The sequence below is a fragment of the Odontesthes bonariensis genome, chromosome 4 (assembly GCF_027942865.1).
Source record: "Odontesthes bonariensis isolate fOdoBon6 chromosome 4, fOdoBon6.hap1, whole genome shotgun sequence".
Classification (NCBI taxonomy): Eukaryota; Metazoa; Chordata; class Actinopteri; order Atheriniformes; family Atherinopsidae; genus Odontesthes; species Odontesthes bonariensis.
In genome coordinates, this window is record NC_134509.1 from 28,607,305 (window position 1) to 28,679,126 (window position 71,822).

At 40.2% G+C, this 71,822-nt stretch overlaps 3 protein-coding genes and 1 pseudogene across 7 annotated transcripts; all 4 read right to left on the minus strand.

Annotated features, from left to right (window-relative positions):
* Positions 1-305: 305 nt before the first annotated feature.
* Positions 306-9,475, minus strand: LOC142379146 (ependymin-like; annotated as a pseudogene).
* A 1,253-nt stretch (positions 9,476-10,728) lies between these two features.
* pnpla6 (patatin-like phospholipase domain containing 6) lies at positions 10,729-40,696 on the minus strand. Of its 5 annotated transcripts, none has more exons than XM_075463847.1 (37): positions 40,604-40,696; positions 36,390-36,475; positions 34,900-34,953; positions 34,003-34,090; positions 33,818-33,900; positions 33,585-33,676; positions 33,322-33,462; positions 32,996-33,155; positions 31,624-31,704; positions 31,147-31,275; positions 30,836-30,916; positions 29,547-29,682; positions 29,081-29,152; positions 28,220-28,320; positions 27,801-27,980; positions 27,392-27,469; positions 26,117-26,322; positions 25,734-25,865; positions 25,519-25,642; positions 25,164-25,277; positions 25,006-25,081; positions 24,745-24,894; positions 24,500-24,563; positions 24,083-24,251; positions 23,814-23,996; positions 23,558-23,676; positions 23,154-23,310; positions 22,819-22,935; positions 22,665-22,734; positions 19,868-19,984; positions 18,056-18,172; positions 16,066-16,214; positions 15,759-15,911; positions 14,455-14,571; positions 14,272-14,359; positions 13,791-13,936; positions 10,729-12,551 (listed from the first exon to the last, which is right to left on the minus strand). In XM_075463847.1, the coding sequence occupies exons 2-37, from the start codon at positions 36,435-36,437 to the stop codon at positions 12,477-12,479; spliced, it is 4,167 nt and encodes a 1,388-aa protein (XP_075319962.1). In that variant the 5' UTR covers positions 36,438-36,475; positions 40,604-40,696; the 3' UTR covers positions 10,729-12,476. The 5 variants fall into 5 exon arrangements, with proteins under 5 accessions (XP_075319962.1, XP_075319963.1, XP_075319964.1 ...); XM_075463848.1 differs by having other exon boundaries at positions 36,390-36,478; positions 40,604-40,682; XM_075463849.1 differs by lacking the exon at positions 40,604-40,696 and adding an exon at positions 36,570-36,589.
* A 543-nt stretch (positions 40,697-41,239) lies between these two features.
* Positions 41,240-44,735, minus strand: LOC142379384 (ATP synthase peripheral stalk subunit d, mitochondrial-like). Its single transcript, XM_075464531.1, has 6 exons — positions 44,681-44,735; positions 43,023-43,153; positions 42,262-42,358; positions 41,765-41,836; positions 41,512-41,574; positions 41,240-41,425 (listed from the first exon to the last, which is right to left on the minus strand). The coding sequence occupies exons 2-6, from the start codon at positions 43,142-43,144 to the stop codon at positions 41,294-41,296; spliced, it is 486 nt and encodes a 161-aa protein (XP_075320646.1). The 5' UTR covers positions 43,145-43,153; positions 44,681-44,735; the 3' UTR covers positions 41,240-41,293.
* A 1,858-nt stretch (positions 44,736-46,593) lies between these two features.
* LOC142379385 (homeobox protein MSH-C-like) lies at positions 46,594-48,352 on the minus strand. Its single transcript, XM_075464532.1, has 2 exons — positions 47,932-48,352; positions 46,594-47,305 (listed from the first exon to the last, which is right to left on the minus strand). The coding sequence occupies exons 1-2, from the start codon at positions 48,350-48,352 to the stop codon at positions 46,893-46,895; spliced, it is 834 nt and encodes a 277-aa protein (XP_075320647.1). The 3' UTR covers positions 46,594-46,892.
* Between the last annotated feature and the right edge of the window lie 23,470 nt (positions 48,353-71,822).

A 71,822-nucleotide genomic window follows, 5' to 3' on the forward strand; every position in this document is an offset into this window, starting at 1 on the left:
AGAATCTCACTTATTTTGTTCTGTGTACCCCATCATTTTTTACTGTTATAGCATAGTTTTATATAGTTTATTCCAATAACTGTCAAAACTATACCTATAACCTTGTGAGAGCAATCTGATCTAACAGCCAGCACAAAAGGTCATAGTTACGAATGTGACACTCATTGGAATAAATAACTTCTATTTGGATCTCATTTAGTTTAGGAAATTATTTAAATTTCAAAGTGATTATGGGATTATTTTGAGTCAATGCTGTTAGAGCAGGAGCAGTATCTGTGATTATCTTTGTGAGAGGCTTCAGATGTTTACTCCACTTCCTTTGTCTTCATGGCAATATACTCCATTACAGTGAAGAAGTTACGTGGTGACTCTGTTCTCTCCAAAACTGCATTGTTACAGAATGCAGGGGGGAAGAAATCCATTGGATTGGAAAGCCCAACTACCCAGTTGTAGGTGCTGAAATATAAAAGTAAGTCTTTATGCAAATGATTACAAACTTACAGCTAAAGTTGTTTGACATTTGACATCATTCATAAATAAGAAAAGAGAAGAGGTCCTTTACACAGGAACAGTACATCACTGAGTGAACCTTAACCCTGTTAAACCAAAGCAGTTCTTGCCCTGGCCCAGGGCTGATGTTTGAGCCAGTACGTTGGTTGTATAAAGAATTGGTTTGGTTTTCCAGAGAACCACTACAGAGCCACATCATCACATCAGTTTAAATGTTTGAACTTCCTTTAGTGTATTCTGAATCAAGGGCCATAGCACAAGATGACAGTTTGTGTAAACAATCACAGTTTGTTTCACTTTCTCTGCAAACCAGTGTCCAAATACCATCAAATATCAATGGTTGCTGTATGTCAATGTTCTTTACTATGTTAACTGGCATTTCCATATGCTGATCAGCATGTTATGAACGAATTTGCAATGCTGCTCTTCAAAAGGCCGTGGCTATAAAACATTAATGAAACACTGATGTCATGTTCTTCACGGGCATCCTGATGCTATTTTTTCCTTTGTCTCTTGACACCAGCAAACTGAAGGCTAAACTGACTCTGGATTTTTAAACATGGCAGTTATCATTTATTTTCATATTACAGTGGGTCTGGTTGATCTTGATGAGCCCACATTGTACGCGATTCTTTGCTCTAATCCAGCAGAGTTGGTGCTACTCCTGCAGTTTTTCAGAGCTGGAGTCAGTGCTTTAGTTGAAAGAGGAAGAACTGGTTCTAAATTAGGCTCCAAGGCTAGAAATACCGTATAGTATGCCCAGGGTAAATTCTGCTATAATAAAAAGTGTTCAATTTATTGGGTAGTTAATTACTGTTACATAGTCAGTCTATAAAATATAGACCCAACTTACTCAAAGTCTGCCATTACTAACATTCACCTGTGCTGAATGACTATACATTTTAAATCAATTTTAAATTGCTTGCAGTGAAGGTCCAAAATTTTCAAAGATAATAAACAAATCTGATTGCAATCAAAATATCTCTGTTAAACACAGGGATTTTTACACCAAATCACTTTTACATCAGACAGCCATTATTTTCTCAACCAAAGAACATCTGTGTTGCTACGCCTCATTGCATGCGCGGTGGTTGCTCAGTGTATCCTCTCACTGATCAGCCGAGTCTGTCAGGAGTCAAAAATGGTAAGTGTGCTTTTCAGTCTTTCCACTCATTGCCTCTGTCTCATAGTCAGTGTTTCTGGATTAGACCGTCAAAATCATGCGTAAAAACTGGTCAGTGGAAGGATTTGTTAGGCAGCCACCATACGTGCAATGGGGTGTAGTAACACAGACATTCCTCTATTTAGAAAGTTCTTTCAACTTTTTGTTCAATCTAATAAGATTGACTTGTTTTATCTTTTTTTTTTTTTTAAAAATCATATAATAAAACAACACTGATAATGACATGAGCAAACAGTTGAAATTTTATTTTCCAAACTTAAAGCTACTAAAGGGATTCGGTAAGTTTTAGTAGATGATATAAACCATGTTCTTGGTGTTGATTTTAGGTATTTTTGCTTTTGCCTCTGTGGTTTTGTCAGTCCAAGTGCCTACCTGACAGTGGTCCATCCAGATGCTGGAGAGTAGCCAGAGTAAGTCAAAGGGATGCAGCCAAAATCAGAAAAGACCACCGAGTACATGCCTGAAAACATTAAATAGAAGCTCCTTGTTGTTGCTGACTGCCATTGTGTAGTTAAAGAAGCAGATACAGTACAATTCAATAAGCATGTACAAGTAATTAGTTGAACTTTTATAATGTTTTATGATTGAAAAGTCTAGTTCTTCAAATGGCTTAATGAGTATAAATGTGCACAAACAGGACACTGATGCTGTAGTGGCTTCAACAGGAGAGTCATTTCAATAAAGGGCTGGTTTTCAACCCATCTCACAACAACTTTTGTCCTATTATCACTGCATGAGAACAGCACATTGTATTAAAAAAACATTGTTCAATCAAAGGTCTTCTTTACCATTATGTGGGAGAGCTCCATACCAGGTGTTGACTAACAAACCCATTCCCCAACTGGAGCTAGAGCCCATAATTGCCTGACCCATCAGTTTAGCATCAGGGGGCACTTGCATGGAAATGAAATAGGCCTCCAGAGGCATCTTCTTGCAAGAGAAAGTACCCTAGTAGATTTCATAAAAGACTTCCTGAAAGGATTAAAGAAGAAAATTAATACTTTGACTACTTTCACTGCTCACTTCTTTGTACCCTGCTGTCTCTAAATGAGTCTTAAGTGTGAATGAATTTTAATATGCTTCATCTTTCCTTCCTGTGCCTAAAGTTGGAATTTGTCTCTCACGCAAAAGTAATTTTTTAAATATTTCTGAACATACCACTGGTGGTTAAAAGCATTCTCTGAAGAAGAAAAAGTGTAAAACCAAAAAGAATATCAACTACACCTCTCAAAAGAACTGGAAAAAAACTATACCAGTGCCATTGTTTTTTTTTTTTTTAAATGCCTAAATATTAGGCCACTGACATGTACAATGCAGGTACTTTGAGAACACTCCAGATTTTAGTGTGATATGACTTTGTACAACTGGAAGGGATGTTGGTCTCTACAATATCCAGTTAGCCCCCGAGTCAATAGAGGAAGAGGAAAGGGAAACAGTAGCCATATTGGCACTAGCCAGTGGGATGGAAAATAGCTTTCTTGTGTGCTGAGTGCTGAGCCACCTGTTTGGTATCTGTGAATAACCAAAGTGGAACAGCAGCAGGTTAACAAGGATAATTATTTTGTGCTAATAAGGTGGAACCCATATGTGAAAAGTGTTAACATATCTGCCAAGATCCATCCATCCATCCATTTTCTATACCCGCTGAATCCGTCGGTCGGATTAGGGGCTTTACCCTAGTTTGTATTAAATGTACTTTTTGACACTCACTGTTTTAACACATTAAAGTGACTGAACAGTAATGAAAGGAAAACAATGGCAGATTCATTGCTTACTGGGCAATATTTACATTGTATCAAGAAATGGACAAACTTTCTTACAGTCTGCCATTCAGACATTTACCTGTGAATACATTTATCCCTGTAAATGTGGTAAAACAGAATTACTTGTAAATTTATTAATGTGCATTTTAAAGCTTCAGCTCAGCACAACTGCCATTCCCATGGCAGCAGTGGACATACATGCACATGTATGTATATATGTGCATGACTGTCCAATGAGAGAAATCTTATCCACATCCCTTGCAAGAACACAGCATCCAGTTCAACTATAACTACTGTGCCTTTGACACAGTTGACCATGCGATCTTATTACAGAGGTTAGAAGATTGGGTGGGAATCTCTGGTCGTGCTTTAAACTGGTTCAAGTCCTATCTAGAGGACAGGAAATATTTTGTTGAAATTGGTAACCGTGTCTCAGACCAAATGGCTATGAACTGTGGGGTTCCCCAGGGGTCAATCCTGGGACCCATATTGTTCAATCTGTACATGCTTCCACTAGGCCAGCTAATACGCAGCTATAATGTGTCCTACCACAACTATGCAGATGACACTCAGATCTACGTGTCACTGACAGCAGGAGAACACGGGCCTGTAGATACATTGGCCCTCATTTATCAAACTTGCCTAAGACGAAAAACATGCGTAGATCGTGCGTACGTTCTTTTCTGCGCAAAGGTTGGCATTTATCAAATCCATCGTGAGCGCAGGAAAGATGAAATCGCCACGACAGGTCTGAAGCCGTGTACGCACTTTTCCATTTTGACTTGCGGTGACTGCAATAGCATACATAAACAGCAGCGTCACTAGTGCGTGCCTCATGAGTCGCAACAAATCCCTAGGTTAAAATTACAGACTTATCACTTCAAAGAAGGCCCATGTTTTGACTTCAACATAAATATAAACATAAACGCAAATTAAATAAATTAAACAAGTAGCCTACAACTCCGTAATTGGAAGAGTGATGGCTCATTATTCAACCGCGCACCCTCACACCGAACAGGAGAGGCGCTTTAACACTGCGCATACGCGTGCCACTGTGGAGAGGTGTATAGGGCAGGTGGATCTGTCTCTCGGCTGCGAGGGGAACCCTTCTATATACGCCCGAAAAGGTATGCAATATTATTATTGCATGCGGGGTTCTCCATACATTGCCCAAAAAAATGGAGTGCCATTTCCAGATGTACATCCAGAGGACCCCGCACCCAGAGATCCCTACCACCAGCCTGCACAGCCAAGAGCGCTCAGGAGGAGAGAGGAACTTATTCAGCGATTCTGACTTTTGGTAAGCATTCTGTTCTTCAAGGAAAAAAGACGTAGCTCCGATCAGGCCAACCACCCTCTCCTCCAAGGCACTCAAATCCAAACCTGGATTGGAGCTCCCCCCCCCCCCCCCCCCCCCTGTTTGTGACATGCTGCGTCGGAGAGCTGCGACCTTCTTTGGTGGCAAATTTCATATCGGACCACTTCTTCCTGATCTTATTGGAGAAAAAGTAAAACATCGTTCAATTTTAGATTTCATTTAATCTGGAGTTTATCACATTTTATTGACCATCACAGTAGGGGAAAATACATGACTGTCCGGTCTGCGATTTACATCGCCAACGCTGTTGACAGCTGACAGCGTTTCTCTGCCGCCTTTCGTCTATCCTGTCGCAAATTCTAGAGGTGCGGCCTCTCAACCCCCTTTTGTAGAAGGCGTGATTAGGATAATTACGATGAATTTCAGCCGCCGGATTTATCAACAGCCGCTCGGTCTTACGACGGGATTGGTGTGGTACGCATGTTCTGTAAATCTCACTTGAGCCTCTGCGTACGACGAGTTCTCCGCTCATATATACGATGCTTTCTACGACGGCTTGATAAATGAGGGCCATTGTGTCACTGCATCGAACAGATCAGTGTGTGGATGCAAAACAATTTTCTCCAGCTAAACTCAGACAAAACTGAAATCATTGTCTGTGGCCCACATAAACAAAGAGAGTGTTATCAGTCACCTTGAGAATCTCTCTCTAAAACCTAACTATCAAGTTAGAAATCTCGGGGTAATATTGGACTCAGACCTGAATTTTAACAGCCACATTAAATCAGTAACATCAGCAGCTTTTTACCATCTAAATCAGACTTAGAAAGACTGATCCATGCGTTTGTCTCCAGCAGGTTAGACTACTGTAACGGCCTGCTCACTGGGCTCTCTAAACGGGCTGTAAGACAGCTGCAGTACATCCAGAACGCTGCTGCTCGAGTCCTGACTAGAACCAGGAAATACGACCATATTAGTCCAGTGCTCAGGTCTCTGCACTGGCTTCCTGTCGCTCAGAGAATAGACTTTAAAACAGCTCTGCTTGTGTACAAGTCTCTTCATGGTCAAGCGCCAAAGTACATCTCTGCCATGTTAGAGCCATATGAACCAACTCGGGCTCTGAGAACCTCAGGGAGGGGTCTCCTGCTGGTGCCCAGAGTCAGGACTAAACAAGGTGAGGCTGCGTTTCAGTTTTATGCCCCTAAAATCTGGAACAGTCTTCCAGAAGATGTGAGACAGGCCTCAACTCTGACAATGTTTAAATCCAGGCTGAAAACAGTTCTATTTAGCTGTGCATATGACACCTGAAAGTATTTTATCTACACTCTTCGCTTTTAAATTAATTAATTGATTATTTTTTATATTTTTCTTTTTCCCCCTCTTCTTTGATTGCTTTTAACTGTGTTTTAATTTTTATCTTTGAAATGCCTTGTCTTTATGTAAAGCACATTGAGTTGCCTGTGGTATGAAATGCGCTATATAAATAAAGATGCCTTGCCTTGCCTATATGTATGTATGTATGTATGTATGTATGTATGTACAGATAATGCTCTCCACTGAATCATCCAAAGTGTACTTTCAGAAGAAGGGAATAGACCCACACAGGGCTGAGACTGAACAATCCTGGAAGAGCATATGGAAGAAAGCGGCATCACAGAACACAAATGCTTCTAAAAGAATGGATCTGAGAGCTGACCACAGCAGTTTCCCAGAGCAAAATGCAGAGACCATAAAAAAAAAGAGTCTCAAGAAAGAGGGGTTGGGCTGAACCAAGACCTGACATGACACACACTCACTGTCTAAAGAAACGAACGGCACTCCATGACTGTCTAGCAGCACAAATGAACCAGCTGCTAAAGGATGGGACCCACCCACACTGGTTAACCTACGACCAGACAGTCCTGATCACGAAGGATCCCCAAAAGAGTGTGATTTCATCCAAGTTCCAGCCAATAACATGCCTCTGTACGACACAGAAGCTCCTGTCAGGCATCCTAGTAGATGAGTAGGCACATGGCTCAATCCATGAGCCACTGGGGAATTGGTTGTAAATCCAAGGGAACTAAAAACAAGCTCCTTATTGACTGAACCATCACCCGAGACAATGGCCCTCATTTATCAAGCCGTCGTAGAAAGCATCGTAGATATGAGCGGAGAACTCGTCGTACGCAGAAGCTCAAGTGAGATTTACAAAACATGCGTACCACACCAATCCCATCGTAAAACAGAGCGGCTGTTGATAAATCTGGCGGGTGAAATCCATCGTAATGATCCTAACCACGCCTTCTATAAAAGGGCCGCACCTCTAGATTTGCGACACGGATAGACAAAAGACGGCAAAGAAACGCTGTCAACGCTGTTGACAGCTGGGACGGCTGTCAACAGCGTTGGCGATGTAAATCGCAGACCGGACGAGTTATGTATTTTCCCCTACTGTGATGGTCAATAAAATGTGATAAACTCCAGATTAAATGAAATCTAAAATTGAACGATGTTTTACTTTTTCTCCAATAAGATCAGGAAGAAGTGGTCCGATATGAAATTGGCCACAAAAAAGGTCGCAGCTCTCGGACGCAGCATGTCACAAACAGGGGGGGGGGGGCTCTGATCCAGGTTTGGATTTGAGTGCCTTGGAGGAGAGGGTGGCTGGCCTGATCGGAGCTACGTCTTTTTTCCTTGAATAACAGAATGTGCAGGCTGGTGGGATCTCTGGGTACGGGGTCCTCTGGATGTACATCTGGAAATGGCACTCCATTTTTTTGGGCAATGTATGGAGAACCCCGCATGCAATAATAATATTGCATACCTTTTCGGGCGTATATAGAAGGGTTCCCCCGCAGCCGAGAGACAGATCCACCTGCCCTTTAGGTGCCCTAACCTCTCCACAGTGCGCAGTGTTAAAGCGCCTCTCCTGTTCGGTGTGAGGGTGCGCGGTTGAATAATGAGCCATCACTCTTCCAATTACGGAGTTGTACTTGTTTAATTTATTTAATTTGCGTTTATGTTTATATTTATGTTGAAGTCAAATAAAACATGGGCCTTCTTTGAAGTGATAAGTCTGTAATTTTAACCTAGGGATTTATTGCTACTCATGAGGCACGCACTAGTGACGCTGCTGTTTATGTATGCTATTGCAGTCACCGCAAGTCAAAATGGAAAAGTGCGTACACGGCTTCAGACCTGTCGTGGCGATTTCATCTTTCCTGCGCTCACGATGGATTTGATAAATGCCAACCTTTGCGCAGAAAAGAACGTACACACGACCTACGCACGTTTTTCGTCTTACGCAAGTTTGATAAATGAGGGCCAATGAGATTACACAAATAACTCTATGCAACACCTCTCCCATGATGGCATCAAGCTGTAAGCCAGGACTGAGCAAGACATCAACTCACTGATCCACTTCACCAGAATATACAGCAAGGACACTGAAATCCAATTTGGACTAGATAAATATAGAAATAGAAATAGAAATAGAAATAGAAATAGAAAAATACTTTATTCATCCCCCAATGGGGGAAATTCAAATTAGTCAAGTAGCTCAACATTTTTTAAATATTTACAATGATTGTATTAACAAGAACAATAATAATACCAATTCTAGTAAAAAATACTACTACTACTAATAATAATAATAATAAATGACTAAATAAACAAATAAATTTAAAAAAAAATCAATCAATCAATTTGAGAAGAACTCAGCAGTCACTGTTATAAAGCCTTATGGCTGTGGGAACAAAGGACCTTCTGAACCTCTCAGTCCTGCAGCGCAGAGAGATGAGCCTCTCACTGCAGCTGCTCCTCTGTCCTGTCAGGATGCTGTGGAGAGGATGTTTATTATTCTCCATCACAGAATCTAACTTCCTCCTCATCCGTTTCTCCACCACAGCACTGAGAGGGTCCAGCCTTCTGCCTACAACAGAACCAGCCTTTTTCACCAGTTTGTCCAGGCGCCTACAGTTTCTGTCTGTAGTGCAACTCCCCCAGCAGACAGCAGCATAGAACAGTGCACTCTCAATGATAGTGTGAGAAAACATGAAAATCATATCACTGCAGACATTGAAGGACCTGAGCCGTCTCAGGAAAAAGAGACGGCTCTGGCCCCTCCTGTACACTGCGTCCATGTTGGCAGACCACTCCAGTTTATTATCCAGCACCACCCCCAGGTATTTGCAGGTCTGAACGGTCTCCATCTCCCCTCCATCAATGCAGACTGACTGGTATGGGGTTTTAGATCTCCTGAAGTCCACCACCAGCTCTTTGGTTTTGGTGGTGTTCAGGAGCAAACAGTTCTTTTTGGTCCAGTCAGTAAAGGCCACCACAAGGTCCCTGTACTCCCTTTCCTGTCCACCATGCACACATGCCACATAAACAAAGATTTAACAGTAATCTTTCACATTCATTTTTCTGTAAGAAAAAAAGTTGGTTAGAGGTCATGATGCTTAAAAGTTTGGTTTATAAAGGTGAATTTCCTTATAAATTGTAGCTATGTAAAAACACAAATCTATGTTTAAAAGTAGTCATAATGGTTTTAGTTGTGTTTGGCCAAAGCTTTAGTCTGTAGAAACTACTGAAAAGTCACCGTAATTCAGGCATTATTTGAAAGCCAGGCTAACGCTTACCTGCCAGCCCAGAATTCACCAGCACCGCCGTCAGTCCGGTCCTCACATCAGGATGCGGAGCATTGTGGACTGAGCTCATTCCGTTTGACAAAAAGCAGACACGAATTGAATCAAATACTTCAAGGAAAAAGATTATCAGTGTCCACACTTCTTTCCTCCTCTCAGCTTCCTGGTAGTTTATCCTCTGACAGGCTCATATTAAGCTTTACTTTCCAACCGATGTCCATTAGGTGTTTTCTTCCGTTACCTATATAAAGTTTATATGCAAAATTTTTATTTTTTGAAAGAAATAAAAACAGTTTTCTTGAAAAGACAGAGTTGCAGTTTCCTCAATGCGTTTCTTTTGTGCTGAAAAGTATCAGTCCTTTAATATACATATATGTGCTGATACAGATGTGCAGAACTGGCATTTTGTGTTTGTATTTTCAATGTTGTTTAGAAACCGTCTCTGAAAATGTGAATGAGCGACAGTTACTGCCATTCACACATTTGCTTGTAAATTAATCGCTCCTTGTTCTGATAAAATATCAGAATTACTTGCAAGTTTATTTGCGTGTATTTCAAACCTTCAGCTCAGGGTCGACCCATTCTCCTCTCACTGCAAGTGCAACTGTTCCCATGTTATCAGCAGTGGAACGAATCACCACCAGGCCCGGGTGCAAGACTGCCAAAGTGGACCCCGACCATCACATTATAATATTATGTTTACTACTCAGTCTGCATTCTTCCCACTGACTACCTCTTGCCCTACCAGCTTCCAATTATATTCCAGGTAGCAGCTTTTTTCCCCCCAGAAAAGTATCACCCTACAATGTTCTGTGTTTTTATTGAGCAGTGTTTGTAAACCAAACATCAATCCAGCTATATTCGTTTCAATTTACATGAACATGTACTGATACAGAAATGCAGAATTGGGACTGTATATATTTTCAATGTTTTTTTTGTTTTTTTACCTTATCCACTTGTATACTGATGTTATACTTTGTTCGGACGATCTGCTTCAGGTAAAAGTAAGTTTCCCAAATATGGCAATTTGGAACAAATATAGTTAGTATGGCAGGTTTATCCAAACTATGCAGAATGTATTCAGAAAACAGCTCTATTTGGAGTAATGATTCCAACCAATGTGAATGTGAACTTATTTCAGAGCAAAAAAAGCAAGGTTTCACACGAGTGTGGAAAAACAATCATCAGCGCTGGGAAACAGCAGAAGACCATGCCAGCTACATCCAAAAAGTTAGTTTGTGATCTAACATTAAACAACTGCATCCAGCTTACATTTAAACATGCTTCAGAGAAATGAAATAAAAAAAAAAATCAAATTACACAGTCTAGGATGCATATTATGTTTATTTTACAATATGCATATTAAATTATAACCTCTTCTTTATTCATTAGATTCCCTTGGCATATCAAGGTGGATGGCAAATATTAAATCAAACATCTTCTGAGCAAGGAATACTTCAAATATTTCAGTGCAAAACAGCTAAAGCCTGGTTAATTAAAATAGGACATCAACCCCCACCCTCCCCTCCCCTCCCCTCCCCTGTTTAAAAAGCCTCTTGTTAACACATAAATTAAAAAACAAAAAGAAAAGCAAGTCTGGCAACTGTTGATAACAACAGAATTTATGTTAAAGAGAACAAACCCTTTTCTGGTTCAGGTGTAGTTTCCCTTGTTTTGCAGCAAAGCGACAAATTAAAAGTTTCCACCTCATATACATATATGAATATTAACATTGTGTATGTTATAACATAAACTTGTTACAATTTCTACAAGAAGTCCATAATAAGTGTTACTAGAGGTTAATTTCTGCCCATTGGAAGTATAGGATTACTCTGGATTTCTGCGTATTATCCACGTCAAAATATCAATTTTTTTTAATTATTATTTATTGGCATGGTGTTGGAGATTATCATACCTCCGCAGTCTGAGATACACTCCCAAATACACCTTACTATGACTAGCAGAGGACATTTTTTGTCATGAGTGTCAAGTTATACGCAGGAACCCTGAGTACGGAGTGTGTGACCTTGTGCAAACAGAAGCAGGCGCACACTTGTTTGTTTCGTAGTGTCAGTCCAGTGATTGCTCCACAGTCATGTTCACTGAGTGGGGTGAACAGTGGTTAAACAAGGCATCATCTTAATCTGGCATAATCTTGAACAAAAACACAAACATTTCAAGCACCCATATGCAATGTCATCCACTCACCGTCTCCCATACATCCTCATTTCCGTTCAATTCTTTCAGTGCAGTATTTCAAGTTCACTCTATTCCACTGAGCGTTAATTAAAAATAAAATTATAGTAATACTTTGTTGGAAAGAAATGAATCACTGAGCAGGCTACTCCTGTCCTCATCCTGCTCTCTGACACTGGCCCAGTTTCTTGTTTATTCAACAAAAAAAGATCCACTTCTGTGACTACATTAACATCCATTCTCTCTACAGTATCCACCATAAGACTACCGACACGATATCCATGATTAGCTTTAATCACTTTTAGTAACTACTCTGTCTGCATCTCACACTTTTCTTTCCAGTGTCTTGCTACCACTTCAAAGATCAAAACTTTGCACATCAGAACAAAACAGTCATCCTAGCACAGGTACCACCAACATGCACCCATGTGAGCAAGCGCACAAATTGAAATGAAGACCACATAATATGTCATATCCCCAATGATGGAGAGCCTGAATGAAGGTGTACTGACATTAAAGACACAGATATTCAGATATGCAGGTACATGTACCGTTTATGGTCTGAATTGTTGAATTCAAAGTTCAGAGAGTCAGACATGTTGTGGAATGGGTTTGATGTGTCGTGATGAGTAAAACTCTGGATGGGGTAAACCCTCTGTTCATATTTGAGACCACATATCTCAGACGGAAGCCACTTGGTGGAAAGAGGATTCATTGAAATATTGAAAAGTGGTTCTCCTCTAGGAAAACAAAACCATTATTCCAGAGTTTCAGAAGCTGCAGAGGCAGAGTGTGGCATCTATATCTTGAGCCTCGACAAATTCTGGACCCATAATTTGACCCTTGTGTTTGTCCTTTTAATCCCCCTGGACCCTGTGTTAGCAGTCCGAGACTTCAGAAGCATTGGAGTCACTGGTAAGTTTTCTGCGTTGCCTCACAGATTTCTCTTCGTCCTGCAGGGCAGAAAACAGTTTTATTTTTACCCATAAAACGTAGAAGCTTCCAAGTGCAACTCAGGTCCATTAGTGAGAAAATGTTATTTTCGCACACAATACATTAAATGTCCCTCTTTGAAATTCACATTTTGAATACAAGAGGCCAACTGAGGTAACAATTTTGCTGTCATGTTAGAATAAAAGCAAAACTGGGAATGATTTAGCAGGGCAGCAAATTGTTTCCAAGAAAAAAAAACAAAGATTGGTAGTTTTGTATGGTAATTTTTGTCAAAGATGTGCCTTTAAATGCCATGAAAAAAAAAAACTTCTGGATGGATGTGAAATCAAGATACTGCCAGTTTTAGAAGGGGTAATCAAAAAGTCCCACAAAAAGACCAAGTTAGTTTGTTAAAACCTTCCACAGATCTGGGACAATTATCAGGGCTTCTATGCGATCTTAAAATTAAAAATTGTTTTAGTATTTTCAATGTCACAATAAGTGTAGAGCAAGAAAAAGGGAGTAAGGAAAAACATTTATCTTTCCAGACTATTTCCCCTACGTTTTCTAGCAGTCAAACTATTGTGAAGATTGTATATAAAAGATGCATGATCTCACCATGGTGTCACCACAGGGTTTATCTACCATTTTGAAACCTTGAGTTTAACATTTTAGCCACTGGCGCCTTGGTTTCAATAAGAACCAACAGACACAAAGGTGGGCCATGGGCTATTGCTCAAACAGAAGAACGGCAGCTGTGTGTGAGTGGGTGTATGAAAAATGCATTTTTGTAAAGAGCTCAGTCGCAAGTGAGCCCAACCTTACAGTACATCCTGCTTTACTGTCTATTTTACTTCAAATAGGACTGTGTTTTTAAAAAACAATCATCAAGTTGTATTGAAGTAATCCCAGTGATTGAGACTATAAACTCAATAGAAAACTGATCACATGGGATATTTGGTCTTTTAGTGTTGCAAGGAGAGGCATCACCCCCTGCTGGCCATTTAGGAGACTGCAGGTTAAAGGCACCATTGCATTGGTTTGGCTTTCTAGATCTAGAGCATATATAAACTGTATCGAGCTTTAAGAACACAGATGGCACTTGTAAACATACGTTACATTTTGGTCTATTCATGGAATCTTGAGACTATAACCAGATTGTCCTTTTAAGGTCAGGCAATAAAGAGAGCAAACAGGCATACGTGACTCGGCTTATGTTTTTGTTTTCCTTTGGATATAATGTTTTTGTGTACGCTCACAGTCTGAAAAATTCCATTCTGTCCCCACTCTCCAGGGGAGTGGTCTTCAGGGTCCTCTGCCTCGTACTCCTCCTCTTCCCTCTCTTCCTCTCTCACCGTGTCCATCCCATCTTCCTCATACTCTGTCAGACAGTCTGACTCCTCCGCTGAAAACAAAGATTTAAAGGACATATTACAAAAAGAATTTATTGGCTGAACAGCCCAGTTTGGAGCACACCCATAAAATATCAGGGGCATCTTCTACTGTACTTCAATAAAGCAGACCAGGTGACAGCTATGACACCATATTTATTACACTGTTTAAATCTGGCATGACCTCAAAGGGCATCCAGACATTAAGTGGTTATAACTGCTGTATCAATCACTTGTAACATGTGCAGGCTGTATGCTTAAAGGTCGTGAAATACTGAAAAGGAATTTTTGTGTAACAGGAATTTTCTCTAGCAACGAGATTGTAATTAACCGGCTAGTGAGCCTTCACCTTCTGTAGCCACGTAGCTTTGGACAGGCTCTATCCTGGATACAATCTCCGCAAGGTCAGTGAAGTCAGCTGCTGGACACGTGCAGGACTGAGAGACAAGAAATCATTTTTACAATGAACACGACTGTTACACATCAACCTTCAAACATTTATGGTCTACGTGTGTGTATGAGCTCTCCTCACGTCAGTTCTCTTGCTGTCGTTGTAGTCGGCCGAACGGTGATCCTTTAGCATGTTGTCGATAATGTCACCTCGAGCCCAGCCGGTGAACACCAACTTGCCGTGCTGGTAGCCCACATCCTGGAACGCAAAGTAGATTAAACAGACAAAGAAACTTTCTAAGACATCGTTTCTGGTTCTGATCAATGAAACCTTTAATGTCCGCACTGAGAAAGAGGAAAAAGATAAATGTTTCTCTAGATTTTCTCATTTCCTTTGAACAATAATAATGACAATCGGTGTTGTATTTCACAAATGGCTGGCTGGCACCTTATGGCAAAAGTTTGAAAAAGTCATTGGCATAATGTAGGAATTATTTTAGCATTACATAGCTACACTGAGGGGTACAGATATCTAAGTAAGTTTACTTAATCTTGTCGATAAGAAACAATATAGTCACTGAAAAAAATTAGCTCTACCAAAGGGGAGAGCAGGACATTGAATGGTTAAAGAGACAAATGGAACCCACATTACAGATATCACTGGCTTAGACTTCATAGTATTTGAAAATTAAAGACCATGATCACTTTTTGGGAGAGATATGAGAAGAAAAAAAAAAACTTGGTTCTTTGTTGTGTTAGGGAGATCTTAGGGAGAGTACTTTGGGTGTCTGAAGTTACGATGGTCTCAACTCCGTCTTGATATGGAGCCATTTTGTTTGAACCATCCACTAGTAGTAATGCATTACTATTACCACAAGGTGGCAGTAATTTACAGAGCTGTTTGAAAACTAATAGTCGAGAGCTTCAGTACTGCCAGGCTCCAGTAGGTATCTACCAAGGTATCTACCACTGGGTTCTTAGTGCTAACTGTGCTCCAACAAGAGAAACATGCTAGATTAAAGACCGCAGCCGTCAAACACTTCTGTGTGAAACTCCAAATAACAAACAAGCAAATCGTACGGGTAAAGCTAGCGTGTCATTAATATACCACCTGTATGCACCGTGTAGGAGTGAAGGACATAGCGCACATATTTTTCCTTGTACTTGTCACAAACCGTTTCATACACCGGTAAAGATATAAGACACAGATTATATTTATGATAGCCTTGCATCGCTAAAGAATGTGATAGTAAAACAAAGTGTTGTGAAAAGGGTGAAAGGCTTTGCTTGTGCATGAGTTGCAGTGGAAGGAAGAGTGTTTTCAGGTGAAATGCACCTTCCTTTATGGTGAGTGGGTGAACAAGAGAATGATTTAACAAATGCCCTATTTTCATGTTCATAAACGCACCATATCTGACAGATTGCCATTTTCAGAGGGTAACTCACATAGATCTCATCAAACTTGCCAAAGTCCATGGTCTTGAAACGGTCGATTGGTGGTCGGATGTACTCGCAGTAGGCACTTTTTTTCACCACTTCTAACTGCCGCACACAAGACACATAGGCCAACCGTGACTGGATCTCCGCCATGTCTGGCACCTGTGGGATTGGTTTGTGTGAGTGCAATGTTTTGACCAAAGAACATAACACATTTTTACCATTATGCCCGTAAGTTAATTGTTTAATCACCTGATTTCTTTGAGTGAGTCATTGAAGCTAAAAATCAGTCAAACGCTGTCAACCTGTACTGTACCTTTACTTTCTCTGCCCAGGGATTGATCCGTTTCCACAGCAACCACCAGCCAGACAGGCTGTCGCCATAGTTACAGAGGTCAGTCTCATCTTGGCTACCCACATCAATGGCAATGACTGTTCTGGCACCCATGTTCCTTGCAATGTCCGCTGTTGGACGTGTAACACCAGTTGTTCACACACATGCACACAATCACACAGATTGACGAAATCCAGAAGCAAAGAGGATAAGACAACAAACCATTTGTTATTACATGTGTTTCAGGATCATCTCAGTTTCAAAGACAACGCTCCAACAGACTTACACCACAAAAATATCAGTTTAGGCTGGGTAATTATTTAGATATCAACAGCGAAACATTCTAAAAGAAAACTGTATACTGTCCTGGCCAACAAGTAGGCCCGAGGTCACGACCTTTCTCATAGCCTACATGGTGTCAGACAGAGCCTTGGGGCAGTGAGCATTTTTGTGGTGTTGAGCCTATTTGAAGACAGAAACAGGAAGATATCCCACAAACCCAAAGCAGAGAACCAGTGTGCCAAGAACAACTATAAAAAGCAGCTGATCCAGCACAGAAACCTCAGAGAGAAGACAGGGTAATAAAGGATGTTGACTTAACAAGGCTCCTTTAAGATGGTCAATCTTTGGGCCTTGAAAGCTTTGCATTTCAGAAACCCCACACAAAAGAAACGTCAGAGTAGCTGTGTTTCCTTTGAACATAACAATCCTGTTTTATATCTACAGACACAGACCTGGGGAAGCTTTTTTCTTTGCAACACAATCAAAGCTAAAAAGCATTAGCTAAAAAAAATAAAATAAAATTATATTGGTATAGGTATATTAAAGTATTAAAGTTTAGCAGTGCATACACATTAAGGGAATATGACAATTTGGTATGCAGCAACTCTGCATATTTTCAGCTAATGAAGATCTATTCAAACGTCTGCAGACAAAAAACTCCCCCCTCAGTCGAAACACACACACAACTCCAATTTCACCGATTCAGGAAATAACAAATGTGATTTTAAAATTACAGAACAGAACTGCGGAGCTAGGCGATAAAGGCAGAATATTGTTTACTGTTGTTGTTTAATTTAGACAATATGATGTGCCAAATTTGTACCAAATTGGATTTGAAATACAAAAGTTAATAAAAAAAGATCATCACCCAGCCCTGCAGGAGAAATAAAACTTTAACATAAAAAATAGACAAAGACTAAAATGGCAAAACAGACCGGTGTCTCGTGTGATTTTCAAAATTTAATTTCCAACAACAGGAGAAATGTCTTCATATATTCAGTTTACCGCCCAAATGTTAAACCAATGGTTAATCTCACCCATTTCCCATTTGTCGTCCACCTATGTGACACCAGGCTGTTTGGCAGACACAAATACATTCATCCTGTTCAACTCAGTATTTCATGAGTTTGAGAATTACTGTAAAAACTGTTAAATGCTGACTTTTCCCATCTTGTAAACCAGAGTTTCATTCAGTTAAATTCGATGTTGTCATTCCACCATCCGCGAGTGGCAGTGAAATGTGAAACTCTTTAGGGGTGGAGCATGTCCAAAGGAATAATTTGGATCCAGATTATGGTCTTTTAAACAGTAAAATAAGGCTTCGGCCGTGATGTAAGATCTACTTTTCAATATATTTGTTTTTTAAGCTTATAATTGATTTAATTTGTCATGAGATAAACTCAATAATGATCTGTACTGGGTCACCATTGAGATGGGAAAATAAATAAATAAATCAGCACAACCACAGGACTTCCCTCTTTTAGAATTAGTCCCAATATCTGCTTACTTACCTAATGTGTAACACATAACCAATTTGATTAACCCCCCCCCCCATACAAAGCATTAACATCCATCACTCCATCTCCCCCTCCTCTGGGATACGGGAGTTGGATAGACATTGAGAACTGTACAGTATGTTGGTTGGAGAGTGGGCTGGGGTGCGGTGGGGGGAGTTGCCACCTGTACTTGCCTGGCAGGTTGTTGATGTAGCCACCATCCATTAGCAAGTTGCCATCTTTGGGGTCGCAGAGAGGCGGCAGATACCCCGAGAGGGTCATGCTCGCCCGCACATAGCGCCACAGAGAGCCTGGCACACCAGGGAGGGAAGGAGGGAGGAGGAAGGGGGGGATAACATCTCAATAATGTTTGCTAAACGTTTCAGATTAGTTATGACACAGACCGCAATCCAAACACAAGAGGGAGTTCAGCCAGAAGAAGGTAGCTGATCCCTGCAAAGGCTAGGACTGTTGTACTGCTCACCTTTAGACTGCAAACCTCATTACCTTGCACAGAGACACTGCGTGACTCGTGCAAAAGGTAAACAAGTAAATGGCAACCATCACAGAAAGCCGAGGTTGTTTCAATCTCCAAACCATGTTCCATCAACATCGCTTTCTTGCTTGTGATAATGTGAATCAATTCCTGTTGTAAATTCCTTCAAAATCCACAGAGATTTTTAAATCCATGAATTATTAGCTGAGCTGAAGCCGAAGAGAGCAGCAGCACAATGGACCTACTTTTATTTTCAATGTGTCAAGAGGCAAAGCAGGAGCAGATGTTGTTGTGACAATGTTTGGAGATTTTCTCGGTGAACATGGCAGAGAAGCAACCAGCCTATCCAGTCCTGCAGTACAGATGAGAGCCAGCAGGGGGCAGGAGCAGGCCAGGCGCTGCATGGGTTGGAAGGAGAAGGAGCACCGCAGAGAAAAGCGAGGGGTGCCACTGTGTATGGAGTATGTGTGAAAGCTTTGGCTGAATAATCTCAAAGAAACGTGTCTTTAGAGGGACAACCACCTAGAGCTTTTCATTTCTAAGTTTTTGGGGCTTTTTCATCTTCTAGGGAGCTAAGATATGCAACAGCAGGATCCAGAACACATTACTCAAAATAAGAAAAACATAATATAAGTCATCAATATATAGTCATGAAAAATATATAGATGAACTCGCTGCATCGAAGACACTGGCATGCACATAAAAGAAAGCAAAGCCAGGGGAGAGGACAGGAGCTGGGCAGGAGCAACTGAACATGTTCCCGTATGCAGAGATGACTGAAAATGAAAGAGTAGCAGGACACGTTCGCGGAAAACAAGTTCCAGTCAGGGACGGGACGGACACATTTAGGTCAGCCAAAATGCAAAAGGTGATCCACAACAGTAGAAGATGGATGATGTGGATGGGATGTTGACATGGCTCAGACTTTTGCTACCTTAAGTAAAGGAAAGGTGTCAGATATCTTCTTTTTAAAAATCTATCTATTCTCTATCACTAATGTCAATTTGAAAACTCAGCTAAATCCAAGCTGATCAAGCAAAAAGTTGGTAAAAGCGTCTCTGTAAAAATATTAAAAAAAAGGGCAAGTGTGGTGATGCATTAAGGAGAAGAATACATTTCAGCACCATAAGAAACTTGATGATCATGCATCTCTCTGTGACCGATAAATATCCAAACATGCAAGAGAGAAAGTGATGGTCACTTGATTATCTTCCTGATGGCACCAACTCAACTGGAGAAACTGTTGTGAGTGAATATCAAAGCCAGTGGAAGCCGGAATATGATGTGCATAATTCAGTAAAATGGCAGGTACTAATCCAATCATTCTCTAGATATATGTAGATTTAAGTCTTTCCTTCCAAACCATGGGCTTCCAATGTCCACCTGGTCAAGGTTGTGTTAGTTACAATTGAAAACTTGGATGAAAGAAGAGGAGGGCAGCCAAGTGGTCGATTGTCGATTTAGGAATGAGGGAGGAGGAGGTTTTGGTGAGCGGGTGTTTAAATCTGACCTGGGACATTGTTAACATAGCAACCATCCACAAGCAAGTGGCCATCCTTGGGGTCGCACAGGGGAGGTAAATAGGGGGTGTAGGAGGCGCTGGCTCTAACATAGCGCCAGACGCAACCTGTCGGGAAATGGAGATGGAGAAGGGGGAACACATCAAATATGAGCCAGACTCCACGTCACAGATGGAACAAGAAAATGAGAAGGACAGAGAAAGAGACAGAGCAAGAAAGAAATGCCTGCAGCATAGGGAAGAAGAACGCAAGAAGCTCCGAAGAGCAAAGCGGAGAGAAAGGGGAATATAATCTCCACAATATTTATTTATGCCAAATGTTATAAAATCTTAAAATCAGGCCAATTAATAGAGAAGAATTCAAGAAGACTGTTTTATAATCAATGCAACTGTTTGATGGCGGGGAAATGTAATGGGATTCAGAATAATGATCAGATACCAAAAACATTATAACGCTAAGAATCATTACAATCCAATGGTGATGTAAACAGTAACCAGTGAGGCACAATGAATGACAACAATCAAGACTGATGTGTTGTTTAAACTTATCAAAAAAAGTATTAGTGCTGTTAGATGACTAGCTCAAACAAGCAAGATGGGAAGAGGCAAGCAGAAAGAAACTTTAAGAAAATGCTAAAAAGAGGGATATGTGTGAGATTGATAGATACAGAAAAGGAAGTAAGAAAGGAAAAGAGAAAGATTGAGCGCAGACCACCATTTTAAGACTGTTGAACCTGAACTAAATGATCAAAAATTGTGAAATGACAAGAGAAACAGTAGTATCTGTATAGTTTCAAAACCCCAGATAACACCAAGAGGTGTAATACAAACCTAGGAGACCCTGTGCCTTCGATCGATGAAAACAACAAGAAGTACCCATATCCTTTTAAGAACTGGAGTCAAAGTGACATATTCTTGGTAGCACCGAGTTAGAAATGTTGGACGAAAGCAAACCATAAAAAACTACAGAGCAGAATGGAGGTAAAGGAATGATGGAAGCAGCGCGGGATGTGATTAAAAGGGCAAGATGTGAGAAAGTCAAAAAGTGTTCTGGATCCAACATGTTGACATGGACACGGGAGGGGACTCTATAATCAAGGTCAGATCTAGGCAGGTTATTATTTCTACAGTGTAAGTTATAGATGGGTAGCATTGTGATGTCCGTGTATACATCAAAGGAATAATTTGGGGATTTTAAACACAAATGCGATGGAGACAAAACAATGAAAAAGAACAACAGCTTTAGCAATTTAGCATATGACAAAGAAAACAAAGAAAGAAAGAAAAAGACACCGACAGAAAGAGAGAGAGAGCGAAAAAGGCTTTGCTCAGGCAGTTAGTCCAGATGCAGGCCAAGAAGCAAACAGCATCAGCAGCAGTCAGTGCTTCCCAAAAACTCCTCAAATCCAGCAATCATCCTTAACTTTAAAAAAAAATCTGTACAATAAAATACCAACGTCTCTAATGTGTAAATGTTATGGGCAGTACTGTAAATTATAAGTTAGCATTACAGCGATTACATAAGGACACTGGATTTGGAGGGTCTGTGGGAGGGAGTCATTTCAGACTACAGAGATTTACTTTAACTCGTGTTAGTGATGGTGCACTTTATGCAGGTCAAGAAACATTCAGCAAATACAGGCACAAGCAAAGAAATCTGAGTGTTTTTCTCCTATAGATTTACAGTGAAATTTCTGCAAACCATGAGGCTGCTGCATTACCTAAACATGATTAAGACGGGTAGATTTTCACTGAATGGTAAAAAGTGGGTTCGGAACTAAGATAAAACAAAGAATTTGACCTTAATGTGTTCCATGTAGGTCTTTAGTCCTTTTTTCCCCAGGCTCTTCCTTGCAACATATCTGTGATGTTTTTGATCCTAAGAACGAAAACCTCAACTACCCCTAGTTGATATAAAATCCCCCCCCCCTCGGCTCACCTTTCTAAATGTCCTGACCCGGAGCACTTTCTACCCCTGAGATCCAGGAATACAGCCACAATTATTTTTTTCAGGTCATAAAGTGGCAAAGGTAACAAAGGTGGTTCTTGCTATTAGAGCCCCCACTTTATGGACTCAGGCTCACTAAGTCTTCTGCTACTGACATCTAACCTTTTAAAGCTTTTCTCATTGTGAAAGCCTTTGGAACGCTCTTATAAGATTATCAGACTTATAAAATGATAGTTTAAAGCCCATCTATTTCACCGGACTTCCCTTATTCCTTTTAGTTTTGAAATAATGTTTTATTCTTCATACTAGAATTACTTGGCTTTTGGCCTAAATGGATGTTGAGAACACAGCCATTTCAGTTTAGTTTGGATGATACCCACCATAAACATAATTCTGCTGAAGCGCTATTAATCACACTCACTAAATGTTGCATTCCCAAGATTTACTTTTTCTGCACTACTTCGGGCTATTGCAACCAATATACTTATAGAATTGACATCTAAACAGTCAGAGACATTAAGTAGCTTGTGACTAAGTGGACTGAGTGCATCAACATGCCAGTATATGAACTGTTGAACTGGATTTGAAACATATCGATGTCAGTGTCATTTTCACACATTAATTCTGTGTTAATTAAAGTAGTATAATTGAATTAAATTAAGAGAAAGACATACTCATTCCAGTATTGGTTTACGTGAATGTGCGCGCTATTGCAATTCCTAGTAATAGAATTGTATATAAAGTACTTTAAAATAAAAACGTACTATCCTGCACTATCAAAATGAAAATATCATGTTGGGGTGGGTGGTGGCCCCAGCAGCCAGCGTAGCGGTCACTCACCATCCTGATGAACACGCATGGCTGAGGCTGTGATGTCAGTGGTGACATTGAAGTACGGAAGCCACAGGTCCTGGGGACAAAAAGCATTTCATTGTCACAAACCCCCGTGCTGTCGTATAGCAGCGGTCAGCTCATTTTTACTGCGGTCTCTCACTTCAGCTTGCTTGTCCTGGAACACTTTGTAGATGCTGGTGTTGAAGGCAGAACCAGAGAACATGGAGGTGATGGGATAGGTAAGGTCCAGCACTGTTTTAAACACTGAATTCATTGCCTGTAAAATGGCACGATGCACAGTAATCATACACAATCCTTTTGTTGACTACTCTTGTGTAAGGTGTGAGGATTTTGTTTCTTAACAGGTTGCAAATAAATGTTCATTTCATTTCTTTTTTTTTTTTTTTTTTTTTTTTTTTAAACATGCAAACTTGTCACCATGAGTGATGTTTAATGACAGAACAGACCTGGTAATAATACAGATGTGTACAGTACCTTGGACCACTCTCTGGCTCTTTGCTTGGTTCGAACGGCACTTCTCTCCTCAGCATACAACGCACCAATGAATGAGCCTATCGATGTCCCACCCACTATGTCAATAGGGATCCCCGTTTCCTCCATAGCTTTTATCACACCCACATGAGAGCAGCCTCTGCATGACAGAATGGAAATAGACAAGATGATGAGTACATCAGAATATCACTTGGGTAGAACATTAGAAATCATGTTTACAATGAGAAGACATGAACGTAATTTTCTCGTGCTGCTTCACTTTGTAAGACAGTAGGATAACATGGCTACATTTTTACTTTCCTTGCAAGGCAACAGAAATGTAGCTTGGGGTTGCTGAACTTGTTTGCTCAACTTATTGTAACTCAATTCTCACGAAATGTGCTCACCTCGCGCCACCTCCTCCCAACACAAGGGCAATGCTGTTCCCAGTCAGGACTCGGGCCAGCCGAGAGAAATCACTGTGTCTGTCTGCTGTTTTCTCAAACACCTTCTCATACACGTCCCTCTAAACACACATTTAAAAAAACAATCCATATTAAATACAATAAAAGTAGAAATTTTCTGATAACATTTTACAGAATGTTAAGCTGCTATATATAGTAACTGGGAATGGTAAACTAACACAAGACAGTTTCCTCATACCAGTTTGCTGGGACTGCGCCTGGAGAAGACCCTGCGGGGACACTTGAGGTGTAGATGCCCTGAGCACCAGCTGCGCATGTTGAGCCACTCGACTGTTCTGGACGGGCCCGGACCATCCTCTCTGTGCAGAAGGACAAGCTGCTTCAGAGCCCGTACTGCTGTGTTTTCCAGCATTTGCTCCAACTAAAAGGAAAGAGAGGAGGAGAGTATAAAGTCAGCTGTTGCCATCGCATTCTTCCCTTCTAAGCTCCTCAGGTGCACACACATACCTCTCCCAGTGTTGGTTCCTGGTCCCCCAGGCCAACAATGAGGATGCAGTCCGCCTGGCGGATGCAGCGCTGAGTCCATGGGGTCATGGTGTTGTCAGTCTGGTATAGGACGATTCGATTGATGTCTTCCTGCTGGGCCAGCCAGCCAGAGAGACGATACTCGTGAATACTGAAATTATATAGAAGATGACAATGAGGACCAGCATTTCAATTCACCAAAGCAGACACAGACAACATCTGGTTTAATTTACACAAACGACTATGTGTAACTTTGAAAAAAGAAAAACCTTGCAGCAGTGAATACAATCAAGCTTAAATTGAGAAAATAGGATGTTGGAGATAAAGCTAAATGTTTTCAGTGTGCTCTTATGATGATGCTAAGGTTGACTGATACGATTTCCTGAATATCAGACGAACCTGTCCAAAGCAGAAGCTCCCAAGCGCTCTCTGATTATCTCACTGGTTAAAAGTAGAGTGGGCCCTACAAGTGACAAACAGAGGCAGTGTAAAATGAAACGATTCAAGAAAGAGGAAAGAACTTTCGATCGTCTTCAAATTGTGTGTCAAGTTAAAATAAATTACAAAGTTCCAGTACAAAAATCCACCACACAGAAAAGACAAAAAAAAAAAAAAAAGGGGACAAAGAAATTCAGTGGGTTTACCGATGGCACTGAGGGCATGGCTAAGCTCCAGGTTGAATGCGTTGATGGGCACTTCATCACATACAGGAAGCACAGCCACAGTTGAGAGGTTGCTAGCAGGGTTGGTGACATCAGCACTTGTTGCCATACTGGGCAAACTGAGGGCTGACCCTGGAAGACAAAGACACAGTCATTGAATAAAGTATGTGAGAAAATCATGTTACAATCAGGCTGGAATAAGAAAGACATCATTTGAAGATAAACTCTCCAACATCGTCTAACCTGAGAAAGGTCCACGACCCTGCTGCAGGTTCCCCAAAATCTTCTGGCCCAACAGGTGGATCAACCTTGTCACAACCTAAAAACAGAAATGAAATGTTACAATCATATGGTACACAACACCACAGGGAATACTATACTGTATCATAAAAGCCATTAACCTGTGGATATCGTCTTTTGATGTTGTTCAGCGTTCCCTCGGGCAGCTTTACCAGCTCCGTGTCTCTCACCGCGTGGACAGTGGTGGCTCTTGGCTGCTTAGTCAAAGCCTCCACCTTAAGCACAGGGCACAACAGCACAATACATCCTTTAAAAAACGTAGAGGTAGAAATGGAGAGATAATAATTTCAAGCCAAAAAAACCAAAACATGTAAAGCTGAATGACTGAGTTAGTCAGTCAATGTAAACACTAAACTTCTCACAATACCAACTGAAAACAGTCGCAAATAAGTCATTTTAATGTAGATCTCTTTTACAAGCAGGCAGAATGAAACTCTGACATGAATATGTTCTCACCACACCAATAAGGTCTCCTCTACCATATTCCCCGACCAACTCCTTCTTCCCATTTGCCTTGCGAATGACTGAACGTAGACGCCCATTCAGAACAATGTAGGTGCAATCTGACTGGTCATCTTGTCTATAAAAATGAAAGCAAAAAGCAACCATTGCAAACTAACTGTAATAAAATGATTTCTAAATACGTCTAACCAAATAAAAGCTTGGAGTACCTATAGAGGGCTCTGCCAGCTTCAACAGCCATCCAGTCAATAGCAAAGTCCATCTGCCGGACAAAAGCAGACATGCGGATGGCCACTGTGTGGGCCACACTCAACACCACACTGGGTTGCTCCCTCATAATCCTGCAGGGGGCAGCACACAGCAGAGCCACAGAGATAAGAACTGATATATTGTAATACCGAACTGAAGTAGAAGATTCAATTTGAGATTCAAAGTTGTATATGTTCTTTGGGTGAATAGATGGGTGTTGGTGGTAGAAACTATTACTGCGTATAAGTGATTTGTCAATGTATGAGACAGGAAGCAAACAGTGAAACTCATTATTAGTGTATTTTACAGTCATGTTTCCTCGCAGGGAAGATGAAAGACTTACTCGTAGAAATCCGACTTTGAGATCCTCAAGAAAGTACAGTCTCGGACAGCCTTAACAGTAAAGATAAGGGGCTCTCCGGTGAGCACAGCAAGCTGGCCCACCATCTCTCCAGGGTGGATCGCAAACAAGCAGACAGCCTCCTGTTTATCGATCATCCGCTGATAGACATGAAGAGAACCTGACAGGATAAAATGCAGGCTCACATCCTTTGGAAAAAAAACAAACAAGAAGAGAAATGGGAAGAAACGTTAGATTTGTTTTTTTGTTGTCGTTGTTGCAGTTTCAATATCTACTTTTCTTCTTTGCTAAAACAGTCACATAAATATACAGTTGCAAAAAACAACGAATTCATATAGAAAAGAACAAAACCCTCGTATATGAACACAAGGGTGACAGCAGTAAATGTGTTAATCTGCTGTGAGGTCTACGGTCTGAGGGTATAGAGTGCATGTTTATGTGCACTTTCCAAAATGTTCCACTGTCAAAACAAACAAGAAATAAAAAATAAAAAAATAGAACAAAAAGGTTAGCAGGAAAGATGGAGGACAACCGTGGTGCTGGGTCAAAGGTGGGGCAGGGGCGGGTGTGTGGCAACAATCAACAACCAGGACCAAGAAAAAAAAAATAGGACTTGCTAAATAATGCAGCATTTTCTGCTCTCTCTTTCCCCTCCTTTGCCTCCTGCCACACTGATAACAATGAAAGGCAGGGGAGGGTCCAGGCAGCACATCAGACTGAGCCAAGGATGCTGAAGAGAGGATGGGACTTGAGCCAGGGAAAGGCCAGGCACATCGGTCGACAAAAATCATTTTTAATCTACTTTTACATTTGTAACAATAAAATGACCTTTCTGTTTGATTATTGCTATATTTTCAAGATATTTTTTTATCAATTATTGGATCCGACACCTGGCTGGTGTTTTTCCAACTTTGGGTCACATGTAGACCCTTGTCGCCCCGCTCTCAGACCTTGTGGAGGGGACTTGTTTGGAAGGGACTGGCAGCCACACTTATAAATGACACATAAGCGGATGAACATGGTGACCCAGTCTTACACACCTAGAAGCAATACACCAGCATGCCTGAATCAAGCCCCTCAAACAACCCAGTACAGAGGAGAACACCATCTTAACCTTGCCTTTATCACCATAACTGGCTTAATTAATTCTGAAATATGATAAATCTATTAAACTTGCAACTGCTTTACCAATAATCAGTAAAGAAAGATAGGTCAGTGCTTTTGAAAAGTGAATTCGGTAGGTCTTCTGTAAACTACCTGGTCTCCCTGTCTTGCTAAGATGGCTCCAGCTTTTGCATGATGCAGAGTCACTTTCCCATTCAACAATGATGGGTCCTGGATAAAAAAAAAAAAAAAAGCAGACGGAGGGAAAAGTTAAAAACACCAAACCAAGCTGTGATAAACAGTGAAGCTAATAGAGTTGGTGAAGCAATAATTACTCAGACACACACATGGGATCCACCACACATTGCATCAAAAGAATGTGTGCAACTTCCTCCCAAAGAAGTAACACAAAGGTCTTTAGCATTCATTTTATTTTGTCCCCACAAATTAAACATTAACTCGGGATTTTATAAATGATCAATGCAATCATAAAAATTAAACAGACAGATGAAGAGTCAGATGTGAACAACAATATGTGAATGGAAGAAAAAGTGGAACAAACCTCAATTCTCATAAGTCTGAGGACCTCTTTTTGAGCTTCCTCAAACAGAGTAGCATTGGATCGACTGGATACAGGTGCAAAAATGTTGTCCACAGCTGGGTCTTCCTCTGGATACAGATAGATGCCAGAAGGAACCTCATCCACGGTCACTCTCCTCTCACGTTGTTCCTGGGATACAGACTGCAATAACATTCAGACTCATTTATATTAAAATGGGACGTCCGTCTGCTGAAAACAGGAAATCTGCATCTACAAACTGACAGCATTGCATCACTTAAAGTCCAACATCATTTTGCTGAGTTTTATTCATTTTCAGTTCTTGTTCTCAAAAGCTATTAAACCGTAGCAGTAAACTTCCAGTTCTATATAAAATAATCAAGAGTCAGCCTCATCTCAGCTGTGTAGTGAAGTACACTGACCCGGGTAAAGGCGGGAGGAGTATTGCCATCCTCTGCCGACACGGAGATCCTTCCTCTTTCATATGCCATGTCAAAATCTGATTTCAGACTTTTCTGTATTCCTAAACAAACAACATACAGGGAACAATCCTTAAGTCAACACTTTCCCGATTTAAAAAAAAAAAAAAAAAAAAACAGGACAGCAGGCTGAGATGATAACTAGTGGTTTTCCTATGACTCTTTCTCACTTAGGTTTGTTGTTCAATCCTAAACAATAAAAAAAAAAAAAAAAAACTACAATAAATTTGAACGGTTGGTAAACAAAAGTTTTATGAAACTCACGGAAGAGTTTATTTATCAAAGTAAACCCGCTGAACAGTCTTTTTTTATGTTGTCCTTTTTAATCTTGGTCAAAGAGTGCATTTCAAATATTTCAACTGAACGGGTCGTAAGGTTCATGTTTGTATATCCTGTGTTGAAGCAAATTGAAACAGGCTGCACCTGTGCTGTTGGTACATGGGTTTGTACATTAATTTCCATTAATCCAGGTCGACTGGTTTGATCATTACTGAAATAAAATAGCTACACCTGCGTTCATAGAACACAGCACACATGTTAGGACCTCACCCCCAGAGCTGGACACTCCCACAGACACATTTTATCATTTGCAATCACAAGTTAATTTGCCAAAATTTTGCAAATCTGTCCCAATATGTACTACATATTTTGAAACTAGGTCATCAATTCACATAATACAGCTGTTTTCATCACAAATAAAAAGGTTTTGTATGCACTTGTGGCCATCTAAAAACAATGTTACAGTGAAGTAATCTTTAAGTCATCAATCCAATAATAGCTGCGTAATCAAGCTAGCACCCTCACCAGCAATGTCCACAGGCATAGAGATTGTCCTACTAAGAGTGGGCACTGCTCCATCCTTCCCTTGTTCCCCTCCTGTGAATAAAATAAAAAAAGTGCAGCATTTATTAACTTATCCCAAAGAAAGAAAGAAAATAAAACAGAAGACCTAAAAATGCAAATGTAGTCTTTTTAGTAGTCATGGCAGAAATTGACTGGTTGGCAGGATAACTGATAAAGACAAAAAATATAAACAAGAAGTCTATTTGACAAGAACTATACTACAACATGGAAACCTAGGGCGTTTTTAAAACCGACTTCGCATCCACCAAGACCCTTTAAGAGTTAAATTACTCCCAGTACTTTGTCTAGTCCCTGCTCACTGCTGGGAAAGATTGCATGCCAGGCATTAGGACCCTCCTCATCATCTGTGTCAAAATGCAACTTTTGTAATATTGAAAGTGACTTCAGCTGAGTACCTATACCCTACCTGGAGCTTCACCCTTAATGGCAGCTTCTCGATGCTCCTCAGTGACCGTCAGGCTGCCAAACCGCTTGCCATGGCGGACAGGACTGGTGCGAGTTGGGTGGGGGGACGGTGGTGGCAGACGAGAAGGCTGCATTTCCTTTAAAAAAAAACAAAAGTTGTCTCACACACTTTGTCTATGTACATCAGTAGCATTTAGAGGCTCAAATGTAGCTTGTTTATGTTGAGGACACAATGTAAATGGCAATCGAGGCTGTTCGTATGTCGGTTGTCAGTGTGTCTGATGCCAAAACGCTGTTTTGTGTGAGGAAACATTCTGCTGCTTCCAACTTTCTCCGTGGGAGATCATCGTACATGTAAGTACAGCTGAATTCACTGTACAGACGTTGCCTTTCGGTTTCTTGAATGGTGATTTTGAAGTTATAAAATCAGGATTTCATTGGAGTGGTGCGACAGTCGAGAAATGCCTTATGGGACTGGGAGTCAACACAGTCTTAATTGGCTGTAATCAGCTGTAGAAGTGTGAGTGTAATACACTTACGCTTCACTGTTTTTACAAAAAGAAGGAACGTTGGAGATTACTGGAGAGGTTTGGCCTACTTGAGTCTGTTGTTGGCAAATGCAACCTTCTAGTTAACTGGCCACATCTCTTCTATTGCTTTACTAATAAAAGATAACTGGGGTAAATAAATTACAGATTGTTACAAATACTTTGCTTTGAAAGTAAGAAGATGTCACATGGTGATCAAAAAAAATTAAAAATATGTTCTGTATAGAGAAAAAAAAAAGTTGGCCATGTTGACTTTCTTCTATGTTATCTAAAGTAAAATAAGAGGGTTATTTTAGGTAACCCTCGATATTCTAATTTGCTTATAAATTGATGCAACAAACTACGGTCAGTGACTCATTTTGGTTTGGACTTTAGAAAACAAGAGGAACAAAGTAGTTGTCAAGCCTTGACAGTGGCAGAGGAAACTACCCACTGGGAAACAACAGCAGTCACAGGTGCATGTGAAAAGAACTGGCATAAAAAAAAAAAAGTCCCAAAGTCAAACTTTGGCTTCAATCAATAATTTAAAACGGAACAAATGCTGCAAGAAAGAAATTGCTGCTCTGCAAAGGAAAATAAAAATGACTGACTTTCACTTTTGAATTTGATCTGTAATTAAAACTTTGTAGATAATTAAAGCTGATAAAGCACAGAATTGCCTCTTGTACTTTGTACGAGTGTGTGTGTGTGTGTGTGTGTGTGTGTGTGTGTGTGTGTGTGAGTGAGTGTGTGATAAACTCACGTGACAGAAGAGCTCATTGGTCAGTCCCAGATAGTTGTGAAGGGCTAGGACTGTTACTCTTTGGAGACGAACCATGATAATCTGAATGGACATGACAGGAAATGAGTCATTCGATGCATCGCATCAATCATCAACAGACAGATGACTTAATCAAAACAACATCATGTTTATTATTATTATATGAATATATGCCAAGCCTTTAGTGCTGCATGTGAAAGTTTAATCCATAAGGATGAGTCTAATATTTAACTCATCCCATACTTGGAAAATAAATACATACAAAAAGAATCAACAAAAAAAACAAAACTGACCTGAACTACTCGCACTAGGCTCTCAGGGTACTTCTCAAATATAGAGAGGAAGGCCTCTACAGGTAAACGGAGAACAGTGGAAAGCTCTGCAGCCCGTGCAGACACTGTTCTGTAAGGCTTCTGGTGGCCCTGCACACAAATTTCCCAAAGAGTGCATCACATTTGCTCAATCTTACCATGTTTACAGGAGCTCAAACCTACATAGCTGTTATCACTACAATCACAGTTTTGGAACCTGTACAGAGCTTAAACTCAATTACAACTAAACATAAGCGTGTGAGTAATGCCAGAGGACAAACTTTGGTGAGTCACCAGGTGAACGTGAACGATGTCAAGCGGGTGGGCCTAAACGCTGATACAACAATGTGTTAATTATGTGTGTGTATGAGTATTGGGGAAGCCTGGGGAAGCCTGTGAGAGCAGCTGTGGCACAGCTGTGCTGTTTTGTGAGTGTGTTAAAACGTGGGCGTGACCTACTGTGATGACGTCCAGAATGCTGAGGAGGCTGTGAACACTGTCTCCCGCGTAAACTTCCTTCACCACATTTTCTTTGCCATCCTGGAAGACATGAGTAGAAGAGTCATGATCAAAGGTTTTACTGATAACCCCAGTTGCAGCACACACACAGATAAGGCCTCCACTAAATTCTACGTATTTACAGTTTTGAGCCACCCCTTAGTTCAATTCATTTTGCTTTCAAGGAGCCTGACTTTCTTGTATCCTTTAAAGTCATCTTTAGCAATGGTTCTCCAAGCTTTGTTTAGAAATATTAAAAAAAATTAGAAAGTTTAGTAGATTTTCAGAGGAATACGTTTCTTTTGTTTGTTAAACCACTTAAAAGTGACCAGTGGATCATCCAAGCGTGAATAAAAGCACCTAACTCAGGAGATGAACCGGTGATGTGGATACACATAAACAACTGGCTCCTTTACAAGTCAACATGTGCCCTTGGGCAAAAGAAAAACCTAAACATTAAAAAAAAAAAAGCATTGCCCTAATATGTTCATTGGTTTTGTAGAGCCTAGACAAGGTTAAAACAGATGCCACACAAGTGTGGACCAGTTACAACTTAGTAATGATTGGAGCCTGTTGCGAATACGCTTTCTTAGTTCTTATTTCTTTAGTTGCAACTCTGAAAAAAGCCAAGATAACACAGTTTGATAATATCACTTAAAATAATGATCCCAAAAAACACAACCAATGCATTAAAGCATACCTGGACAGAAAAACACACAATGGAACACAATCAATCAGTCATTGAGCCCGGAGCCCGGACCTCAACATTACTGAAGCAGTGTGGGATCATCTTGACAGAGAACGGAAAAAAAGGCAGCCGACATCCAAAGAAGAGCTTTGAAATGTCCTTCAAGAAGCCTGGAGAACTATTCCTGAAGACTACTTAAAGAAATCACCGAAAGCTTGTCTGAGAGGGTTCAGGCTATGTTGAAGAATATTGACTTTCAATCTTGTCAGAATTGTAAAAACATTTTTGCCTTACATGTTGTATTTGCATTTGTGTTTGAACATGCCTAAATAAATTTCTGCCTCCTGTTTTGATGGCAATATTTAATATATATGGGTGGCTCAAGACCTTTTGTAGAGCACAGTAAGACAACCACAAAACTAGATCCTGGGTAAAAAATATGAGAGTGAAATTTTAATCAATACTAATGAGTCATTTCAGAAAAAGGTCTTGTGGTAAAGGACCTCCATAGGTTTGCTTCCTTGCATGCATCATTAAGCATTTTTAAGAACAAGCAGTAGGTAATGAAATGTTCAGACAACTATTCAATGCACAAAATTCAGAGGAAAACAGGACACAGAAAGGATGGAAGAACGGCCGGCATACCGTTCCAGTAAGGCACAATTCTAGTTTTCCATCCTGAACCACGTAGATGCTGCTGTCCGGCTGACCTGGTCTGAAGACGTACTCCCCTTGCTGGAATTGCTGAAAGACCATGTGTTTGCACAGTTCCAGGAACAGAGGCTTCTCAAAGTGACCCAGCACACTGCAGTGAAGGACCAAAGAATAAACGGAGGCAGAACAGTTTTTCAGAAATTATTATTTTTCACACATTAGGACCGGTCAGTTAATGCAGATCGTCTTTGCTTTTAATCAGTATGAGAACCTTCCAACAGAGCTATTCGCCCGTAATAATACAATCACAAACCCACCGGACATTTTTGAGCATGTAGAGCACCTCGGAGGGAAGGTGTGAATTGGCCACATCAAATTCAGTGAGGTCCGCCTCCAGCACTGCGGGAGGGGGCTCCTTGGCTTGAAGGGTGGGCACTTCCTTCTTAAAGCGCAGGATCCTTCACAAGTGACAGACAATGGGATGGATTAGGATAAAAAGAAGAGGAAGAGCGTGAACAGCTGGTTGTCAGCATGTTCTTAGAGTGGGAAAGTCTCATGTTTGTTTGGAAATAAGCTTTACTTTTTGGCAATGTTCAGCATCTTCTGCTTCTTCTTTAGGCGTGGCCGAGAGGAGGAGGACGTATCCACCAGGGAAGAGGTAGACTGGGAGACCTATAGGAAAAGGGGTTTAAATGTTGTTGCCATGCGTTTATTTTTGCATTGCGTAGTTACATGCGACTCCTCACGAGTGAAAGCTAGCTAGTTTTTGAATACTGGCTTCTGAAATACTATTATTTTCAGCCAGCCACTCACTTTACGCATTATCTTTCGCCCGTAGAACATGACTTTGTCCCTCTTGCGAAAGCGATATTTGGGTGCTTCCTGAGCCTCGAGGTCTGTAAATAAGATAAATGTTTAAACTGTCACAAGAATACACACAACCTATTTTCATAACAATCCAGGGGCAGGGGGAAAAATGCATCTCAGCTGTTACTAACTTCGAAGCTGGATCCTCCGCAAGATGAAGAAGATGAGGATGGCGATAAGGACTATGGCGATGCCTGCACCAATCACCATCCCCACCATCTGAAGAGACAGGAACAGACAAAAAATTATTGTGAGTATTATGAAACTGCAATATTTTATAGATAATACTGATTTAAACCTTTTATGATATCTGGCTTTAGCCAAGGTAAGTCATGTATAGTAGTTAGAAATGCACCGGTTGCACTCTTCTTGGCCGATTCCAATTTTCTGTCTAAGAATATTGAACTGTAAAGATTACTGAGCAGAAACTACTTTCACATTTTTTCCAGAACTGCACCAGGTTACAGGGTCTGTAACTGGGAATAAAAATAACTAAAAATACATATTATAGTGCTTCAAGTTCCTGGATGGAGTCATTTCTTCAAAATCAAGCAGAAAAATAACGGCAGCATGTTCCCCTTGAAGCAACAGATTATAGGCCCTGCAATGAGGTACATTGAGGGTCTAGTACAATCACTTAAACATTAATGTTAAGTTTTTCTTCTCAAACAAAAGCGTCTCCACCATGTTATTCAAATTTCAACAGGTTTCCACTTACAAGTATTGCATATAGCTTGCTCAGATCTTCTTTACTCACAGCAAAACACTTTCAGAACAAAAACATGCTTGATGGCAAGTGCCTGTGGCTTCATCACCATCTACATGATGTGCTCACTGACCAGGAGAGAATATAAATCAATAAGTAAATGACCGACTCATGAGCCAGTCCAACCGAAAAATCATCTTTAACTGGGTGATCAATCGGTGCATCCTTACTGTGAACGTTCTATGCTTCCCTGCTATGAGGCCAAAACAGCTGAATGAGAAAGAAGTGAAACTATTGCAGTGAGACAAAACTGCACACTCACCATGCTCGTCTGTAGTTCTTCCTCCACAAATGTCTTGAGGTTATCAAATGTGTCCTAATGTAAGAAGAGAATTGCAAAGACACATCAGTACTCTGAAAGAGAAAATACCTCAACCTCTAAATTCAGCATGACAGCTGTTTCACGGTGAAATGTAGCTGCATGAAGTGTGGGCCTGTAGGCTTCTATTCCACTGAAGTGTAACGGAATGTGGGAATGAGGGATTTGCCCTGTGGGCAGGAATGTCTGACTATCATTGCATGGGAAATGTGAGGGATAAAGCTGTAACATCTCATTTGATATTTCTCATGTGATGTGTCCTTACTTCCATGTTTAATACGTTAGACAAAGAGCTCTCCAGCTCTGTCCTTTTATTTATAGACTCTGGACTCCATACACAAAACTGCAGGGCTCAAAGGCAACAAGAAGCCCAGCAATTTATATTTTCATTTTAGCTTGATAAAAGCAACTTGAATCACTAAAATCAGAAACATGATTAATTAAGTTCTCATCACAACAAGACAGAAAACCACAATTTTTTAACTGTTTGAATCTAAGAGTGCGTGTCTGGCTTGTAAACACCATTGTAAGAGTAATGGGGTTTTTAGAATTTTGGCTGCCTGCCAGAGGTACTACATGCCATGTTATCAGTAGTTATTGATTAGTGTGTGACAAGCTAAAGGTTATTTGGCAGTAAAGGGCCTAAGCTGGACAAAGGTGATACCGACAGTCAGACTAAAAGATGGTGAGTGCAACATAACCTCCCAGAAGACATTGAGAAGGCAAACTGGAGTTCAGTGTGAAGTGCGAGTGTGGAAAAGAAAACGCATAAATGTAACGGTCTGAAGACAACGGGTCCAATAAATTGTGAAAAACAAAGTAAAGAAGAAAAAAGAAATCAAATGGTGCATTTTAAAGAAGTAAGCTGAGCCGAACTAATGACTCTGCTTGGTCTGCTCTATCGCAGGTCTTTTATGAGCCGAGACTGTGACAGTTTGAACTGTGAAGCTCAGTTAGGATACCAATTTAAACTGATGCTTTACCACTGTGAGCTGCTTCATGGTTTGTGCAGTTAGTTGGCTGTCATTCACTTTGTAGCCCTGGTTCTAAAACTTTATGGCCCATATGCTAATGGAGGGGGAAAAAGAGAAAAATTACCAGCCAAAATATCTCTACCAGCTGTAAAACAGGCACTGTGCATTTGAGTAAAAGTCACTGCCTCCAGTTTGCAATATGCAAACTCTTCAGCAAAACTATTCACAGACAATTATAAAGAGTTTATATGAGATTTACAGTTTTTTTTTTATCTTGATTTACTCATGTCACAGTAGTTATGGTGGGTAGAGAAGGTCATCCGAAAAATACACTTCATAATTGGCTTGCATTTGCCTCATACTGGGTACCAATTTCACACGCTCATATAGCCTAAGATAAATGTGGGATGACTATGTATACACCAACTTTATGTTTTTATTACGCAATATAAAACCTACCGGGGAAGTGTCTTGTTGGACCTCTTGTTCCGAGGTACTCTGTCCCATTGTAACCCTGTTTCTTCATAGGGATGGTCCATCAACAGCTGCTAAAAACAAGGACAGATATGTAAACTCAACAAAGAGCAGACGTGTCACAGTGGGACAAGCAAAGGTGTAACTTCAATAAATCTAGATTACTCAATTCTGTTTAATTGCTTCAGTGACGAGGAGCCGCTACTGTGCACAATGGTTCACTGTCACATGCTGTCACATTTCCATTGAGCAGCAAAGAAAATCTGATGCGATCTTCTGAAAAGCTGCAAAAAAATAATTGTGAATCATTTATCATTAACTGATCTGAAGCAAATAAACAAGGCTGCATACTGCTACCAGAGGAGCTCAGTATACTGCATACCTGAGCTAAGGAAAAGTTGTCCCAAACCCAAAACAAGCCTCAAGGACAAAAAAAAAAAAAAACAACTGTGGTGGACATCCACAAGAAGAAAATGGAGAGCTCTTCTTAGTGAATTACTTTAAACTCTGGGAAGATCTGATATATCACATCCTACATGGGAGGACATGGGTCAGTCATGCAAGTTTCCTATTCTAACGTAACATCACATTACCAAAGTTGTTTCCATTCTCCATAATGCATATCAAGCCTTGTTTGAAAAGTGTTTTTTTTTTTTACAATTTACAGTACATTCCAAAATTCTAAATGCAAACAAAAACATGGCTTACATGGAAAAGTAATATTAGAAGGACTGACAATAACACCTATGCTGTTCTTGACACGTCAGTGCTTCTTCTACTAATGCGAGTCAACATGCCAGCTGTGTTAAAGACTGATCTGAGGAAAGAGTATGTCCTCACAGTCATGAATGCATAAACAGGTAAAGGAAAGAAAATCTATCTCCTGATTTCCCAGCTATGTCTATGGACAGATGCCACTTTACTTGTGGGGACATGACACCATCAAAGACTCATTCACATCAGGACTTTGGACGTCAGGGTTTGAGCGCTGATGCAAGGCCATTAACAGGAACATTTTTGGGGAACTACAATTCCACCTCAACCCAAAATGTTACTGCTGAAACCATTTCTGATTATTACTTTTTACATGCAGATGGAGATACAAAACTGCTTGTATCATTCCTCTCTGATTGTAACAAACACATTTCATCTCTCCTTGAAAACTGCCTCAACTTCACACAAATTACTGCAACCTAATAGAAAATAAATAAGAAAATAAAAGCCCTATGATGAGAACACTAGTCTAAGCTTTCTTGTCCGTCACATTAACACGACAGGCTCTCGAGGAGACAAAAACCTATCCACATGGTAACCCCACTACTATCCTCCTTTTTTTCTCCACCAATCCCTCCCTCTCCTTTCACCTCAAAAAGAGCTTCTTTACTGTCCTGATAAATTGGTTCCATTTCTATTGTGGATTTAGACAATAAATAAATATGAAGATAAATAGTATATGCTGAAAAGGATTCAAACTCAACAGGGGGAGGTTTTTCAGATCATCTTTTTCCTTTTAGGATGCTAGTTTGTGCTTGTTTATGTTATAATGATTCCTTCCCTTCATCCAAACAATGTGACTGCATGCTATGATATTTCACCAAATGGTTACGCACTAGTGACCAAGCAATATTTGCAGAACTTCATCCAGATTGGCTTTATGCTTCCTCACTGTGTACATCTGATTCAGCTTACACAAGCTTACAAGCCACAGCTATGATAACAAGCTTTTTTTGTGCTGCCACAGAAAGATTAAGATATACAAGCTTGGCCAACAGATCACAACCGATGTCCAACTCTAACTCAGACGACAAAAAGTATAGCTGGAGACGAGCTGGCAAATAACACACACTGTGTGTGCTTAGGATTCACAGAGTAAGCTAGAACCCAAGCATGAACAAACAAGTATCTCGTGGCTAAGAAACAATATTACCTGTTTTGTGTCCTAACATCCTTTATTTAAAGACTTTTACACGCATGTAATGCCAATTTTAATTGATGTTGCAAAAAGATCACCATTTGACATGGCCATATATACTAATTGTACTAAATATTAGTTAAAAATAAATAAATAAATAAATAAATAATTGAAATTTAGTGCAGAAATGTTAAGTTAATTTACTGTTTCTCACCTCATCTTTGAATAAATCAATCATTTCAACTCAAAACTAGCTAGTTACAAATAACGCTCGCTATCTTTTGTGCCAAAACTGGCCACTTAAATTTGCACAACAAGCAGTCTGTGTAAACGATACAGGCAGTTTCTCAATCACGTGACAACACACTCACATTAGCTGCAGCTCTGGTCTAATGCATTTCCTGCTTAATCTATGTCATCTATGACTTAGAAAGGCTGCCTGAACTGCTGTTGAGATGAAATTCAATAAGTGAAAAGCTGAGGACAGAGTGTCCCGTTGCATGGAGTAACCCTGCGAGCCACAAACAAACCATAAATAAGGAGGTTCCTGTAAAGCATCTGGTTTTTGAGGTCTTGAATTTGCGAGGGAAATCTTAAATATTTACAATGACTACTCAAATGAATGCATGCAATTTATTAATTATCTTGTAAAAATTTAATAAAAGGCTTTCCCTTTTCAACTGAATGAGAACTTAAAACTAATAAACCTAATATTAATAACTGTGATCTCATAATAGTGTACACAAATATCAAAGTAATGTAATATACTAATAAATTATTTTGTTACCTGGTGCAGCAGCATCTGTAACAAAGCCAACACAAGTCCAGATAAGAGGGCAGACTAGGACTTGTTGTTACACATTAAAAGTTGCTTCACGTTGACTCTTTGTTTCTACATAGACTTTAATGTGGTAATAACATTATAGGAGAAGCACAGGCTTGCAGCCACAAAGGGATGACACAGTATCCAACCTCTTGCGTTCTATTAGTGCCTCCCTCTATGCAGGCCTACTCCCATTGTCCCCTTCAGACAATGAAGCCAGTGTTGACTCCACTGTCCAGGGTCAGATCTGGGTAGATTACGAACACAACCATGTCTGTTCCCAACAAACACAAAACACTCTCTGCTTTGAGATTTGTCAAAACAGTATCAAACATGTAGATTCCCAAGGCCTTAAGAAGTGTTTGAAGGAACTGACACAAATACGTTGCATGGTGTAGCATTAAGAGGTGAGATAAAAACATAAAAAAGTGTGATTGTATGACATCATCTAGAGAGAACACAAAATACTTGACTGCATACATGTACAATAAGCTCAAACTTACAGTTTAAGAAATATTTGTGCTGTGTTGACACTGCTATTTAAAGAAATCTGCTTGATTTTACAATACAGTACACCTTTACTGAAAACTGCCTTAAGGATTTCTGCAAGTGTGAACTTCAAGTAACATAAATGTAGTAGAAAGCTTTAAAAAAAAAAAATGCACCAAAGAAAAGGTCAAAGGGAACTCTGAAGACATCAGCTCATATTTCCCTTCAGCCAAAAGAGTTTAGCAGAATATGCTCCCACTGTATTTGTTTACTGAGCTCTGGTAAATTCCTCAGAGGAAATGGTTTGTAATGCTGTAAACGCAACAAGCTACTAAGGAAACATTTGAGTGCAAAAAATAAAGATAAGCTCATTAGATATAAATCTAGCTAAAGGGTGTTCTGTCTCAATACCTGAGCTAGCAGCCACATAAGACATGTTCAGTGGCTAAACAGATATTATGGTAAGCCCTCGTTGCTGATACGCACGAGTAAAAGTAATCATTTAAACTTGTGGAAACATTCAACATTTTTGTGTGATATTCGTATTTGTTTATAATCTAATAACGGTGAAAAAGGCAAAAGGTTAGCATGCTGACTATCCTAGCTTACGTTACCACTGATGGCTAACGTTGTTCCTGGACAACATTAGCTTGCTGTCGATGCTACTGATAGCAGCCTTGAGTGACGGTCTAAAACGTGGACAGAAAACTAACTAATGGTCACAGATGTAGAATCGCCAGTGATTTAAGTTTATTTATTTCAAATTTCACCTTTTAGCCATCCATGAGTCATCTCATAGACGTCCAACGATACTGTTATTGACACACTTAAACGAATAGCTCTTGTTTTTTCTGACTGGTCTGTCACCAACGCTTAAATAGTTCGTATATCACATGTTGGCGTGCTAAACCATACACTGAAGATACGTCTCTTAACAATATATGATAGTGTGAGGTTATTTTAAGATACATTTACCTGAGTTGATGCAGTCCCTTCAATCGTCACTGACTTTCAAGTAGTAGTACAACGGAAATCATCTTTTATTAAGCCCCGCCTGTTCCATAATAACTTTAGCCAATCAGCAACTAAGAGGTAAAGCAGTAGAACCAATGAAAATAATTGAATGGGGGGGAAGGCACGATGTCCCGCCCACCTTAATATATACAGAAAAGGCAGTACTGTTAGTGACACACTCTGTGGCCAATGAGAATCGAAAGGGCACGACACAGGCCTCGCGATTGGATCGTGTTTATTACATTACGCTAAAGTCAAACTTTTACCAGACTTTGGTTACCTCAAAATATCTTTTGGTCATAAATCGTACAATACACTAATTCTCGATAATAAACTTTAGTTTAGAACGACTTTTTTAAGATATCCTCATACAGATTTACCCGTCCCTCAGACTATTACGGGTAGGTTTAATAATTAAGTGCCGATAAAGAAGCTTGCCAACAGTGTTCAGAGTTCATCCATACAAAAATAGTGCATAAATTATATCGCTGTGAAGTATGGCTGGAACTTGGATTACAATGCCCCCTTGTGGACAAATCTACCAACGCATATCTGGTTTACACAAATGTATTAAAAAATAATGAAGGTACAAAAAAGTTCTCTTTTAAAATACATAGTCTTTATTGTGAAGAGAGTGGTCTGGTAGTAGGATTACAGGTCTGCAATGGGCTTGTGGGGCCAGTAAGGATATTTGACCTTGTCCAACTTGGTTTCAGGGAAGGTGTCGTTGAGGTCATCAATGGTCATCTGATCGAAGGGGATCATGTTCTTAAATTTATCCAGCTAAATAGAAGAGAGCAGTACATTTTAACCAATTCCCTCAAGTTATTCATGGAGAATTTTAACAGCTGCTGCAACAACAATCTCACCTCTTTTTCGTATTCAGCGATGCGAACCTTTGATCCTTCAATGTAGGCCAACGCATTTTTGTTCTAAGAAATGTGAAATGATACATCTTAAAGAGTAAAATATGAACAAATACAAATCAAATCACCGCAGTCAGTTTAAGTCCAGATGAGGGATGAATGTTTCTGAATTGTCACCTTGGACAGTTAGTGCACATTTACAAATAAAACAGTAACAAAAATGCAATTCATGTATTTGCTTGAAGCAGCCACTTACAGACTCAGCCTCCTGTGCGGTGATGGCACTCGTCTGTGTGTCAACAGGCTCAGGGATCTGCAGTGCTTTGAACTGTGTGCAGGAAGAAGCTTAATGTTACATCATCACTGTAATGCAAACCAGCACAGGTAATTAATGGAATTACAACTCAGCTGGATGACCACAGGCTAAAGTGAGACAGGTTATACATGCAGAAGGCACCCTACATTTTGCCAACTAACAACAAAAGAATTGTAGCCGACTTTTACCTCTCACATCTGTTCTCTAAAATTTCTATTTTATCCTAATATGTAGAAATATTTCTTTATATCAAAGTCAAGGACATTCTTTTTAGACTGACTTTACCATGGACTTATAAACATATAAGTTGCTTTCATTATTTAAAAAAAAAAAAAAAAAAACTAATTCAAGTGAAAGTAGCCATCTAGTGTCAAAAATGCCTTTCTCTGCCTCCTATGGTGCTAGAATAACAACACAACTTGTCGTGGAAAGCTTACCTTCTTCTCAAACTCATCTACCATGCCAGCTTTAGCCACTGCGCTCCTGTAGTAACTCCAATCAATGGCTGCAGGAGTCTCTGGCAGGGAGGCTAGTCTGGTGTAAAAAGAATTAATATATTTTAACAGATGACAGACAGAAGGAGCTTTTTGCCACATTAGCGTGTGTTTACACATATCAAACCAGCGTCTTGGAATCATACGAGTGAGACAGCATCGTTGGTGTATCAGCAGTGGATCAACTTTGACACCCTCATGCAACCTTTTTGATTTCACACATGACACCAATGTGCAATTAAGGCACATTGGTCTCACCTTGAAATTTTTATTGTGAAAAGGCCAAGTGTGAGCAGCCCCAATTCAGCAGAAGAATCAATTATTACAGTGATAACAGCCTCAAGTACAAAAAAAAACAAAACAAAAACAAAGCAATAGGCAAATGTAAGGAGCTAAATACTGTAAGTAAATACATACTGCAGTACAGACTGACAGACCCTTGAGTTTTGTATCTAACACACAAGTGCCAACCTCCCATTGTATTAGGGATAACTTCATCTTTCTAAGACTTCCCTCAGATCGCTGATCTGATTCTGTTCAGAATAAACTATCAAGCAGCAGTGATTCTTGTAAATCCAATATTTGTTGTCATTTGTCACAGAGCAAAGGCAAGGACATAAATTGTCACAAGACAATGTGGAAAAAATAAAATTCCTATTATCCAGATAATCTCTAAACGCTACAGTTGGTGACGTGTGACTTACTTGGCAGAGATGGCATCAGAGCGTGTCTTCAGTGCGTTGAACATGCCCCGCTGGTTGGGTGGGACCCGCTCAGCAAATGCCAACCAATCAATGGCCTTCAGGGCTACACGACGGCCTGCCATCTCGACTATCTGAAAATCAAAAAGAAGCTTCTTTAGTCCAGAAATGTCTAAATCATCCAGGTATGCTCAAGCACAAGTCAAACTGATTTAGCACAGATTTTGCCTCATTAAAGCAAATATATCCTCAGTCTACCTCTACTCAAAAATGTGCTTAGAGTGAATGTCTCAGATTGGAACGATGCGTTTTCAGGTTAAAGATAGTTTTTTTTTTTTTCGTTTTTTTTTTTTTCCTACTAAAACTGGGAAGTTTTAGGCATCCCAAGCATGATTCGTGTCAACTCAGTTTAGGTTACCACTGGCTACTCCTTGTCAAATAGGCCACTTATATGAGTGCAATGTAGACATCTTATAATTAATCTTTTTAAGTGAAAATTACCAGAATGGTTATAATCTGAAATTTTCTCAAATCTAGGAGGCATAGTATCTATGAGCATTCATTTTCACAACATTTTAAAAGGACTTTTTTATTTTTCAGTGACAAAATTTAAACTTCCAGCATATTGTCCAGTGGCGTCTGACACCAAGACATTTGCAGCAGATCTTCTGTGTCCTCTAGGTTCCATGAAACAGGAAAGTTATGACTTCTTCTAGATTAGGTTGGAATTCAAAAGGTGGGTAAATCAGTGCTTTAACCTCTTTGTGGTGTTCCTCAAGCCGTTTTGGATCAGGTTTTGCAGTGCCTTAGTATGCACTTGTCTTGTTGGTGGATGCATTATCTATTTTAGAGGCTGATCTTTGTCTATTTAAGTTTTCAAAGTAACATCCACCTGAATGCAGGTACCAAAGCTAAACACTGAATTTAAACGTAATAAGTAATAAATATAAATATATAAATAAATTTCCAGTTATTTATAATTTGAAGGCGATAGCTGTGTGAACGTGTGATCACAGGGGTTGTCTTTACTGGGGTTCAGTACTATTCACACCAGATTATTTTTACAACGTAATGACATACATGTTAAAACATCTTCATGATGCTAGAAACTTAAAATACCCCCCAACAAATTAACCTTAATTTCAGGTTGGTCACAATCACAAACATGATCGCCTCCAGGTCTATGAACGTTAAAAAAAAAAAGACGTTAGTTTGTTCAGTAAGGTAAGTTTTAATGTGATAAAACATAATTTTTCTGTTGAAACAGCGCGACGAACAACGCACATAAACAAAATCAACAGTAATTCAAAAAAGATGAGCTGATAAAAACAGTTCCAATTCACGAACAGAGGGCTAAATGTATGTATTTAGATAAGGGAAAAACACCAAAATAAACTTAAGGTAAATAAAGCGTCCATGACATTTTGTTTGATTCAAGACCTCTGCCAAACAGGCTAACGTTAGCTCATCGTGTTAGCCTGCTAGCCAAGGTCAGAGAATTCCCTTTAAAAACCCGTGGTGTTCTCAACCTACTGAGCAACTGAGTATGTTCAGTTTAGCATTTATGCACCAATATACATTCACAAATTCACCTAAACCTTGCCTAGACTGTCTTTATAAGACATTTTTCAGTCAATAATTGGCTCCGCTTCTGTACTTACCTCTCTGCAGTAAGCGTTCTCCGCTATGACAGGACGGACCACCGGAAGTGCTTTTTCATGATAAAAATCGAGCAGCTGAGAGCCGCTACCGCCCCCTGGTGGACAGACTGAGCTTCTACAGTGAGCGCTCCTCTGCGGCATTTGTTCGTCGAAAGTTCTGCAGTTTAAATATGTTTTATACAACAGGTCTGTATGACATTTAAAGAGGAAAATAACGAATTATATTCTATATTTTACCAACCTTTTAGCCATTTAGCCACCTTTAGACTATTTGCAATATTCTAAAGTATTGGAAGTGAATAACTTTAAGTGGAGCGAAAAGAAATTGAAAGAGACTATGCTGTTTTTTATTTTCTCAAATTTAAGTCGAATATTGAGCCTCCCTTGGAGATTTGCAGCAAAGATGGTGTGCGACAGATGTGAAACCAGATTGAAATTGAATACATCACTTTCAAAACTGTACTATATATATATATATATATATATATATATATATATATATATATATATATAGGCTATATGAACAGAGGGCTGAATGTGTGTATGTATATATATATAATTTTTAGACTTACGTTGCAGATTTTTATTTTTACCAATCTCACAACATTTTTGCTGCTTCACAGATTATATTATGACGCATTTGAAAAAGATTTTGGCACTTCAGATTCGCGAAGATACAAAGGTTCGAAAGTGGATTACGGCTGTCATATAGGACATGAAAATAGGCAAAGTGTAAAGTGGAGTCACTTCAGAAGTGGATCGCGTGGCATCATGAGTCTGTCTGTGTCCTCTTGTACCAACATGCCCACATTCGTATTTGCGTTTGTTTTCTTAACATCTAGAGGATTAATCACGTTGGGTTCAAATGTGTTTCCGTGTAGGCTTATATTTTTTCATCTAAAACTGAAGTTTGACAGCAACAATAACACAAGACAAACTTGTAAATTATCTTTTTCGTGAGCTCCAATTTAAACGTATACATTTTCCTCCTGTGTTAAATTAGTCAACTATAAGCTATTTTGTCAGATTGAAGACAGGAGGTAGATTTATATATATATAAAACCATCACGTTGGAAGAGAATCACACAGAAAACTTTCGTAGTTCTCAAACTAAATGGCTTGAAGTAATTTTAGGTCCGGCGTTGTGGTTTTGGCTGCAGGCTCCTTTGGTGTTTCGTTTGCCTGTGAAATAAGTAGGCTACATATATGAACAAAAAAATAATAGTTTGATAAAGTTGGGTTGCACTTCAACCTTCATTAGTTACATTAGTAGCCATAATTCTTCCACAAACGTTGAAACTGCTGCTCCATTGACACATCAGGCCTACTATACAAATGACAAACGGTTCAAAAAGTTAAAAAAGAAATGAGCCAATCACTTTCAGTCTTGAACTATATTGTTTATTTACTAAAAACAGTTTTTTTTTACAAGTAACTGAACATTTAGATAGACTGATGTATGTACACAGTACAGATACAAAGATATAATAATAAATACCACTTTTCCTGCTCTTCAAGCGAGGCTGCAGGTCTTTGAGAACACTACAAATTTTATTTACATTTACAGCAAAATTCCTCCAAAAAGATTTAATATGTCACTCACATAAAGGCCACATTGTGAGAGCTTTAAAAAACCAATGTGTCTTTTTCTAAAATATAGTTTTGTCCCTTTTTAATTTTCACAACACCTTGAAACTGTGAAAGGCATTGCCATGAAAATAAAAGCATTTTCCGGGAAACTGCAGAGCGAAAACAGTCAATGTTGAATGAGAAGAGATACTTCAAGTGATACAGACAGCACGCTGCGTAATCTAAAGGCACTGACACCGATTAAGTACTTTTCGGTTGCATTTTCTTCCTCCGCCTCAGTGGATTATTTCCTTCAGGTCCAGAGACATTTAAATGTAGGCTACAGTTTCGCATCTGCTGCGGGGCACAGTGGGTGGACTGGAGTGACATATCTGAGGCGTGTTGCTAAAAAAACCTGATGTCTAATTTTTGGAGTTTTATGGACATTAGATGAGGAGATCAGAGTCCGTGATACGCAGACATTGCTGTCAAATTTGTCCGGCATTTTGTAACCGCCCCCACTTTTAAGTTTTTAAATGGAAAATACAAAGCATTCTCTGGGAAATGGACTAATCATCCTCATTCTTAAGTGTATTGCAACCGCAATCGGACAAACACATAGACACACGCGCGCACGGGAACACTAAGACAAATAGTACATCCCATAAGTGACGGGTCCACTGAAAAGTCCTGGGACCGGCAGACTGGGCCTCGGGAAGGCGCTTGACGGGCTCCACGTCGGAGAGCCCATGTGCGCTCCGAGGGGGAAAGGCAGCGCGAAGGCGGGCATGACGGGCTTGGAGGCCAATTTAAACTTTTCCAGCTCAGCCTCCTGCAGTCTTTTGGCTTTGGCTCTCCTGTTCTGAAACCAAATTTTGACCTGAGTCTCCGTCAGGTTGAGAGAGTTGGAGAACTCTGCTCTCTCGGCGATGGAGAGGTACTGCTTCTGGCGAAACTTGCGCTCAAGCGCCAGCAGCTGAGAGGTAGTGAATGGCGTGCGAGGTTTCCTGTTGTTTTTGTGCTTCCTTAAAGTACACTGAGTTGGGCTTGAGCTACCTGTTGTTGAGAAAACGCAGAGATAAATTAGATTAAATCCAGACTCAACTGATGCTGGATCACAGCAGAAGGTAAACACAAACATTACGCAAGCACGCACATCCACAAATAGGCTTTGACACATTTCTATTTATAAATTAAGCTTCGATGTCATCCTGCATCACAGACTGACTTCATTCAGTTCTGCAAATATGGGGTACACAGCCGAATCACGGCGTCACCCTGACATTGTTCATATACCTGGTTAATATCATTTAAGTGTCAGTCGGCTTTGAAATACATAACATGTAAAAAAAAAAAAAAAAAACAATCTGTCAAAGAACAAAAGCATCAGCTTAAAAACATTTCACACGCTCAGTGAGATACTTTGTTATCTTCTGTAAGACTAAGAAAAAAAAAATTAGTAAATTATATTTACGCACAGCTTATGAAGCCATAAAATAATATATATCCTATAAGACTTCAGTGACATATCAGTGTAAACTTGAAGTAAGTTACGTGATTGTACATGATATATTACAAGATATTTTCTTTTTCTGCTTTTTCTGCTTTGATAACTGACGGCAGGCGATGAGATGATGGATAAATGCGCAGTGTGTCTTACAACAGCAGAGGGACGGACTTACGAGGAGGTGTCGAAAAGGAGGACGTCTGAAACCAAGTGCTCTGCTCTTTCTCACAAAACTGTGGACTGTCCTCCCCGGAGCCTCTGGAAACTCCCGGAGAGCTCTCCGCAGAAACCCTCCTCTCCGCGTAAAAAGTCCTTGGAGAGAACTGCGCGCCCTGCCCGGCCGCGGGCTTGGGCAGCACCACAGCTAAATCAGAGGAAGAGTAAGAAGTCCGACAGGTGGTCTTCTTTGAAATCAACGACTCAACGCTAAACGGGAGGCTGCTCCGCTGGAGTTTGTATCCTTTCTCGGTTGTCATGTCTTTAGGCTGGAGCTCCTCGCCCTCCGTATCCGTCTCCTCTTTTTGATGAAGCTGTTTGGCGTCTTGCGACGGCGACCCCTGCACAGGATTCATCGTGATACAAGGGGATGGGGCCATGCACCTCCGTGTGGCTCGCTCAGAGGAATTGTGAGGCTGAGATGTACAGTCTCCAAAGTGCGTCTTTGCGCTGTCAGCTGCGTCCAGTAGCTTTTACGCGCTGGATGGGATCGTCTATAAAAGGACAGGGGCTGGTCCCCTTCCGCCTCCCACCAATCAGGTCGTCAAGTTGGCCCCGTGACGTGCCCGAGTGTGGTTTTGATTGGTCCACTGCCGTCCGAGAGGACATCAGGAGGCCTTTGAAAGGAAGGAGACGTTAATCATACAGACCCCATGCAGTGCGGGGTTATTGATGGCTCTCACAAAGTAGCTTAGACCAATTTTAACGCAATTAAGCAGTGGGGAGGACTTTCTTGACCATTTACATCTATTAGCAGGGCACGTCCATCGGTACAACTCATTGAATTATTCCAACTGTAAACTCGTCTATATGAAATATCAACACCATTTTTTAGAAAAATCCATCTTTTTTTTAAGGTAAAAGATAACATGTCGAAGCCAAATTTGAATAAATCTGAGGAAAAAAAACGAATTGGTAGATATGTAAACATCATGTAAAAGAACAAGCAAAACGTAAAAAGAAGCAAAGTAGATAAAAAAGAAAATCACATCCGATTAGAAATCGTACGCAGCCGGAATGGAAATTGATTAGGTATGATTGTTGGTCACACAGCATTACAGCAATTTAAGGCCTGTCATGAGCTCTTCTCACTCACAATGGTCTCAGTTGAGGAGCAACAGGCGTTTTCTTTCTCCAGGTCATACTATTTAATAAGCCAGACAAGTTGTGTTTTGCAAGGCGCCAGGCTCGGCAGGATCAAAAAGGAAGATACCTCGGGGAGAAAAGGCTACGGTTAACTCCACTTAACCAATTGTCCTCCGAATATTTCATAGTCCACTGCGTGGAGCTGGGAGGAAGCATGCGCTGACGGTTAACTGTTTGACTTCGAGGTTAAAACTAATGCTATGTCCAGTTTAATTCATGCGGACACATTTAATCTAATTGTGTGTTTATTGAAATAGAAAACTGCTGCGATGTGCTATGGAGGTAGAGCAAAAGCAGAAAATTTGTCAGGTGAGGTAGCACACCTGAATAATAATGATTGTCATTTTTCATCTTTCTTAAATGTGCATAATTATCAGAAAATGAGCTCCTGTGATGCCTGCAGTTAGTGTTTGTTGAAGTATTCCGACCCTTGTGTTGGTCACTGTGAGGAAATAGACAGTCAAGTGTAAAGGCACTACATATTATCAAAAAACGTACTTAAAGTGAACGCAGGGGCAGGGTTTTCTCCTAAAGCTGCTTCAGAATAGTCTTAAATTAAATCATATTTTAGAGATATATAGACTTGTAATCTTCAAGGTATCTATCAAGAAACTAGTAATTTGGTTGGTTTCCATAGCTGACTGTCATCCATCTGGTATTTTCCATGCAAGACACTTGTGTCTTTGGCTTTGCAAAGAGACATTTAAACTCCCTCAAATTTAATGATCATCTAAATTCTTTTCTCTCAGCACGTCCAAGCTGATGTCAGATTAAATGTGTCGGGAGAGCACTGTGGCCACCAACCCAACGCAAGACCCGAGAGCTCTGCAGCCATCAACACCATCAAATACACAAGCAGAGGACTGGTGAGAAAATCGACTTTGCTGGTGGTTCTTAGGCAAACTTGAGCCCTCAGCTTCCCTGTCCTCTTCTACACTTTTATTTGCCAACTAGTAATTGATCAACTCGATGGATGAAATTATTAATTTATAGGACTTGTCCCAGTCAGTAATTGCTTTACTGCTGTATCTCACATATGAATCATCATATGACTGTCATGTGACTGTAGAATCTTCAACCATTTCCCCCAAAACATGACAGAAAACAAATGTTTCTTTGACAAAATTCCACATTGAGATCACTGATGGATGGCCTCTTGAGCCCCCAGGTGCAAATAACAATTTAGCCCTCATCAGGTAAGAGGCACAACTTTTTGGTTGATGATTCAGCTTGAGTAAATCCTGATGTTGAGTCTGCTTCTTCATTTCCTATCTGACAAAACCAACCTTCTGTCTCCTCACATGCTGTGGCCTCTCCTCACCCAGCTGGTTTGTGTTTAAATCCCAGCAAATGTTTCTCATGTCCACACTGGCATGCAAGAAGAGGATGAGAGTCAGGCTGTGGAGTGCACAGAGATTCATCTGATACAGGTACACCCAGAGATAAAACGACATGAAAAGTGCAGTTACCTCTCCTCCCATGGTGTTTGCTCCAGTGTATTTAGCTTCAGGCCCCTTTGTTCCCTAACCCAAAAGACATTTCTGTAACAGCATGCAGGCAAGTGAGCTGTGTCAGAAGGTGTTAGCGAGTTTGAAAGCAGATCTGATCTTCAAGGCCGATGCAAGCACGATGGGAAGCACTTTCCCCTCAGCTGGCTCCAGAAACGAGACCTTTTCACGTGTACGTGCGGGGGCCTTTCCCAAGGCTGTCATGCTTTGTTGAAATCATTTATCTAGTCTATAAAGTGCAAGGGCCAAGTGGTGGCGTGATGTGAGAAAACAGTTTTAAGCTTTTCAGGTGATACTCAAGTCACATATTTTTTACCCAGAGACCTCCCAAAAGAGCAGACTTTTCTTGATCAAAACCATCTGCAAATTAATCTGCTGCAACTGCGCTCAGAATGTGTGTGATTCCAGGTGAGCTAATGTCCACTGACAAAATGTAAATTCCCCACTGTAGCAAGGTCCTCTGACAAACAAACAGATGATTTAGAAGAGAATTAAGAATAGAGCAAAATGTGGAACCTAATCCCTGTGAGATGTGTCATTGGCTCAAAGACCTGTAGCTACAGGCTTGAGGCGGATGCATTGCTGGCATGACAGTGTAGCAAGTGTGCAGCACCACAGCATATCACTCTCACTTTTCTTCTGAAACTGAACAAAAGTTGCAGAAAGTTATCTCAAAGGAGCATTTTTCAGGATAAATGTAGCCTTTTAATGCATGAAAGCAATAAGTAACTAATCCACATGTATGATTTAAAAATTCTACCAGTCCCAAATGCTTTAATTTGTGCACCTTGATCACATAAGCTGACCTGCATGGAACTCTCTACTTTACAGCAGTTTAAAATTGCATTTATTTGTGTTGCACAGCGCTGTGGAAAATATCTTTGACCTTTCATTTGACTTAACAAGTTGATCCATTCCACATCAGACTGGCTTCAATCCTGCACTTAAACGCTGGTTTGACATTTTCTGCCAAAGCCACTTCCTCTTGTGGCATCCGAGTGCCCTGTGTTTGAGTGTCGGGTAATGAGGGAAATATTCGTGCCGTGCGAAAGCAGAGGAAGCAAATTGCCCCCATCACTGCTTCTTTTTTGGACTGTAAAAAAGCAATCAGGGGATGGAGTATCCTGCGGTGTTACAGCTGCTCTTTTTGAGTCAAACTGCCACAAGACTGTTGATTTCAATCGTCAAAGGTGGTGGAATCTACATTTTCAACAAATCCTTGCTCATATGCTGATACTTGCTGAATCTGAATCTGAAACTAAATCTTTAACACTGTCACCTATAATTCAAAAACAGATGTTTTCAGAGAGGGTTCCTCCTGGACTCTACTGCCAACAGAGATCGCTAAGGAGAAAAACCGCAAGAGGTGACAATGCAGTTGGCAATTTCATCTGGCTTGCCATCGGCCATAGAAATCCACATTCTTGAGGAAAGTCTAGAGACAATGTGAGTGGGCGAGTTAGGTTGAGCGCTGGGGACGAGGAACTTTGTGTGGCTACTCCGTGGTCTTATTCACAAACCAAAGAATGTCACCACAATCTCATACGCTCTTAGCAGCCAAAGCTGTGATGCAGTATATCTGAGCAAAGAAACCCAAGGCAGCAGCATCAATTTTCTCTTTTACTGCTGGGTTCAAATGCTGGTGAGGCCAAAACCAGTAACTGTTGTATAAATTACAGCAATTTGGTATCTATTATATTTTCTCTTCCATTTAATAAAAATATTCCCTGATATTCAAACAGTGAAATAAGATATGTGGAATTTATCTCAACCAATTTTCCTATTTTGTGTAGTTTGATTGTCAGATTTAACTGAGATGATTGTTCACTCCTAATGGCTGAGTGCAGGCCGGTATAAAGTAAATATACTACTGGATAGCGGCATGAAAAGTGTTTTAATGTGCAGAAAAATAAATCACAACCACACAAGAAATCTGACTGATAAAGAAATGAAAGTGAAATATGAATGATAAAGAAATGAAAGTGAAATATGAATGATAAGGTTTAGAAAACAAAAAATCCAAATAAATCCGTCTTCCACATATTTCGCATGAGATTCCTGCAGATACAAATGCTCAAAGTTCAGTTAAAATAGCTCCTTTAATTACTTTACCGCTTGTTACGTTTCTCGCTTGTCTTGGTTTCTTTAAGGTGGTCCAAAAACACACTTTTATAATACATGACAACAAGATAGAAAACCCAACAGCTGCACAGAAAGCGCCTCAGTGTTTCAGAAATAGCAGCAAAAAAATAATTTCAGTGAGCTCGACATGTCAGAAAAAACAAGAAAACCACGAACAACAAAGAATTTTGGCAGAAAAACAGAAAACGCAACATTTTAGATAAAATACACAAAATACCCCCCAAAAAAATACACCACAACGAAACGGACAACAACACAACAAAGTTACATAAAACAACAATGAATACTTTTCAAAGGCATGACATCAGAACAGAAAAACTCAACAACACAACAGAAGACACAGCAGCATTTGTGAGGCTGTTTATTTTCTAAATGACATGTTATTGGGTTTCGTGAAAAGCTTCGTGTTTTTCTGTTTTGGTGTGAATTGTCAAAGTTTTCTTTGTTTGTTGCGGTGTTTTCTGAAATGTTGCCATGCCCTGTGAAATGTGTGTAATTCTTTGCCAGCCTTGTCTTAAATCTCACTCCTCACATAAATCTTTGTAAGTCAATAAAATGCTGAAGACAAGTTTTTAAATCAATCGTGGCTGAATGCACTGTAGATCCAAGCTGACAATGCCTGTCTCATAATAATAATGTTATTGCAGGCACCAAAGGTCAGAACAAATGTGAGTGTTTGAATATCCTGAGATTACAATTTCAAAGTCCTCCCCATGAGCGGCCGAACAATGGAGGGGGTGGGAAGTTAAAAAAGCGGGGTCTCTTTCAAATAAACAAGCATGAGTCGACCCTGAATAGAGCTGCTACCGAGCAGCCGGATTGGTTCTCAGAGGCAGCAACTGTGAAGGCTCTCCTCCTCCTCCTCCTCCTCCTCCACGACTCCCAAACAAACTGATGTAGTAAACACAAACAACTTGATAGAGCCTCACAACCATAATTTAGCACTTTGCTCCAGTTCTTCATTCCACCTTTTATCTCCTCTGTACTCCCCTTGTTCTCCCGCTGAACAGAGCGTGGACGGGAAAGTGGACGGGGGGTAAGAGATCCCCTTTTTTTGTGCTATTGCTTAATGAGCCTGAAAATACAATTGCACTGTCCTGACTGTGAAGGTAGCCTGCAGGCTCGTGTAAATTAGCAGTGCGAGGAAGCCTGGAGGGCTGAGTCTTGCTGAGCAGTCAGAATAGCGGGATGTGGTGAGAGGGGAAAATCCTGTTAGGGCAGCGCATGTGGAGGAATCACGGTGCGTTCTCGACTCGGCCGGAGCTCACTGGGCCACTTGTTGCAGCGGTGAACCCCATATTCAGCCTCACTGCTCAAGTGTGAGATTTATTGAGACTGCACCGCAGCCATGTGTACTGGCACCCATTATGCGAGATGTCAGTTGTTTGTCACATTTCAAACCCATAATTCCAGTTAGTTCCACACAATGGCTCTTTTGAGCCACTACTACAATCATCATTCAATTTAATTTTCTATTCTTCTTTAGATTCCAGGGCGAGGCAGAGGCTGGAGTCTCCCACATTGCATATGTCCTCTCATGAGTTTGAGATGCTCTTTTGACCGCTCCGCTTGGCATCTGCTGCCCATAGCCTGTGTATATCTGCATTCTAATGCACATACCCTGCTGGGATGTTAACTTTAGGCCCTCTGTAATTGATGGCTTCCACACTTCAGCTGAGTCCCCCTTTCTCCCCTCTCCCTGCCGATTGTTGGTATATCTCTGTGGTTTGGGGGTCTTTCAGTCAACCATTGTTCTTTTATGGAGGAATTATAATAGACTAAAGGAGAGGGAGAAAAGAGAAAGAGGGAAGAGGGGAGGGGATAAAAAGAGAGTCACTGCTGATATTTAGTGAACTCCGAAGGGGGAGTTTTTATTCTCATTCTGCAAGTTTGGCACATGCCTTCTGTTACTAAGTGGCAGTGGATTGAAAGAGCTCCTTGCATTTCCCATTTTGCAGCTCTGCTAGGTGCCTAGACTTACAACCCTGGCAGCTGTTGGGCCTTCTATGCAGCTATAGACTCCTCTCCACAGGTGAGCTCCCCTACCAAACTCCCAGTCTCCACTTCACTCAATAGGGCCTTTTTCAAGCCTTTTATCAGTGGGCAGAGGCTGACTCTGTGTGCCACTCACAGAACTGCGATTCATGGTTCTCAAGATTGCAATTAATGTTGCTCTTTGTGTAACACACGCAGTTTGACTCGGCTCCAGAAGGATTTATATCTTGTTTTAGCTTCATCTTGGCAAGCAAGCATGTTTGTATGCAAGATTACATCATCCACGAACAAACAAACAAACAAATAAACAAACAAACACAAACCTCGTGCGAACAAACCCTGGCGGGCTCAGAAAGAGGACATACAAAATTAAATCAGTGAAATGCAGCACGTAACATCTGAAGACAAAAAAATCTCGTCTAATTTCTCCTCACTTTGCCAAAATATGATGTTTTATACAATGTGTTTATATAATATAGTATAACCAAAGAGGTCAGTGGGTGAGTCTCTATTTCTGTAAGGCAACAATTACTTTAAAAGCTATCGGCTGGACTGGTAAACCACTCTCAATGATGTTGTTGTTTTGGTTTGGGCGAGTTTCAGCACCTTTTTTCTTCTGTATTCAGTGGCAGAATATTTGCTTGTTTATTTTCTTCTTCTCCTTTTTTCTCTCTGGGATGCGAGCTGTTATATATTACTTCTAAGGTGTGGTGCCTCTTCCCTCAAAGGCCTCCACTGTTTCCCCCAAACTGCTGCCAAGCTGAGCTATCTATTCATTTGGTTACTTAAGTGTAATTGCTCCCCTTTGAAGCCTCAGAGAGGCAAATCATTTGCTTTGGCCCTGGGGCAGAAATGGTCACCGAGCTAGCGACCCCCTCCCGGTCGGAGAGCGTCGGAGAGACCGCGAGAGGCCAGCTCCCATACGGAGAAGAAATAATACGGCCAGGGCCGCTCAATTTCACCTCCCTTTTCATCCCATTATTTGAAAACTTTTTATTAACAACAGCTTTCTCTCTCATACCAGGGCGCCAGGAGAGGAGGCAGAGAGGTGGGGGAGGCATGAGAGGATCTCGGCAGCGGGAGAGGAGGCGGAGGCGAGTAGAAGGGGTGGCTGTCCCTCTGTAGATGTCTGCTGGATTCTCACATGCTCACGTGCACTCACATGCACGCGCATACACATACACACATCATCAATAGTGACAGGTCAAGGAGGCATTGAGAAAACAGTCTCCCCGTTCTACCCCCCCAACAGTTCACACTGCTAAACAGGGACTCATGTTTCATATGCCACAGGCCTCACACACACACACGCACACACACATTCCTGCTTCACAGCAGCTTGTTGCGTGTGTGTTTTCTAATATCAATGAGTAACTTATATGCTCCTGTACACACATGTGAAATGGTAATTGCGTGCATGAGAATGCATCAGGCTTGCCTTCTTTCAACCTATGACAGGCCACGGAAACATACAGCAACATGGAGTACAAAGACTCTATTTAATGCTGAAAATTACTCCACCACTTATTGTAATTGTTACAATTCTGACCACATTGACATTGTAATCTCATAATGAGGTAATGGGGGTTGAAACTGTGTACAGGAGTACGATTAGAAGGGTGTAGCTTAGAGAAAAGAGTTAAAATGTCAAGGGGCAGCATTTTTTTGTCCACGCAGAGGGGCTGCATTTTACATCTGTGTATTTGGGAGGTTGTAATGATGCAGACGGACTTAAGACTGATAACACTCTTCTGTTTTCTCCCTTATCTCTCTCTCTTAATCTCTTAAGAGATTACTGGAAGTCACTTTTTTAGAAAAAAAAAGTTGCAAATTTACAAAGAGCAACTGTCATGCCTTAAATGTTAAAGTGCATTTGGATGCCGTGGCATCACAGACCCATAATTAGAAGTAAAAATGATTATATCTAAAGAGCACAACTTGTCTTCAAGACACAGTGGAGCCAAATCAATGTGGACAGGCATCCATAAAAAGCCAACCAGGTTATGAATGCTGCGTTTTACTTGTATCATTTTGACTTTGAGGTTTTTAAGAGAGAAGCATTCCCTGCAGTCAAGCCAGATGGTAACAATTCTTAGACATATTACGAGCTGCTCTCTGCCAAATAGCATACCTTTGGGCTATGTTTTCAGTGGGCTATAAAAGCCAATAATGTAATTTTGATCTATTTTATCAGATATCACCCCAGCCCTGGCCACGTTTATATAAGACAAAGTTTAAAACAGGACAAGAAGTCTCTCTGTTTTACTTTTCACTCCCTGAGTGCACAATTTTCAATATCTGACCCGCTGTGTGGCTTTGCTTCTTTGAGCTCTGAAAAGCACTGAAAAGGACTGAAATGTGGAGTGGGTTACAACTATATGTAAAAATACTCTTAACTATAGGTGCATGGTTTCCCACAAAATGACTTACACAGGCCAGGGCAGAGAGAATAGGGGATTCTTTGTGGAAACACTTTAAAGCTCTGACCTTAACATCTCTTCATGTAGCAACGACACAGTAGCAAACTATCCCAGCACTGCTTCACACTCCCCAGCGGCCCGCCATCAGCACCATGACTCACCGCTGACCTTGCAGTAATGTTCCAGCACTCCTCCAGACCCATTTAGGAACTCTTAAGGGACACACATTTGAGTATTCCATATGACATGGTATAAACACACCTGAAAAACAGCATGAGTCTGCATAAACGCACACACTGAACAAAACAACACAGACAGGAGATCATATCCAATCTGCAGGTCCTTCTCCCTCATAATGTCTGGGAAATTTAAATGCCCCAGAAAAAAAACCACAACAAGGTGGAACGATTGAGGACATTAGCTCAGGTTTTCCATTGTGAAGCTTGTTGTTTTCTTCGGCTTCGATCACATGCACAACTGGAGGCCTGCTGTGTGGAATTACTCGTACTAATGGCGCTTCACTCTTTTGTTGCAGGAAATCGGACAGCCACGCTGTAACTGCTAAAACGGTGATTAAAAAACCCAAATTGCATCATGATGTTGGGCAATTCAGCAGAAGGAGGGGAAAAATATCTCCAAAGTGAGCGAATGGGATTATTGACCGGTTATGGGATGTGTAAAGTGGTCTCATGGAGCTGAAGCCTTGTCTACTGGATTTCTTTGGAAAAGAATAAGGCTTTAAAATAACTTGCCAAATCTGATGGCAGTTAGTAAAATCTAATTAAAGTTTGCAATAGTGACTCTGTAATTTGCTAGTCTGTGGGGTCATTAAGTCTCTCCCTGGCTTGGTTTAATGGGATACAAACTGCAGTTAATGAGACAAATAGTCCTGCCTGCCTGGTTTTTGGCTGTAGACGCTGCAAAGACTAAACAACTCAATTTGTGATTTTTTTTGGTGCTTTGTGGGTGAGGCGCACTGACTGAATTAAGTGTTTTATATCAGGTTGTTTAATGGAAGGTGGAGTATGAATACCTGAGCAGTGGTGGTGGTGGGGGTTAATGACAAAATGAGAAAACAGTCAACTTTGTATCAGTTTGTTGCCACTGAGAACGGAAGAAAACAGTTTGTGATCAAACAGCTGCACCAGCTTTTAATCATATCTGACCTTTTTAAAAATGTGGTTTTGATTTAACATCAGAGGGGAAAGTTGAGTGTGCTTTATTTTGAGGTTTTATCTCCTCATACTCATATCCCTTCATTGCTCGCGGTGCTCGTTAAAGCTATTGTTGATAACAAACACAATTTTCCTGTGATAAACTGAGTAAGACAGGGGAGCCTCACTGAGTGTGCTGCACAAGACTGTCTTTGTCTCTCATCTCCAGCGGCCAGTTACAAAGCTGAGCTTCCCCCTAAATGACTGAAGTCTGACTAAACTAAACATTTTTTTCTCTTTATTCCCCTTTTCTCTCATGAATTTGTGGTTGTATGCAATCCTTTAATGAGCTCCATCTTTGACCTGGGTTGTATGTTTCCAGAGATGTCATGTCTTGTAAGTCAAGGAAAGCCTTTAATGTCCACATGATTTAACATTAAAGGGACAGATTCTGAATATGTGACTGAGCGCCAGCAAGGTAATAATATCCCTTTAAATGAGCAATTGTAAATGCTCAATACATGCTTAAGATGATGGAGAAAGACTGGGAGCGGCACAGTGCTCCAGATACAGAGGACTACTGTATTTCCCATGAGCTGACAGACTTTAACCTCTTGCCCCACTGTCTTCTCTTCAAATGATATTCAAATATGCACCTTCAAAAGCACATCTAAACACAAGAGATGATAAAACTGCCGGACAGATTTGTTCAAGTTGCTCCCAGAATTAAAAAACAGTACATGCTACTTTTTTGTAGACATTACAAAATGCTACGTGACTATTTTGTCTTTTCTATTAAATTTCTCGGTGTGTTTCCAGTTAAAACACATGACTTATGTCTTCATAAGTTCAGATCAGGAGGCTGAGAAGAAGGCAAAGAGAAGGAAAAATAAAACAGAGAAGGTTTTTGGCTTGTGACCGTAAGTGACATGCTTGCCACGGCATTGTTAGAGGCTTTTGCAGACCTGTAATCAAATTTGGGAAGGTTTGGAAACCTATCGTCATGATGTGCTCTCCAAGACAGAATGATGTCCAGTAAAGAAAATATCCTCACACACATCATTCTCCACGTTGGACTAGACTATGAGAAATGTTGCTCTAAAAAAAAAAAGACAAATGCTTCCCAAACAGCACTTTCCATTACCCATGAAAAATGTTCCTATTACAAAAAATAGTCATGTCCTTAAAGCTGTTTGTTTTGTGATATTGCTGCAGGGTTGTTTCTTTTTCAGGAAACCCTGCTTCAATTAAGTGTGATGGAACACATGTGCCCCTTATCGGAGGCCAACATCTTCTACTGTTGGCCTTTCAAACGACACCGGCTCCATGGGATAATTGAGTTTTAAAGGGCTGTTCTCCTGGGTTGCCACTTCTTGTGCCTGTTGGCGTGGATCAGCTGACACCCGCCGTGTCTACGGACTCGTTATAAGTGATCATAAGTGGTTATGTATGTAGCTGTAGCTGCAGGGATGATAGTGATCTCAGGAACCAACTCGCTTTTATTTTAAGCCCTCTGGCACACAGACAGACACACTGACTGACATGCATTTGTGTGTGATTGAATGTAATTAAATTATACGGTTCATCTTTGAAGTCTGACATTTTTCTTATTTTTTCTTTCTTTTTGGCAAACTCGTTAAGATGATGATTAGTACAAAAAATAAAGAACAAGCTTAGTGGTACTTCCAACTCGAGCCTCAGCTGCTGCTTTGGTAAAAGGGTCTGGTGATCTCCGAGGTTCCATCTTTGTGTCACGTCACAATCATAATATTTTGCAGTCTGTATGCGAACAAAAGGCTTCATAATAACAGCTTGTGGCACTCCGAAGCAAAGGGAAAAAGCTTAAAAAGTTTATCCTCTGCATGGCAGACGAAAGGGTTTGCTCTGTGACAAAGACAGAAAGAGGAGAATGGAAAACTGATTCCCTGCAATCATCTTCTGTGATCTTTTGCACCGCTTTAACTTTCACTCCAATCATCCCCAAGCAAAATTCTCCTTTGAACCGATGAACTTTTTATAACTGAGTTTGATTTTGTTTATTTTCTCATATGTTGTGTATATGAGCATACATTTTCCACTGGCTTTAAAAAGGAGCTTAATCACGGAATTGTAAAGTATGCAAGCCACTCAAAAAAACACACGCTTTAACTTTGTTCAAAGTAATTTTTAACTAACCATTGAGATCTCCTAAAGCGCTCTCATAATAACTCTGGACTTAGAATAAGGTTTTACACTGGCAGAGCGAGGAGCTGCCGGAGGCTCAGAATAACTGCGTGAGCCGTCAACAGGAAGAGTGTGCTACATGACTACTGGCCAAAAGCTTTAATTGGCTGTCTTCAGGAATTTCTGCTCTGACGAACTAATTGACCCACAACTCCCTGGTGCTTTATCAACACAGGAAAATGCCACTGGGCCGATAACCAGCCAACCTTGTAAAGCAATCTATAACCAATGGCCAATTTGAAGCACGTGTTATTGGCTATTTTACAACAGGTCCCCACTTCGACTTGACTGAGATGTTTTGGTGTATAAAAGGAACTTCTTCAGGTCTAGAAATGGAACAGAAAAAGCAGATGTATGAAGGTTTTGTGTTCAGGGTGTTATTGTATCTTATCTCACACAAGTATGAGAAAGACTTACTACCAAGTAGTTACTATGGCAATATTAAAATGCTGTCGTTGAGGTTTTTTTTTTTCTCGCCTCCACTGGTTCAATACTGAGGAAGATAAATGAGTCATTTTGAATTAATATTAAAAAATTTTTGTGGGTGAAGTAGCTCATGAAATTAAACTTTGAGTAAAAAAAATAAAGTCCTATGCTGTGTTCAGATCAGAAGTATTTCATAAAGCTTTCAGCATGTGTTCTACATGATAACTTTTTTAAATAGGTGTTTTCCTGCAGTGTTGCTGGAGGTTATCTTTGATAAAAATGTCCTACGTCAAGCCCTTCTTTGACAGCTGACAAATTAGAAGCAGTGACACTTGTTGCTCTCCACAAAACAACCAAAATGGCAGTGAATAAATTAGAGGAGGGAACTGTACAACATTAAAGTTGACCTGTATACTTAAATTCATCATGCAGTTCTTTCTCCCTGTCGTGGATCCTGTATTTTTAAGCAAGTCCTCAAACAAGGACCTCATTCAGCCTGAATTTTCTCATGAACTAAATATTGTCCATAAGCAAAAATCCAAAAAATCAACTACAAGTCCTCTATTCAAAATGACCAAAACGGTCCTTTGTTCATAACCTTAAATACGACTGATAGGAGCATCTTCACAACTACCAACCCCACATATGGCAGAAAAAAAGTACAACTCATAAGAGCGTTTACACATCAGAGCAAACCTCATGTTCAAGTTTTTTCGCTGATCAGCTTAATAAGTTTAGTAAATAACTTGCCAATTGTGAGAAATCAAAACTACTTGTTCAGGTGTAAAAACATGCTTAGGACATAAATACATGTTTTTCTACCACACCATTATGGTGTTAATGGACACCATTTTTACACTTTACATGCAGTTGTTCACACGGAAAGTAATGCATTCATGTATAATTTTCCTAAAAATAATATCTTTATGCTTTAGAATGGATTAGATAGACCTCCAGACCCTTTTCTCATAAAAAAGTGAATGGTATTGTGCATTTGACCTTGCCCAAACCCCCTTGTCAGCTTGATTACTTTAGCAAACAGCTAATTATCTGTTGTATAAAGATAACAAAGTTTACAACAGACTTAAAAAGCAGATGAAGAGTATTCGAAAGTGATGTCCTTAGGAATTAGGAAATAAGGCTTGCAAAGGCTTGACACAGGACCTGAGAGATGTATCCCTCAGTTGATCTATCTACTGTTCAATGAGGCCTCATCAGAAATAGTCTCCATGGAAGGGTGGCTGTCAAGAAGCCATTCTTAAGGAAGGGGAGAAAAGTTTGAGGTATAACAAATGACACAAGAAGTGGGTTGAAAATCAGTGGAAACAGGTCTGATGGAGAGATGAATCCTATTGAAGCAGTGCGGGATCATCAACAAAAAGCCTGAAGAACTATTCCTAACACCTGAAAGCTTGTCTAAGAGGGGTCAAGCTTTGTTGAACAATAGGTGAAGAAAAGGTGGTCATGCCTATATTAAGCGTTTCAAGCTTGTTAGATTTGCACAAACTTATATCCCCCTTATATTGTGTATGTATATTTCCATTTCTATTCTCACATTTCATAGAGATCGCTGCACCTACTTCCCATTTTCCTGGCATTATATAAAGAAAGGAGGGGTGAATCAAGACTTTCTTGCATGTCAATTTGCATATATGATAAACTGAGGTGGAAGATTTTGAACAGCCTTTACGTGGAACACTAGATTTAAAATCATGCATCAGTGTTACCTTTGCTTCAGAGTATCAATATGACACACAAATTAAAGTACTAGTCTTCACTCACAGACCTGGTATTCATCATGGGACTGAGCTTCTCCAATTGACTACAAAAATGATGCTATAAAATCTTTGAGTGAGTGTGACAGGTCATGATGAAAACCAGCTGCCAATTAACATAATGACTGAAGCTATCACATTCAATTAGAGGGAGCCTATGAGCTGTCAATCCAGTTCTCCTCATTCAAAAAAAACATAGCCAGAGAATGATCACTTTAGGAGGCATGTCGCTGTCTTTTTGATCCTTATCTGACGGGTCCTGCATCATATTTGAACCAGTCAGTCCTGACAGGTCCCACGGATAAAAATGCCATATGGAAGGGGTCACCTCAACCTCTGGAATCCATCGTCAGCTTTCTGTCTTGCACAGCTGACAAATGGTTTCAAACAGCATTCAGGGAGCTTTAGAGAGGTATTCCCTGATGTGTGTCTGTGGAAAGAACAAGAGAAAAGGAAAACAGAAACAAAGGGACAGAGAAAGAGAAAAATTAGATGAAGAGAGGGAGATACCAGTGAGATAAATGAAGCAAAACTAAACAAAGAAGGAGAACCAGTCTTTCTCAATTGACTCCTTATTTTGGCAAAGGGCCTACTGTAATCCCCTCGAGGAGCGGCTATCAGGCAAGAGTTTGCACTATGGTCAGTGTCTTTAACCCCAGATGATAACACTTAGCCCAGCCATAAAGTATAGGCTCCTTTTACTGATCCATTAGTGTCCGATGCCTGAGAGTGGACCTGCTGGTGTCTACTGAAACTTACCAGGAAGCCTTGAAGGAAAACAGCATGGCAGACATGCACTGAGATCAAAGACAACACCCCCTCCTCCTCTTCCTCCTCTTCCCCTCTGCTCCTCGTTCCTCTCCACATCCAACTTTTTGTCTATCTCTCCTTCCCTCCCTCTGTCCAAATCTTAGAGTGTATCCAGACTTTAAAGTCAAATCGAGATTAAAACCTTTTTCCTTTCAAAAAAGGCAACATAATATATATATATATATATATATATATATATATATATATATATATATATATATGTGCTGTTTTTTTTTACTTGGACATTTACTGGGTTGAAAATAAAGATAATAACAAACACTTAAGTTTTATGTATTTGCCTGGTTTGTTTGATTAGTTTCAGCATCCTATATTACAGACAGTGAATTTGGCGTCCAGAGTGATGATTATCTTGAACCTGTTAATGCTGTAATAGTACTAAGTATGACACCAGAGAAAAAACTGTTGTGTTAGTTTGACCAAAACCAGACTTTTAAAATACACGTAAACATGTTAGTTCAGCTGAAATTTTACAAAATGCTTCTGAAAACTAGACTAAAACACCCATATTGCACAGGAGATCAACTAGACTCAAACTGACCTTGGCGCTCTGCAAAGGCTCAACATTTTCCATCCAGTACACTGAACAAGAAGAAGCCAGTAAGAACAAACAATAATCACAAGGGATTAAATGCATCTCTTTTAAAAACATTATAGCATAAATATAAAGTACTACAGTTATTTCCTAATGAAGCTGCTCTTATTCATACATTTATCTGTTTCATGTGTCCGACAGCTATTAAGACTATGTGTCAACTCCTGGGCACCTAAAACATTTCCAAAACTGTTGCTCTGCTCTAACAAAATTCAGATTTTTAACTGTAGCGTCACATGACAAAATCATCATTCAAGTAACTTAACATCTGTGCCAAGAATTTGGCTGTATTTACATGCGGGATGATCACCAACAAAAACAGGAATAAGCTGCAGAAGGTCTTGAACATTTTCTGGCACAGCCCACAGCATCATGGCATCAAACATACTTAAGTAAATAAATCATTTCCCATTCTGTGCATGTATTCTTAAACAAAAGGGTTTGGTGTAATTGTCTCGCAAAGTCGAGGTATAAATGTAGCTTGATTTAACAGTGGATGTAGCAGTACTAATTCAGGTCAGGCTACAGGACTGCATAATGGTTGGGTCATTTAACAGCCTGGTCATCTACTATCACCACAACAGGGTGTATCAACCATACATTTTTCAAGGGTAACAAGTCAGACTAACTTCACCAGTTTAGTTCTTTTTTCTGCCCCAATTTGTCTCCAGGGTTAAACCAATTTTGTTTTTATACCTTACTAAACCTTTATAACAGTTTATTGACTGAGGGATCAGAGCAAAAAATCCACCCAAGTCAGTTACATGCATGTAGAACCAAAGTTAGATCCAGTGAAGCGTTGCCAATTAAAGATACAGATATCTGTACAGCAGCAACAACAGACCGTTTTGTGTGTGCAACCATGCGTTAGAAATCAGAGCTCATCCTGGTTTGTTTGGCAGAAAAAGCTCCTAAGCAGAGATGACAAGGCAGTTAACTGCGACAACCACCAAAGTAGATGGATGGAAATTGTTCAGTATTAAGGGATCATATACAATCAGATCCCTTTAGTCAAGAACAGAATGAAACTGTGGAGTCAGGCTGGTACAAGGGTTGACTTGGGACCTGTGAGTCCCAACGGCAAAGCCTCTGCAGTGCTCTTTTTGTGTCTCAAAATGCAAAATTCTGATCCCTTTTCATAAATCCTTATCTCTTGTAACTACACAGAGAACATCATTACGGCATCTGAGAATTCATATGCACACAGAGTTTAATTTGTACAAACACCAGGCCCCTAGTACTGTATACATCAGGCCATGCAGTTAGTTGTAATTATTTAACCATTCCTCATTGACTGGGCAATGTCAAGATCTGGTATTTATCTGGTCATTTCTTAATGTATCTAAGGATGCATTTTTTTTTATATAACTGGTCTAAGTTAACACTGCAATCAATGACAGCAACTGTCCCAGATAAAGCTAGCTGTCAGTTGAGTCTTTTATAATATGTTTACAGTAGGTGTAACATTTGTTAAATGTGGCAGGTTGTAATTAAAGTAACCCTGTTGAGAACATTTTGAGCCCAGTGAAACTAATGTTACCATCACGACAATACATACAATACATGCCCAGTAATATTGTTGTAATGTTTTAAATACTTGAATGCAGTTTTTCTAGAGAAGATTAATTGTTTTGTATATGGGAGTATCCTCCATCGACTCTTTTGGGCTTTCACATGCGCGAGTGTACAAATATCCGGCGAGTGACATGCTGTTTATAAAGTTGTTTTGTAACGTCCCCATGCCAGTAATGTGAGAACCATGCATATGGTTTTGATGGTAAGGCTTGTGACTTTATTGTCGGATGGTTTATAAAGTGGTGTGACGTTTCTGCTGTGTGCAAGTTGTTGTTTTACGTGGAAGGGTTAGCGCTTGCCCCTAGCCACCACGTATTAGCCTCGCACGACAGGCTGCGCGAACAGTGCAATCTCCGCACAGGGAGCGCCGATTTGCACCTGTCTGTGTCCTACTATCAGTATTTGACAACCTCTAGCAATGGGATTGCGCTTCAAATGCCCCGGAGTTTTCCTTTAACAAAGGAAATGTTTTAAGCTCTTTAAAGTAATCTGAACAGAAATCTGCAGTTTTAGTGTTTGCTGAATAAAGAAGGACAAATAAAGCTGTTTTCTTTATTACTTAGGCATTTTAGAGTGGACAGGAAACTCTCATGTGAACTCTCATGTGCACTTAACTTGTAATGGAAACCGCCCTGAACATTGCCTGCACATCTTTCTGATAATGACCCTCCTCGCTGTCTATTCATCTTTCCTTCTCTTTGTTCCTTCTCAGGAGACTTTTCTCTCTTTTTCCCCCCTGTAACATCTTCTTCATCCCCTTTTCTCCCTCTCTTGCTCCTCTAAACTTATTCCTCTCCTTCCCTAGGTCCACTCCCGACATTTCCGCTGTGCCGTCTCTCTCTTTACAGGCCTTTCCTCTCTTTACTACCAACATCCTCTGCCTTCCTCCCCTGGTGTTTTCAATTTAAAGCCCCTATGAAGCAGTTCGGATTGTAACGCTATCAATTAGTCAGCGACTCCAGCACATTTATTTAATGGGGCCGGGAGTGAGCTTTGGTGATTTACAGGCTGCGAGGGAGATGTAAGGGAGAGATGTGCAGACATGGCTGCGATGGGTTCTTTTGGTCTCTGAGAACAGAGCCTGTGCACTGTGCACCTTGAGGATTGGGTCCTGCGGTTTAAGGTCCCTGTAGTAATGCGGTGCAGCGGCCGTAAGATGAAAAGTTTTGTGAAGGAAAAGAAGAAATGCAAAGGAAAGAGAAAATGTTTGAGATTTTCTGGACAGCTAAATACCTCTTTTCATAAGTATTGGGTTTCGACCACAGCCTTTTTTTAGCAAGAGTCTTGTAAGATGGTATGGAAATACTTTGAGATAAAAAAAAAAAAAAACACCAAAAAGTTTCAAATGTTGCACACTGATTTTGGATTTCACTTTCAAAGGAAAGAATATGACTTAAATCATAGTTAAATAAAACAAAAGTTAACTGACCGCAAAGGGATACTTGTGTAGCTAGAGTTCAGTTGCAGAGAAAAATAGAACTTCAAATGGTATTGATAATGTCTGAAAAGAAAAAAGAAGTATTCAGTATTTTGTTACTCATTTTGCGCAAATACTTAAACAAGCACATATCAAATAAATAAAAGACAACATAGTCGTATGTCCTTATTCATTTGATCTTTTTTTTTTTACTAAATTGTAGTCCATTCTATAATGGCATGTGAGACAGTGTACCTTGATTAAATGATACAGGTTGTGCATTTAATAATCTACCTTTTGGGTTTAAATCCCAATACTAAGCTTTGTAGGAAAGTATTATGATAATGTGTGTCACCTTCTGAACCATCAACAGATATTCTGGAAAACTGTGAGCAAATCTCTTTTCTTCTAGAGGAAATTTAATCAAATGAAACTTGTTCATTTGATTATCCAGTAGATCGTAAACAAACAGAAATAAAAAAAAAAGACATGCTTTTATTTGTTGTTCACGAACAGCTTGTCGCCGCTGCCTGGTTACGGGTAAATTTTGTGTAAGTTACATGGAAGTGTTCACTTCTTATATATTCTCCAAAGGTTTTCAACAGGTTTTATGTGTTATGGAGTGTTGGTCAGCTTAAAAAGTCTTTCTTTTCCCCTTTTAAACAATCTTATTGTGTTGTTGAATATCTGCTCCAGGTTGTTGTCCTCCTGAAAGGCTCCAAACCCTCACATAAACAAAACTAATTTTTTTTCCGACAATAGCTGAAACACAAGCATGATCCATCAGAATATTTTGGGAACTTTAGTCCTGCATTTATTTGCCTTTCTTTCAGTCAACCCAGTCTCGCTGCAACATGTGAAATAGCAATAAAAAACATATTGTATTCTTTTTGTTTCTATGGATACGATTTAAGGACATAACAACATCACAGAGTGTCACTCATACTATGAAACAGTCACAAAACAACAGTTGCATCAGATTCAGCAGCTGAAAAAAAGCTGGGTTCAAGTCCTGTTCAGTACACTCATGTTTAAAAGTACTTGGAATTGTAGGTTTTACTTTGTATTATCACTTGCCGTTTCTTTGCCATTCTGCACATTACAAATTGCTTGGTTAAGTTAAGAAAAACATGGTTTTCTTTAAAGCATGCACTGTAATAATGCAACCATCAAAATATAATTTTTATGAAATACTTTGAGTAATTGTGCTTGATTGGGCTGGATGGCAAGAGAAAAATCAGATTTCATATTCATCAACATGAAAACAGAGTTTTATGTTTTGTCAGTATTTCATATTTTTTTCCATGTGACCTGTTTTGTAAAAGGCCTCTTACTTGGCTTTCATCCATGAAGCCTTACATGGTGAGCAGTGTTTGGTACGGGCTGACACTACCAGTTGAGACCGCTCCAGGTCAGTCTGAGGTCATCAGATGTCTTTTGTGATATATTTCCACAAACTACTGTCATTGAGTTTATTCTTTATGGACGTGTTCTGAGAGCATCTTCACAGTTTTATGACTGTGAAACATTTTGATACTGTGAAGATGGGGATTTCATTATCTCTGATCACTGCCTTGTAACTTTTTGATTGGAAACTATCAGCATGCTGTAAAACTGTCATGTTGGTTTATTTATGTCACATGAAATGTGACACTGAACATTAAAACACAGGTGGTAAATATTTTTTTTCTGTTTTGTTTACAAAATTGATTTGAACTAATCTATAGGGAACCAATAATTGTGTCGTTAACATTGGTTTGTGTGTTTTATCTTTTGTTGTTTTTGTCATTCAGCTCCTTTTGACACTTCATTGAAATATTGATTAATATTAATACTTAAAAATGATAATGACTGTACAAAACTGAAGATATTGTAAATGATTCAGAAATTCAGGGGTAGTAGTAATTCATAATATACCTATGAGATATATGTTTTTCTTGCCAATTGTGCATAAAACCTGCAGATATACTTACAGGTTGAGGGTAGGTCTTCTCACATATGAGCATGTACGCACATTTCCCAGAGATCATATTTCCTCACAGTCACAGGTGTTCCTCGTTGCTGCATCTACAGTAACAGACGGTAATTATTAAACACCAATGGCTGAGCATCTGCACATGTTGCTGGAGATGTGTTAAAAGGGTTGTAAAAAGAGTGTACTTTATTGTACAGTAGGAACAAAGAGAGCACGTGGCCTTGTATCATATGATCAGAGCTTTCACTGTCATCTATCCTCTTTAAGGTCCACACAAAGGCCTGATTTTGGTTCCGTCCCTCGCACAGGGAGAGATGCTGAGGGCGACGAAAAAGTCCCCAGATAGCAAACGGACTCCGGAACGGATCCGCCCCGGAGTCCACTGCTATCTGGGGAGCGCGTACAATAGCCGCTTTCGGACAGAGCCGTTCTAAGAACACAGTTATAAGAACGGTCCACCTCGAATTTCGTTCTGATAACTGTCCTTCCCCAGCGGAACTGTTTCAGTCTGCATTCGCACATGAGTCGGGACCAGGTCGGGACTGATTCGGCGCGCAGCCGTCTGCATCAGTGATGTGTTACTTTAGCACCAGATTCAACAACAAAACAAAACAAAACAAAACCCGCGAAAAGTAAGGAGAGAAAAAAAAACCCACCAAGAAGCTAATATGGAGAGCGGGGAGGCCACCGTGTTCATGGTCTGCATGATGGTGATATTAATCATGGACGATCACATCAGGCGTCTAATATCGAGGCTGGACGAGCTCACAGAGAGAGTCAGGAGATGAAAGATCGAGCGCAGGCGATAGTTTTTCATTTCATGAAGGAAGAAAGGAGAGCAGAGCGCCGCAGACAAAGGAGACAACGTGTAAGTTTAACTTATTAAACACGCGCCGGTTGGGTTTGTGTTGTATGAGTAAACATTTCAGCTGTGACAGCATGACAAGGGGCGTAGCTACCAACCACCAAACACCTCCGTCAGATGTGTTCTATAGAACCCAGAAAAGACCCGACCTCGGAGAAGGAGCTGAAATGGTTATAGGAACTGAGGGAGATGGCCCCGAGTTCCTGTATGTCCGAATGCGGGAGAAAACGGCCCCGCGGATTAAAAGGTTATAAGAACTGCCAAAGGTTCCTACAGTCCGAATGCGGCTAATGTGCGATCCGCCTAGAGTCCGCAACAGGTCCTATAACACTTTGGGGAGGCGGGGCGAGCGGTTGATCAGGACGGCGGACCTGCCCGGCTTGAGGGCGGATCCGCCCCGGAGTCTACTGCTATCTGGGTCATTGCCATCAACAAGCAGACGTCTGCTAGTTAGCATACATGAAATGACTACACTTCTCTGTAAACAGTTTATTCAACTTTTTCTGTACCAACATTTGGACTCCGTTCCCCTTCATTTTTAACAAACTTTCAGAGCATAACACAGCTTGACTTGATCATAAACCTATACCAGCCCTATACGTTGCATAAAGTTTGATTAAGAATCCTCTCAACAGTTTGAGCTAATGGCTGTAATTTCATTCAAGTCATAAATGTTGACTGTATTGAAGGAATGTTGTATTAGACTTGTTTTTTTTTTTTAAGAAGGCATGCTTGATAAACTAATTGGTTAAACTAGCGTTTGTTTTTTGTTGCTGTTGCTTCTCATTGGTAGTTATACAGTACGGCCAACTTATTTTTGTCCTAGGACATAAATTTCTTCTTTTTCTGTGCTTTTGGACACAAAATAACTAAATAAAGCATGGGTGTTCAAGCTTTTTATAAGGTGGGTCAGATTTAATAATAGGACATTCCCTGAAAGCCAATAGTGTTGCTTGATATTGAGCTTAACTGTAACAGTTACATAAAAAATAAAAAAAAGGACTGTCTCATGGCCGCTTGTAAATAATACATTTCGGGATCTTAACCAAGACTGAAATCGACTTTGGACATGTCTGGCATAGCAGAGAGTAGTCTTCAGGTATTTTATGAAACTGTAATGAAAGAAATTATTATCAAATGGTCAAGAGTTCCTGGATGCAGAAAAAGGCCAAACATGTGCACACAAGAGAAGGTACCATATTAGCTTGCTCTGACGATAGATTTAAAAGTCTGGTCAATTCTACTTCAGAAAGCTAATAACATTTCAATTCATTAATGTACAACTTTAATTTTTTTTATTCATTTACCAAAGTTTAATGTTTTGTTAGGTATTTGGAAGTGGAGCCAAACACGGGACAAAACAGGCAGGAGGTATTTTGTCCCGTGAAAAAGAAACCCATAAACTTACCAAAACCAAAAGCTGCTATTAAAGCAGAGAATGCAGGCGTGGAAAACTAAACACGACACTGACAAGACACAACGAGAGCTGACACAAACGATTCACCAGGAGTCTGATACGGGAGTATTTGACGGTACCAGGAAGAATGATTGCTCAAGTGGCTGCAGGTGAGTTAGGGATGAACACAACAGGTGGTGAAACCTAAGACTGGAAAATGAGGACAATAAGAGAATAAAACAGACAAAAGGATTACAAAACAGCGTCTCAAAATAAATTGTAAATGGAGTTAAGTGTCATTTTATAGCGTTGGCTTTTAAAAAAGTAATATAGATTACATAAAGAGATCTAATGGGATGAGAGGCATAGATATCTGACTGGTGTTTGAGACCACCCTTGGCACTACTGTT

Excerpts from the sequence above, each read along its gene's own strand:
- pnpla6 (XM_075463847.1), bottom strand. The coding sequence starts at position 36,437 with ATGGGACAGAGTACCTCGGAACAAGAGGTCCAACAAGACACTTCCCCG. Across the intron at positions 24,895-25,005 it reads GGGTCGTGGACCTTTCTCAG|GGTCAGCCCTCAGTTTGCCC; the intron begins GTTAGACGATGT and ends TTTGTCTTCCAG. Across the intron at positions 12,552-13,790 it reads AGAATGGAATTTTTCAGACT|GACGAAGAGAAATCTGTGAG; the intron begins GTGAGCGTACAC and ends TCTGCCCTGCAG.
- LOC142379385 (XM_075464532.1), bottom strand. The coding sequence starts at position 48,352 with ATGGCCCCATCCCCTTGTATCACGATGAATCCTGTGCAGGGGTCGCCG. Across the intron at positions 47,306-47,931 it reads CTCCTTTTCGACACCTCCTC|GTAGCTCAAGCCCAACTCAG; the intron begins GTAAGTCCGTCC and ends TCTCAACAACAG.
- LOC142379384 (XM_075464531.1), bottom strand. The coding sequence starts at position 43,144 with ATGGCAGGCCGTCGTGTAGCCCTGAAGGCCATTGATTGGTTGGCATTT. Across the intron at positions 41,837-42,261 it reads TAGATGAGTTTGAGAAGAAG|TTCAAAGCACTGCAGATCCC; the intron begins GTAAGCTTTCCA and ends TCCTGCACACAG. Across the intron at positions 41,575-41,764 it reads CCGCACAGGAGGCTGAGTCT|AACAAAAATGCGTTGGCCTA; the intron begins GTAAGTGGCTGC and ends CACATTTCTTAG.